The 71,846-nt window shown below is 41.3% G+C and overlaps 2 protein-coding genes across 7 annotated transcripts; both read right to left on the reverse strand.

Annotated features, from left to right (window-relative positions):
- Positions 1-4,788: 4,788 nt before the first annotated feature.
- Positions 4,789-19,093, reverse strand: PTGER2 (prostaglandin E receptor 2). 3 transcript variants are annotated; one of them, XR_002523363.2, is made up of 3 exons: positions 18,014-18,888; positions 7,967-8,083; positions 6,062-6,170 (listed from the first exon to the last, which is right to left on the reverse strand). XR_002523363.2 is itself a non-coding variant. In XM_003901796.4 (2 exons), exons 1-2 carry the CDS (start codon positions 18,854-18,856, stop codon positions 5,937-5,939), a joined length of 1,077 nt encoding a protein of 358 aa, XP_003901845.1. In that variant the 5' UTR covers positions 18,857-19,093; the 3' UTR covers positions 4,789-5,936. The 3 variants fall into 3 exon arrangements, 2 of the variants coding, with proteins under 2 accessions (XP_003901845.1, XP_031523964.1); XM_003901796.4 differs by lacking the exon at positions 7,967-8,083 and having other exon boundaries at positions 4,789-6,170; positions 18,014-19,093; XM_031668104.1 differs by lacking the exons at positions 6,062-6,170; positions 7,967-8,083 and adding an exon at positions 11,171-14,814.
- An 8,592-nt stretch (positions 19,094-27,685) lies between these two features.
- Positions 27,686-54,540, reverse strand: PTGDR (prostaglandin D2 receptor). Of its 4 annotated transcripts, XR_002523362.2 has the most exons (3): positions 53,498-54,532; positions 45,939-47,390; positions 38,208-44,475 (listed from the first exon to the last, which is right to left on the reverse strand). XR_002523362.2 is itself a non-coding variant. In XM_031668105.1 (2 exons), exons 1-2 carry the CDS (start codon positions 54,341-54,343, stop codon positions 29,341-29,343), a joined length of 1,173 nt encoding a protein of 390 aa, XP_031523965.1. In that variant the 5' UTR covers positions 54,344-54,540; the 3' UTR covers positions 27,686-29,340. The 4 variants fall into 4 exon arrangements, 3 of the variants coding, with proteins under 3 accessions (XP_031523965.1, XP_021796916.1, XP_003901844.1); XM_031668105.1 differs by lacking the exons at positions 38,208-44,475; positions 45,939-47,390 and adding an exon at positions 27,686-29,667 and having other exon boundaries at positions 53,498-54,540; XM_021941224.2 differs by lacking the exon at positions 45,939-47,390 and having other exon boundaries at positions 53,498-54,536.
- Positions 54,541-71,846: the final 17,306 nt, after the last annotated feature.

A 71,846-nucleotide genomic window follows, 5' to 3' on the forward strand; every position in this document is an offset into this window, starting at 1 on the left:
GACAGACCATGAGTATTATATAAAAAGTCAATCTTGAGGTATGTCTAAGGTCACTCATATGGGGAAATGATAGAGGAGGGCAAAGTGAATGGGTAGGGCAGGGGTGTGTAGTTTTAGGAAGAGGGTTCAGTAATGGCCTTACTGAGGAGGCATCTCTGGGGCAAAATGTTCAAGAAGGTGAGGAAAGTGAGCCAGGGCTGCCTGGAGGAAGAGCATTTGTTGCAGGCAGAGATAACAGCCAGGGCAGTGATCCTGAGATGGGAGCTTGCTGGGTGTGCTCCTGGCCCAGCATGGTGGCCCGGTGTGGTCGGAGTCAATGAGCAGGGGGAGAGAGCAGAGAGGGGTGGCCTGGGCAATGGAAAGTTCATCTGGATGGAAGATTCCCTGATTAGACGTCTGCATTCTAATCCCAGTGTCATGATTCTCACTTAACCTTTCAGTGTATTAGTTTAAAAATAAAGTTATCAGGCTTTTTCCCCCCATGTGATTTGTCTCTTAATCCAAAATTCCTGCTATGAAGGATTCCAGTTAGTAGCATTTTAATGTGCTCAAATAGAGAAACAAAAGAAAGTCCTTATTATTCAAAAAAGCCTTTAACACTGATAACAGGATAATTTTGTTTCCCCACTTAATATTTCTTTGCAGCCATTGTAGTTTACTATAACTTCATTGAAAACACAGAAGAAATTTGTAGAAGACAGGAATCTGACTCTTCACTCTCCTTAGTTTTCCAGACTGGCATGTCATGGAAAGATGTGAACATCTGAAAGTGTTTCCTCTCAGAGTGGGTGTCCAGCTCCCCCATCACCATAAAAGGTAGTCAAGAGAGTCAAGTCTCTAGTTTACAATTAGGCTTGCTCTTCTTTTATCGGAACGCCTACTCACACCAGAAAAAAATTATTTTTACAGGTCAGAGAGTAGTACACCACAACAAGCAGCCCACAGTGTTTTGGTTATCATACCTTTCATCCTATGGGGACATGAGGCCATTTATTTTTAAAAACATAAAAAGTTAACATTGGATTTTCAAAAGCCTAGGGCTTTTTGGCTTGTTCTCTGAACACTTCACAATGTGGCCGCACTGACGAGCTCTGTAAGAGCTATAAAAGGCTCCACTATGTCTTCAAAGGTTTGCTTGTGCCACTGTTGAATTGTTAAACATTTTATTTATCATGATCTGTCAGGCACACTGTTAGGACTGAGATGAGTATTGCCAATTAACTCTAGTAAAAATGTTTGGTAACTCAAAGCAGTGAGTTCCACTTCAAGAGAACTCCTGTTCTCTGGGGTAGGGCACTGGCATCTAGTTCCACATAATCTCAGGGGCAAAATTATTAACCCAAAAGACCAGGTTCAATGGACAAGCCCAAAGTTCCCCATCCCTAGTGTACACAGCCAATCCAAAAGCAAGAGATAAGAGACAAGAGAGAAACAAAATGGCTATGTGGTCTCAGGTTGGCAAGATCAGCACCATAATCATAAAGGTATCTTATGAGGATGTCTCTAGTGACCAACTCACTTGGCCCCTGCACACCCAGTTTTCCTCTATGTAAACTGGAATGCTGTTGCTTCTTCTATCTGTCGGAGGTTTCAAAGATATGACCTGGTTTCTAGATAGCTTTGTAATCCTAGGTTGCATTAATAGAAACATAAAATCCAGATTAAGCCAGGAACTGAAATATCAGCATTCAGTATTGGTAAGACTGGTTTAGAATTACTGGTGTTTGGTTCTGGCCCACTGTTTTTAGATGGGCATTGATAACTTGGATAAGATCTGGAGGAGGGCACCAAAATGGTGAGGTGTCATATGCCCTGTTGTCTTTCTGTCTGTCTTGTTCCTGTTGTTTTTTTTTTTTTTTTTTTTTTTTGAGATGGAGTCTCACTCTGTTGCCCAAGCTGGAGTGCAGTGGTGCGATCTTGGTTCACTGCAAGCTCCGCCTCCTGGGTTCATGCCATTCTCCCACCTCAGCCTCCTGAGTAACTGGGACTACAGGCATCCGCCACCACGCCTGACTAATTTTTTGTATTTTTAGTAGAGACGGGGTTTCACTGTGTTAGCCAGGATGGTCTTGATCTCCTGACCTTATGATCCATCCACCTCGGCCTCCCAAAGTGCTGGGATTACAGGCGTGAGCCACCACGCCTGGCCTCCTCTCTCTTTTATACTTACTCGGTCCTCTACATTCTCCCATGTGTACCAATCTTCACTGCATTCTATGAGATGCAAATTCATCCCATTTGTGTATTGTCATTTTTCTTGACAGTTACTCAGAGTTAATAAATATATAGCATCACCCCTAGCACCCACCACCACCACTGAGAATCAGAAATAAGAGCCAGGTGTGTGTAAAGAGGTCAGAGGGGCCACTGAATGGGCATCTAAGATGATACTAATACCTAACCTTATTAGGATTTATCATGTGCCATGAAATACATGGATCACAGAATTAAACCACTAAAATTGACCTTAAATAGTACATACATTTCATAAGAAATAAAAATATTCGAGAAAATGCACTTAATTTTTTTGTATAGTAACACAAAAGCTGCCAGGGGGGGAAAAAGTAATTTTCTGAAATAAGTAATGCCCAATACATGGCCTTGGCCCATGTATAAATGAAAATGTAGCTTTTGTGAATTGCTAAAATAATACTTCTTTCCATAGAATGTATTTTAGGTCATCAAAATGACTTGTAAATTTAAAAATCAATTATAGTGCTGTTAGGTGATTGAGAGGAAAGCCAATGGAGTGAGTGTTTGATGAAGGCAGAAGAGAGGCTTCAAATATTCAGGTTGTAACAGAGCAAGTAAGAGTAGGCCTTGCAAGTCAACATGAATGAAATAATCATTTATAGAGAGGAATGCATCTCTCTCTGTAAATGGCTCAAGTAGTGGCTCTTCCCAAGTTCCATGTAGTGGCTCTTCCCAAGTTCCAAAAACTATTAGATTTGGCTTAAGCTAAGTGAAATAAACAAAACTCTGCCTAAGTGAGAGCTAATTGTCTTCCCTTGCCTTTCAAAGTCACCAAATTCTAAACTAGAATATGTTGTTATTTCTTGGTTCAGATCAGAGCTGACCTGCCATTAGCATTAGGACAATCCCTCTCTCAAAGCGCACTGACGCTGAGGAGACAGAGATGCTGAAGTGTAACTGAATTACATGGGCGTGTAGTGATGTGAATCAGTTTTGCCTCCCTCCTCAGGGTTTGAGGCCTCTGCAAGCATCATGATTTGGAGTTGGAGTGGTTTCCAGAGTTTTGGTCTCGCTCTGGGTTGTCGCGGGTCCAACCCACTTTGTGATGCAGGTCTTCCAGAGTCATCTTATACCTTCTAAGAAAACTCAGATCCCAATCAGATTTTTGGAGATTCAAGGCCACAATTTAGCACCAGAATTTTTCAGTTCTTTCTTGGAAAAGATGACCAGGGCCACACTGAACCACTGAGGAACAACTCAGCTCAGAGCAGGCAGCTTGGTCCATGCCATATCCAAACACCTAAACTTAGGGCTGGCATGCTGCAGGGAATCCCAACTATAGTTTCTTTCTCCCTTTTCATTCTGACTACTGGGGGCAAAGAATAAAGTCTAGATCTTCTTTTATCACAGTTCAGTTCTTTAATATATCAGGCTAAGTAAATTCTATTGTTTTATTTAACTTGATAATGAATCAGTAACTTAAACAGGTATGTCTGATGTGGTAAGATTTTTAGAAAGGGAATATTTACATAGCTAATTTTAGTAATTTTTTTTCTAAGTTACCTTTAAATTGCCATTAATAGGAGGTAATGACTATTACAGAGGATTTTTACTTTCAACTCCTTCTACATATATTTTGGTGTAAATGAAATACCAGCACAGTGCATGGAACAGGAGTACATGAGGAAAACAAAGTTCTAGAAATATACCAGTGCTTAAATAAGTGGCTTAAATTCTTATACTTTGGCCTCCAGAGTGAATCATTTTGTTCCTGCTAGTGATATTATGTCCAATTTTGTGTTTTTATTTTCAGTTCTCAGGCATTATTCTGGGATTTTAGGGGGAGGGGTAAGGTGGGGTGAAAAATTGTAGTTGACATTTTCATCTGGAGAAAAGCAAGTCATCTGATAAAAGGAATCAATCTTCTAGATTCAAAGCAACTTCAGAATTTTATGTTTAGGAATTACCCATGGGCCTAATTAGTCCCATTTAGAATAATTTCTTAACTTTAGAATGCCTGGTGGACAGGGAAGATTTATTTATATGTCGAGATTTTAGTTAAATTTTGCCTGGCTTGTTTAAATTTGTAGAAAAGCAAACCACTTATTTATTCTTCTTAAGAGCTGATTTGACGTAGATTGTTTGTATCAAAATACACTGATGCCTAGATTGGTTTGAAATCATTCTAAGTGATCGTCTAGTTCTATAACTGCTTAAAGGAAATAGTTTTGGTAAACAACTCAATGAGACTTTGGAAAAAACAAGCATATCTCTCTTCTTCTTCTTCTTCTTCTTCTTCTTTTTTTTTTAGGAGTGGCTATCCAATAATAACACTGTAAAAAATAAGATGGTTCTACTAATTTAAGGATCATACTGGAAGGGTAAAAACTGGAGGAAAAAAATATCTTCTAATACCAAGTATTATAATGAATATTTTAAACTCTAATTTGCAACCACACTTTTAAAACCTGGCAACCACACTTTACGAATCTGCCAAATTAAATATAATTTTTCCACTTTGATCTCATTTAAACGGTACTATGTTTATATTAATTGCAAAATGTTATTTGAGGGACTTCATAAAATACTATTCCATTTTCAAATTTTTGTTTTATAGTTTATTTTTGTAACATTTCAGATGAGTTTACACAGTAACTATGATTAAACAGTGCAAATTCACTGAAATATTTTGATGCTGAGTTTACATTTACATGCCAAACATTTAGAAATATATTAAGATATGACTCACTGCTACATGGTTTCCCATATAAGATGAGTCAAACCATGTTCCCTAAATAAAATATAGACAGATGAATTTTGGTACAACACAGTCGTCTTATAAAGTCTATTTTACTCATGGCCCCAATATCAACATTAAAAGCGTTCCAGTATATCTGAAGAATGAACCAAAATTTTCAGTTTTTAATCCTAATATCTGGCTTCCTACATGGCCACATATATCCTCCCCCAGAAATAGGATAAATAAAGAGTATTAATGAGAATTAACTGTCTTGAGACATTTCTATTATTTCTTGTTGAGAGAACCATTCCTAAAGTCTTTTTGATCACTATTAGCATATGGACGTTATAAAATAAATAACCTGACAACTTGACCTGTAGTTCCAGGAGGATGAGTAAACAAAACTGATGTTAACCGACTGAGTCCACTCTTGTAAGAATAGTACTGTAGTGACTCCCACATACACAAACATCACTGTAAACGGTGCCTATGATTTTCAACTTCATTGTTCAAATAAAGTGTTCACTAAGTGATCACAAGAAAGCAGGCTTGGTTGCTTCCACATATCGACTTCCTAGAGACTACATACATATGAAGCTTAATCTGGTCTGGCTGTACACTATACGTTTATAACGGTAGTAGCAAGATTAAAATAGAAAATACAGTCACTATTTGGGGTTTCAAACAAATTACAAAACCACATGCTTTGTCATTCAACAGGAAAGCTTAAATCAAAAGGCAACTGGATCTTCAGTGCAGCCGATTGTTCCTCCAAAGGCCAAGTACCATGCTCATTGAGGGTAGGTTTTGTAGCTCCTTCTGACACTTTACATGAAGTGCCTTGTCAGCAGGTCTGTAGCCTTGACCACAGCTTAAATGTCTGTTTACTCCTTTTTATTAGGGCAGCTTCATTTTGTTTACACACAGTTTTCATTTCTCCAAGGAACAATTTCAAAATGATCTTCCAGATGCTATATAACTAAGAACTTTTAAACTACTGACCTCAAAGGTCAGCCTGTTTACTGGCATCTGACTGTGTAGAACAGGAAGTTTGTATCGTATCTTGTGTTCTTAATGAAATCCGACAACAGAGGACTGAACGCATTAGTCTCAGAACAGGAGGCCTAAGGATGGCAAAGACCCAAGGGTCAATTATTGAATTAATTGATAAAAACCTAAGAGCTTGGAGGTCCCACTTTTCCTTTCTGGAAGAGGTTTCATTCATATATGCAAAAATCTGTAAGAAGCAAAGAGGAAAAATGATGTTAGTTTTACATCGTAGCAGTAGACAGGCTTAGATCCTATGTTATGTCTTGAGATTTAAAAGCAAAACCATGTTTTGTCTGTGGTAGTGGGGGGGGAACGAAAGGTGGGTTGTGGGAATCTCACCTTTCTTCCTCATGTAAACTGTAACATAATGAATGTATTTTTTCCCTTTGAACTCAATGAAAGCATGTTTTCTGTGGAATGCAATTAACATTAACACTATGCACAATGTTCTGGTGTCATTGGGAATGGACAGAAATAAACTTTTCTTGTCATCTAGAATAGAATCTTTTAATAATATAAATAATAATGATAATATTAGTAGCTCCAATGTATCAATAACCTAATATATGTGTCATGAATTGTTCTGGGTACTAACCCTGCTTTATCTCTACTCCTTAGAGAAACTCTGAAACTTAGAGATTGTCTCTTTTTTACAGATAGGGAAGTGAATTTCAGGAAAATTAATAACATGTTACATTTACTTCCAAATACTAAATCGAATGATCGCAATTCAGTGAGACAGGGTCTGCAATGGAACACCCTCAGGGGGAGTATGAGTTCTGGCCATTGGACTGGGTTTGAATCCTAGCTCTGTATATAGTTTGGGACCAATGGCAAGATATTAATAATGCACCTTTCTTCCTCAGTTTTGACATCTTTAAAATGGGTGATAATAATAACACACCCACTTCACAGAGTTGCTGAAAGGATGATAGGAAGTGATGTGTGTAAGCTACTTACATCAGTGCTCACATCATAAGTGCTCCACAGTGTTCATTGTTATTATCTCCATTTTACAAATGCAGACACTGGGGTATAGAAAATTAGATAATTTACTTAAGTACCCAGAGCTGATTAGTGGCCAAATCAGGATGCAAATTCCAACTCTCCTGATGGCAGTGCAGTGCTCACTGTGTGCTACATGCAGGCCTGTATTAGCAAAGGCCCCAGAACAATGTCCTGAACACTGGAAAGCACACATCTTTACATGTGGACCAAACTGCTCTACCAGCTCTCAATCAATTTCTTAGATACTTAGGGAGCAACACAAATGTTTGGGCAGGTTGGAAGGAATGGAATAGTGCATCTTGATAAAGATTACACTTCCACAAAATTCACAGAAAAGAGGAAAACAAAGGTAGATCACACCTAGTCATTTAAAACCAGTGCTTTATAAGGCTCCAGGGTCTTTCTTACCAATGGCTTTAGAGACCTAGCCCCTCTTTTCTTCGCTCCTTTTCTGCAGAAGAAGGAGCAGTTTGTTTCCTTTCTCCTAGTACTTACTCTGCAGGCATCTGGCAACTGGATATACAAAGCAAATTGCAGAGAGGGCAAAGGGTAGTCATCTTGAGTTTGTTTACATTAGGACAAGGGCAGGAAGGTTTGGCAGCCATAGGTGTTTATGCTGGAGAATCTTGGCATAGGGAATGGAGAAAAGATGTGGCAGATGAGTGAGGAAAAAGAATTGATGGTAGGTTTCCCAGATTACAGAGAGAAGGGGAAAGCTAGGTGAGGAGATGCAATGGAGCAATAGTTTTCCTGTCAGTTAAACTATTTTGGATGAAAACTATACAGGCTGGTGTGTGAAAGGAGTGATTTGGAGGTAAGAAATTCAGGATAATGATGCACATAGGTCTATAGATTAAAACACATTCGTGATTACATATGCACACACACATGTGCACGTGATGCATAACTGAGCACTCCTGTAGAAAGGGCCTGCAGCTGAGTTGATGATCTAGTTTAGCCAGAGAACATACTCACACTGAATTGGCCAGTAGAGAAGTGCAGAAAAGGCATAGCCTCTGGTGTTGCAGCTTCACACATTAAGATGAGTCAGGTTTTCAGGGGAGAATAACCCACATCAGAGTTCCTGAATGTCTTTAGAGCGTGACAGAATAATGAGAAGTGAAAAACTGTTGTAGAGGATGAAGCAATTCTGTACTGTTTCCTTTCCTTTTCATCTACTATGCTGGGTAATTTTGAGAATTGCTTAAAATTTGCATTTTGGGAGGTGACCAATATTTTGTAGAAGACAGCTTTTTTTTTTTTTTTTTTTTGTGGTGAAGTCTCACTCTGTCACCCAGGCTGGAGTGCAGTGGTGTGATCTCAGCTCACTGCAACCTTTGCCTCCTGGATTCAAGTGATTCTCCTGCCTCAGCCTCCTGAGTAGCTGTGATTACAGGCACCCACCACCACGCCTGGCTAATTTTTGTATTTTCAGTAGAGACGGGGTTTCACCCTGTTGGACAGGCTGGTCTCGAACTCCTGACCTCAAGATCTGCCTGCCTTGGCCTCTGGAAGTGCTGGGATTACAGGCGTGAGTCACCGTGCCCAGCCAGTTCCTTCTTTATACTTGGAGAAGAGACATACTTCAGTGACCCTCAAAATTCTTGATGTAAGTTTTGTCTTCTACCTCCCCATTTTTTTCTTTTGGTTCTTGTCTTTTGCCTAAATTACTATATTTTTGATCTTACGGATACTGGGATTTTAAAAAGTTGTGGTAAAATAAATATAACATAAAATTTACCATTTTGCCATTTTCAGCTGTACATTAAATACATTTACATTGTGATGCAATCATATTTTTTATATTTTCACTTTTCTGCATATTATGTTTTGACATCTTAAATTCTTCTTGGCTGGGAGAGACTGCCCCTCTAGGGGCTAGCTAATTTGTAGAGACAGCAAAGAGTTAGGCTGGGACCATATCTGTGATACACAGACTAACCTATCCAGGGCCAGAACTCTTCTATCTAGCCCATACACCCAGAGGAAATATTTATTCTTCTGCTTTAATCATTCCAGTGCCAGGTATCAGGCAACTAGGGACCACCCCTATAGCTTAGAGCCTGCTGAAATTATTCCACCTAACCAACCCTAAACTGTTTACCCTGCTCTGCCTTTCTTGTGGAAACTCCAATAAAGTCTTGGCCCAGATCCTCCACACCCTCCTGCCCCTCTGCCTCCTGGCTGAAACCGATGCTTTTTCATGTGGCCCTGAGCGATCTGCCATGTCTGTGTTTTCCTGAACATCTCCTGTATCTCCTCTTGTGGATGCACTTGACTGCATCCACATAGAAGCACAAGGAACAGCAACCATCACTACGATCTCCAGAAGTATTTTAATCATCTCAAAATGAAACTCTGTACCCATTAAACAATAACTGCCCATTCTCCTCTCCCTCCAGCCAGTCCTGAGTTTTGAATTAAAGGATGTCACAAACGATATAAGATAATTAATAATATGTCAGTGATATTCAGCAATTCAGTTTCAGAGGTTGGTAGAAGTTATCCATCTTTTTGTGTGCACTACCAATATATAAGAAAAATACCAAGTGCTAATCCCAACGAATCAGTGAATTTTAATTCCTTAGGGCAGGCTCCCTCTACAGGGCTTTGTTAAGAAGGTAGAGCCTTGTTGTGACATTTACAAAGTGGCACAGATGAGAATTAGTGCTATTTTAGCATTGTCATGTATAGAAGCAGCTTCCCATAGAAAACTTCATTTTGGCACTGACCAGATACTATTCTTTTGAGCTACTTTTCTATCTTTAATGCAACTACAAAATGGGTTCAGAATTTTAGAGCAAATGAGGGCTTTTTATTTGGCTGATCATTTAAATCACCTGAGGAGCTTTAAAAATAGGTTGGGCACAGTGGCTCATACCTGTAATCCCAGCACTTTGAGAGGCTGAGGCAGGCAGGTCACCTGAGGTCAGAAGTTCAAGACCAGCCTGGCCAACATGGTGAAACTCCATCTCTACTAAAAAATACAAAAATTACCCAGGCGTGGTGGTGGGCACCTATAATCCCAGCTACTTGGGAGGCTGAGGGGAAGGATTGCTTGAACCTAGGAGGCGGAGGTTGCAGTGAGCCGAGATTGCACCACTGCACTTCAGCCTGGGTGACAGACTCTGTCTCAAAATAAATAAATACATACATACATACATAAAAATATTCTGAGGCATTTCTCCCTTCCCCAGATGTTGTGGGAAGTCAGGGACCCTGAACAGAGGGACTGGCTGGAGCCGCGGCAGAGGAACATAAATTGTGACTATTTCATGGACATTCATCAGTTCTTAAATAATACTCTTATAATTTCTTACACCTGTCTTACTTTAATTTCTTAATCCTGTTATCTTCATAAGTTGAGGATGTACATCACCTCAGGACCACTATGATATTTGTGTTAACTGTACAAATTGATTGTAAAACATGTGTGTTTGAACAATATGAAATCAGTGCATCCTGAAAAAGAATAGAATAACAGTGATTTTTCAGGGAACAAGGGAAGACAACCATAAGGTCTGACTGCCTGCAGGGTCAGGCAAAATAGAGCCATTTTTTTCTTCTTGCAGAGAGCCTATAAATGGACATGCAAGTAGGGAAGATATTACTAAATTCTTTTCCTAGCAAGGAATATTAATAATTAATACCCTGGGGAAGGAATGCATTCCAGGGGGGAGGTCTATAAATGGCTGTGCTGGGTGTGTCTGTTTTATGCAGTTGAGATAAGGACTGAAATACACTCTCATCTCCTGCAGTACCCTCAGGTTTATTAGGGTGGGGAAAAAAACCCACCCTGGTAAATTTGAGGTCAGACTGGTTCTTTGCTCTTGAACCCTGTTTTCTGTTGTTTACGATGTTTATCAAGACAATATGTGCACCACTGAACATAGACCCTTATCAGTAATTCTGCTTTTGCCCTTTGCTTTGTGATCTTTCTTGGACCCTTGTCAGGAGTTTTTTATTTTGCCCTTGTCCTGTTTCCTCAGAAGCATGTGATCTTTGTTCTCCTTTTTGCCCTTTGAAGCATGTGATCTTTGTGACCTACTCCCTGTTCTTGCACCCCCTCCCCTTTTGAAATCCTTAATAAAAACTTGCTGGTTTTGCAGCTCAGGTTGGCATCATGGTCCTATCAATATGTGATGTCACCCCCGGTGGCCCAGCTGTAAAATTCCTCTCTTCGTACTCTTTCTCTTTATTTCTCAGCCGGCCAACACTTAGGGAAAATAGAAAGACCCTATGCTGAAATATTGGGGGTGGGTTCCCCCAGAACCCAGAGACTCTGACTTAATTAGTCTAGGCTGAGCCATGGGTATCAAGGTTTGCAAACTCCTCCAGGTAATTTTAATGTGCAGCCAGGGTGTGAGACATCCCTTTAGAACCTTATCTAAAACCTGGAATAGTTTAAAATTATTCATTTATCACACTTAAAAACAAAAGGCCCACTTAGGCCTGGTCAATCAAACAAAAGACTTTGAGCTTTCAGAATTCATTTCCTGATCATTAATATACAATCTGATTTTCCCTTGGAAATGGAATCCCCTAGAGATAGCAGCTAACATTTATTAAACACCTACTGTGTGTTAGGCATAGTGCCAAGCAATTTATAAGGCATATTTTGTTTAATATTTACACAAACCTACAAAGTATTATTATTCCCATGTTAGAAGGAAATGAAGGTTTAGAAGATCAATTACTTTGCATAGAATTACAGTCTGGGTAAGCAGAGAAAATGTGGAGTCAAACTGAATCTATGGGACACCACACTTTGCTTTTAGCCGCTACACACTCTGCTGCCGTCTATATAAAAAAGCCTGTAATGTAAAGCTTCGCATGAAATTCACAAATGTCTGACCACATTATGGGTTTGGAGGAGATTTCTCTTCAAAGATGTCACAAAGGTTTATGGATATCATGGTTCCTGTTTATGGACTGAAAAGCCATGGCTATTGCTAAGTAGCTACTTAGCTTTCACTGGGACTTCTTTCTCCTCCACACTTTTCCACAGTTAAATTGCAAGCATAGATTGTTATATGGTTATCTGCCTTCTGAAAGACACTAAGATGTCCTGACTATAGACTTTGCCTAATTTATTCTTTAAAAAAAACATTTTGTGGGGAGATTATTTTTGAGGTATATGATGCTTTAATGAAATTCTTTTGCCCGAATCACAGGTGCTTTGTGGTAGAGGGAAACAGAAGCCTATTTTCTTTCAGTAGGAAAAACCAGATCCATGTGGCTGCAGGACTAGAGTGTCCTTTGCTCTGTGCTTCTCAGAACTGGAAACAAAAAAAGAGCAAATGCTAAGGTTTAGACCTCTGGGCCTATTTATTCCAAGATGGTGGCTCTTAACTCTTTGACAAACTGATGGACACTACGAACCATCTACCTACGACTCATACAAACATATAAACATAAACTCATATAAACATTTTTGCAAATGATTTCAGGCAGAAAATCCATGCACTTTCCATGCAGCACAGGTTATGGACCCTGCTCTAGAGGAACTTTCAGCCTTTTCTAAATGTACTTACCAGATCCCTGGCCCTTCCCATCACATATATGTCCCAGCTGCAAGGTTCTTAGGTTTAGTTTTCTGTTAGGGGCAGTTTTAGGTAGCAAAATATTCTCAGAAAAATGGAGCTTAGTATACCTTGATAATGTAAACTGAGGCACAATGGACTTGAGCTCAAGATAAGGACAGGGAGTAGAGGGTCAGAAACTTCAAAATAGGTCAGGAGAAGCCAACTGAGCAGACCAAGTTGCAGATTAACTGGGTCTTAAGCCTCTAGCTGGAAAGAGACCTGTTGATTGCCTTCCCGAAACACTGTCTCACCATTTCTATTCTTTTTTTAAACTTAATACTGTGATTGGTTTTTGATATGCCAAAGAAGAAATATACCATCTCCAGAAGCTGTTTCTCTTTAAGCTGAGAACCTGGCCTAAACCATCTGAGATAGCAGTGAGGACCCACTTGACCAAAGGTGTGGACATGATGCACAAATTCTCTTTTGGGGAAAGAAATAAGGTTCCTTCTGTTTACATTTTTAAAACCAGTGTAATTGTGTCTTTATTCAAATCAGTATTCATAATACCAAATGACAAAGGAGAAAAGACGTCAAGTGAAAACACTCATATAGAGGAACTTTCTCTTAAAAGATCATGTGTATTAAAACTGTCTCATCTTTCCCCAAACACATCATTAATGATGTTTAAATGATAAAGGGCCTTCCAGTTGTTTATGGACATTAACTTAAACTATCACCAGGCAAAGTTCATTGTGGTTATACTTAGAGATGTCTGTAGAGATGTCTGGAGTTCTTTTTCATTCCTACCAGAATTGTTATATTTTGCATGTATGTAATCTACCAATGTCATATCAGCTTTTCAACCCCCATTCACGTTATATTTTACATAATGAGTACCACAAATGAACAAGAAACTCTAGTACTGTTTACTGGAGTTTGTTTTGTATTGCCAAGATCAGATTTCCACTAATCAGATTTACCTAGAAGTTATAACCCTAAATAACTTCTAAAATTGGAGAACGTTTAGTATGAGTCAATGGTTTACTCTTGAAATTTTAGAACTGAATAAAAATGCCTAAGCACTTTATCCTCATGGCATGTGGAAAACAGTTTAAAATGGCCAGAAGCTATCCACAATTAGAAAAGTGGTGAGAAAGGGGCTTGATATGAGTTGGATATGAAGACACAACCAGTATCTGAGGCAAGAATAGAGATCTCATATATTTCCTGTGTTCTGTTCCATTTCAGGAAGAGAGTTTCTATTTATCTCTGTAAAATGATGGCAATAGCTGATTAACATAAGGAGGAATTTATTAATTTATACAATATCCCTTTAGTGAATAAACAGTTTGGAATATGTTGTTGGTTCCATGCAGAATTTCATATTGGGCAGCCAAAACAATGTCATTTCCCAAACACCACATGGTTTTTGATCACTTAAGAGAGGTTTTATTTGTTCTGATGAAAGATTTTATGTGAGGGATAATCTGATTATTTCTTAATTTAGACCAGCATTTACATTAGCCAATCTCCTAGAATCTGAGTCTCAGCTTTTTGTTTCATAGGTCTGTGGAGAAAAGAAAGGGAACCACATAGTTGGTCCCGGCTCAGCTCCCTTGAGCTGACATGAAGAAAAAGGTCCTTGCCATTTTATTTTTAAAGCTAACTAGTTGGAATTAAGAGGCAAAGTGTCCAGATATTTATAATAGTCTCACAGCTCTTTTATGAAATCTTAGTTAATCTCATCTGTTACCCCTGAAATGAGTACTTTCTCTTGGATAGTGTTGTGGTTAGGTTAATTGGCTCAGTGCTTAAACTGACTAGCTTTGAATCCCAATTCCACCACCCATTAGCTATGGGACACAGCGTGAGTCATTTGCCTCGTCTGTACAATAGAAATCATCATACTATTTCCTATGATGTTGTGAAGATAATGGGTTAATGCAAAAGTTAGCATTCAAAAGTCTTATTTTGTGGTTGATAATAATGAATATATGAGGTTGAATTGGACTTCACTTGAAGGGACTGGGCCTTTAAAAAAAATTTACAGTTTTACTTCCAAAATTTTGGAAGCCCTAGACTGGCATCTTCAGAGGAAGCAGTAATTCCAACCTGCCCAAACTTTGGGACAATGCTTGACATTAGTAGTTCCAGGTTTCTGAATTCCCCCATTCCCCTCCTCTGTCCACTACTGGAGTGCTGTGGAATAGACTGGTGTCCCACTGGGTACAGCTGTCCTCCTTGTTGCCAGTGGTTTGGTCCACTTTTGAGGGACATAGAAAGCAGCTTGTTATCCTGAGGAAGGAGTGGGAAGAGATAAAGTAGATTGCTACTATTTTCTGGGATACAAAGAAGAAACTTACTTGGAACAGCTTATTAATAATTATTTTACATAACTAATATTTTGAATTGATAATATTTTAGATATATTGGGTTAAATAAAGTATATAATTCAATTAATTTTCTCTGTTTCTTTTTACTTTTTGTTATATGACTACTAGAAAATTTAAAATTCCGTTCGTGGCTTGCATTTGTGGTTCACACTGTATTTCTATCAGATCACGTGCACTCCGTTAGAGAAGCAGAAACACTTCTGAAGGCAACCATAAACCTTTGCTTCTAGAGCCCCCTGTTAGGACATGTGGAAATAATTCCTGCTTCAGGTGTGAGATTGGTATAGGCCACTTCTGACCACAATTTTAGTGTAGGCCAAGTAGAAGAAAAGGACTTGGAGGAAAAAGCAACTTCCCCTGGAGGCACATGCCAAGGATTCTGAATAGCGGAATGTATGAACCAAACAGTAGCCATAAGCTTGAATTTTCAGATAAGCCCTTCAAGAAATAACTTAAAATCAAGATAGTACAGCATTTTGTAAAGCTTAAAGTGCTATGTAAGTGAAATATACTAGCAATTATTCCCAATAATCTATTGACAAAATAAAAGCCATCAGTGGTCAATATAAATTTTCTTATTAAGAGGTGACAATGCTTCACATTTCCATTTTGTGTCGAGTTCATCTGGATATGGTGTCATGGTAGTTCCAAGAACGGAAGTCAGAGAGGCTGGCTTTCTGATTACTTTCACACTAGGATTTTCTCCGGCTGTTTGGGAATCTTTGCCACGAATATATGCGGAAGCAAAAGGAATTTGCTGATAGCGTCAATGCTTAGGGGTGGCTTGGGGGAGCAAAAGCCCCTTCATAGTCTCCATCTGGCCCCCCTAAGCCATAAACAGGAAATAGAAATAAAAACACAGCTTCAAAGCAAAGCTCCTACTCCCTCAACACCTTTTAGCCAGACTTCTGTCGCAAAGCCCCTTCTATCTGGCAACTCTGGAGCAGCCCTTGGCCTAATATTAACTGAGGGAGGGAAAACAGTTTCTGTATCTATATCTATATCCACACACATGTATTTGAATTTACAGAAACATATGGCAGTGATGGAGTTCTCATGGTAAAAGGCCTATTAACATGAAAACAGGGCAACCTGTTGGAAACCACTGCCTTTATTTAAAAAAAATACAGTTTAGGCAATGGGTCAGTCATGGTCAAAGAGGAGACCTTTTTCCTCTTGCTCATGTAGGAAAGAGACTAAAAATCATCTTCACAAGTGTGTTATCACCCCAAACCCATTCCCAGGCTATTTAAGTAGCTGATGGTGGGGGATATTTTTATAAATATACTCACAAATGACAGATAAAACCCTAAGAACTGATATCTTAATTCCCACCACCCTAAGACAGTCTTTCAGGAATACTTTCTGATCTCCGAGCTGAATGCAAAGCTGTTTAGTGGAACTTGAAATGCTTCCTTTCATAGATACATGTTCTGCATCCTAGTCCTGACCTTCAAAAGCTGATTTAGCTCCTAACATCATCAAAAGCTCCTACTAGTAAAATAAATCAAAAGCATGTAAGCCATGTGGGTTTCTACATCACAGCGTTTCTGTTTCATAAACTCCCCTGCTCAGAGTGGTATGGGAGATGCAGCCTCCCACAGTCCGACTTCATTTTATAAGAGGGCGTCTTTGAATATTCCATCTCATTCCCTCAAAGCAACCAATTCAGAACAGTTTCTGCCCTGACAGAGGATGGGGTAGAAGGGTGAGGACAGTGGGGACCAGGGAGAAGAGAACGTAGCTAAGAAAGGGAGTTAACTAGGCTGGGGAGGAGAGAATCATATTCAGGCTTTTGGGACCCTGTGTCCCTTCCCATCCCTGAAGATGAGCACATGAAGATATAAGAAGCAGTAATGGAGGCAGGAGATAGGATAAAGTTACTTCTCCTCCAGCTTTTACAGGTCAGACCTGTTAATAGTAGGCCCTGCCCATCTCTTTTATTTTCTCCAAGATTGTGGCAGGTGGAAGTCACTATTAACTGCTTTGATGCTGCAGCAGCAGTCTAGCTCTTCTGAAGATTAGGAAGTGGAGTTGCCACAGCTCCCAATTCCTAGCCCCTGTAAGAGGCCAGCACATTCTCAGACATATTCCAGGCTCAGCTAAAAGGTTACACTTCAGGAGACTTGAACTCACAGCCTCATATCATTTAGCAGTTAGTTAGCATAAACTAACTGCTAAAGTTGCCCCAAATCAAGGCAGCATGATGCCAGGACTTGATCTCTTGTCCTTCAGTCCCCCAGGTAGCCCCACTCTTCCCTTCCTGAGATGGACCAGCCATTCCTGCATGTAGCTTTGTGCTCAAGTGCATGACTGTAAGCTGAAGGACACCTGTGTGTATTTCTGACAGTGACATTAAGAGGGTGTTTTGCAAGATATTACAAATGCTTAGCAAAGTGTTCCTCCAAGTATTTCCTCTAGTTATCATTATGGTTTTATAAACTTTCATGGCCACAAAGAGTTCCATTCAAATATATAAATTGGGAAACCTATAAACTGATGTTTGTTGGACTTTTAGGACAAATAACAAATGCTCTAAATTTCTGCATCAGGGACCTTTCTCATCTGGGACCATTTTCAATGGCAGCTGGAATGTTATGGGTTGGGTACTACATTTTGCCCTGGCAGGAGCAGAAGGCAAGCATGGAGAACTAGTGGAGAACAGTGGGTGAGAGGTACAGGGCAGCAAACTGCAGCTCCAGGTCATCAGGTTGGAACAGTGACAGCCATCCTAAGGTGGAAGGGGCTGCCTCTTTCTCAATTACTAAGCTAAGATAGGCAACGGCGAGAAAGGGACACCGCACAGGGCTAGGATGAGGAGATTGGCTGGCTTAGCTGAGGCCCAGGACTCCCTTTCGGACGGTCTGTATTACTGTATATGAAACTAGCCTAGCAATGCCCATAAGCCAGGATTGAGGGAGGAAGGAAGTGGGTTAAAGAGGAGGGGAAGCGAGTGGGGAAGGCTACAGATCTTTACAAATTAGGACATATTTTTACAAGTTGCAAAAAGTTTGTAGGGTGGTGGAAAGGGTGGAGGCGTCAGGGGAGAGCATGAGAAGGCTGAGCAGAGCTGGGCTGTGGAAACGTACGGAGTGACTTACCGTGAAAGGCAAGGAGCAGACGGCGAAGGTGATGGTCATAATAGCCAGGAGAATGAGGTGGTCCGTCTCCTCCGCCATGGACACCCTTTCCCCTCTCCTGCGGGCCCCGGGGCCGCCCCGGCCACTGCCCAAGGAAGGTCCGCAGCGGCTTCTCCGACTTCGGCGGTGCATGCGGATGAGGTTGAGAATGACACTGAAGTTGCAGGCGAGCACCGCGACGATGAGAAGCAGCAGCAAGGTGGCGTACAGCTGCAGGTAAGCGGTCCGCCCGTGCCGGATGAAGCACCAGGTCCCGGGGCAGTACTGGACGTACTGCCCGTAGTCCAGCAGCGGCAGCGAGCAGAAGAGCAGGGAGACGGCATAGATGGCGGGCAGCACCGCCAGGCCCCCGGAGCGCGAGACGCGGCGCTGGTAGAAGTAGGGGTGCCCGATCGAGAGGTAGCGCTCCAGGGCCATGGCGAAGAGCATGAGCATTGTGGCCAGGCTGAAGAAGGTCATGGCGAAAGCGAAGTAGGTGCACGCGCGGCTCTCGGGCGCCAGTGCCACCAGGGTCTGGTTCCGCGCGTACGAAGCTAGTACCACCGGGCTGATGAGGCAGGTCCCGAGCAGGTCGGTGAACACCAGCTCGGTCACCAGCACGTGGAACAAGGAGAGGGAGCTCCTGCGGCCGGCGCTGCACCCCGCGTCCCCCCGCCAGCGGCGCGCCAGCAGCGCCAGTGCTATGAGGTTCCCCAGCACCCCGGCCGAGAACATCACGGAGCTGATGGCTGGGCTTTCGCCCGGGGGAAGCCACTGTCGCGTCTCGCAGTCCTCAGGCCAGGAGTCATTGGAGGCATTGCCCATGGTGGGGTGCCTGGAAAAGAGATGTGTCCTCCTCTCCCAGTCTTTACCTGGGAGGAAGACAGTCTGAGAGCCGGAGCGTTCCGAGACTCAGAGGAAAAACGGGAGGGACGGAAATCCAGAGCCCCCTTCCCGCACCCAACGCGCCGACGGCGGCTTGCCCTGGGTCTCCAGCCGCGCGCCGAGTGGCGGCTCGGCTGCTGCATCCGAGCGGCGCTCGAGGCTCCCGCGCCTACCCGCGCAGGCCAAGGCCGGGAGCCAGAGCCTAGGGGAGCCGTCGTCTCCGCCCCCACACCGTCGGGGGGCGGGCCCAGGAGCGCTGGCCAGGCCTTGCAAGTGCGAGTGTCCGCGAGCTGCCGGGGAGGCAGGACGCGTCACACTGGCGGGGGCGTTCCGAGTCCCTGGGGCGCGCCGGCGGGGATGGAGAGAAGGCGTCTGAACACCCGCCGGGCGCGGCACTGGGCAGAAGCGCGCGTGTTGCCGTACTGGAACTGTCCTCAACCGGCCGGAGAGGCATTTCTCGCACGGCAGTCTGACCTCGGCTGGGAAGCGTTAAGCCCCAGCAGCGAGCTGGGAGGGAGTGCAGGAGCACTTGCGGGGTCGGCGCAGAATGCGCAGAAGATCGGGGCAAAGAGCAATGCAAAGAGACTCACCAAACAATGAAGTTAGGAGAATCCAATCCCATGAAAAGAGCGGAACAAGGGAATAACAGTCCAAAGGCAGCTTGAAGTAAGACCAAAATGTTTTGCTTTGTTTTTTACCATTCCCAGGAAGATACACTAAGAGGTTGGGACAAAAACTGGGAGGAAGTGTAAAGCAAGTGTGTCCATCCAAGGAACCAAACCACGCAATGAGCACCACCGAGCGGCCTGTTGCACTGCCCCTTTGATTCGGTTACTAGCATTTCACCTTTTCCTATGTCAACAGCATAACGAATAACCACTTGGTTAAGCAACCATCAAAGAAAAAAAAAAAAAAAGGAATGTTTCTTGTAATTGTACAGAATTGTGTTTGTGGATACATGAAAACCATTGCACATCACTGTTCTGTCCTTAAGCTCAGCTCTGTAAGAAAATGTTGATATTTTGTTTAGCCGTTTATCTTTACGTGTTCTGTTAACCACGTAGTATCCCTCCAGAAAGACTCGTTCCTGGCAAAGTGTATTGGTAAGTGGCCAGTTTCAGACTGGAGCTGACAGTAATGGTTTCCTACCACATATTGTCATAATTGCATAGTCGTGAAAATGAGCTGATACTTAAAACAAAACAAAATCCAGTTTGGCAGACAACATGGGTAATTGTGTTCTGTAAGAAATCACATTCACTTGGGGAAGGGAGGCCAACTGGGAAGTGAAGGGTCTGATCTGCCTAGGGAACTGGCAAGAAGACAGTCATCACGTGGGAGGAAGCAAATTGCCTGCTGAAGAACCTATCTTGCTATAGCCTGCTTACTCTCCATGAATATTTTTTGCCAACTTTGATGCTTCTGGCCTGGGGATTGAAATGTGGAGTGGGGGGTCCCACTAGGACAAGCATAATTTACTGGATCGCTTGCAAAGTTTACAGGCCTGTTTTCACATATCAGCAGCCACTGCCTCAATCCCTAAGCTTCTTATGGCATGGATTCCTAGGAAAGAGGATCTTAACTCCTACAGTTTTTCTTTCAAGCTGTAAACTCTGCAGGTCAGTAACAACTTACCACCAATCTTTGCCTCCATCTCTGACTATTCCCCTACTCCAACTTTCCCCCCATCTCACCCCAAGCAATGGGGAAACATCAAACTTAAATTACAAGTATTTCTTAATAGGAAAACACTATGAGTCTGGTTTATAGCATTCTGCACTGCAGTTTTACTATTAAATAAGGGATTTTTAGATTCACTAAATTTGCACAGTGCTTATTTCCAAATATTTTTATACCTTTTTAATTTTCATAAGGCCCCTCACAGCAAAAACCTACTATTGAACCTTTCCTATGTATTTGTCTCTAGCTTTTCTTTGGATGGGTACCTGGTGACAGGCCGGCCCCTGGTTTTTATGAATACCAGAGCAAGAGTGCAATTGAAGATCCTCCCTCAGGCCCCTGGCCCCTTGTCTTCCTAACCCCTGACTCAGTGTTGCACCACAAGGAGTCTTGCACAGAAATATGTGGCCAGTATACTTCTTGATAACCAAGCTCTCTCCCAAAAGCCACCTCGGTCTTGGGAATATGTACCTCAAACACGCAGTTGACCCTTGATTGGATGGACCTAGGGAAGATGCCTGATCAAGCCCTGGAAGCAAGTTATGGGACCAATATTTGAGCAGGAAATTTCATGATCTCAGGTACCTGGAAGGTGGTCTAGAATGGAGGGTGAATGGGGTCTGGGTGAGTAGTGCCGTGAGGGTGTCTCACCTGTGGTAAGGTATGTGACAAGAGGAAGACTAGAGTGGACCCTATAAATCTTGGGGGGCCGGTATCCTATTAATTGCTGTGCTGCTCAGCATTACTTGTTCAAATTACTCCTTTTAATTGCTTCCAGCGTTTGGACAGAATACATACGTGTGTGTGTGTGTGTGTGTGTGTTTGGTTTAGCAGTTCTGGTATGTTGCATGTTGCTAGATTGCTGAGTAGTGTTGAGTAGGAGGGTTGATAAGTTTGCTGTCGCTACATAGCAACTGGATCATCACATTTGTTCCTTTAAGTGCAAGTCTAATCTTGCTTGTCAGTTACCCTCAATTAATGTTGTGGTTTAAAAGCTGCTTCTTCCCATTTCTAATTTTAATGTCAACATCTTGATACAGTTTCAGTTTACATAGAGCCTAGAGTTTCTTAACAGAAAACAGATTAACACCCTCAGTTCTAGAATTGAGCCGTATAACTTTGCTAATTGTTTAGTTCATGTTTGTGGGGCCATTGTATATGGGGAACACTATGTGATGGTTAATTTTATGTGTGGACTTGACTAGGCCATGGGCTGCCCAGGTAGCTGGTTAAACTTGATGGCGGGGTATGTCTGTGAAAGTGTTTCTGGAGGAGATTAGTGTTTGAGTTGATGGGCTGAGTAAAGCACATGCCCTCCTCAGTGTTGGTGGGCTTCATCCAATCCATTAGGGCTTGAATAGAACTAAAAAGGTGGGGGAAGGTGGAATTCACTCTCTGCCTCACTGCATGAGTTGGGACATTGATCTTCTGCTGTTGGCACTCATAATTTTCAGGCCTTCAGACCAGGACTGGAATCTACACCATTGGCTCTTCAACTGTCAGACCTTCAAACTTTGTCGCCAGCTTTACTGGGTCTCCAACTTGTACATGACAGATTGTGGGACTTCTCAGCCTCCATAATTGCATGAGTCGATACTTTATAATAAATATCTCTCTATATATCCATCCCACTAGCTCTGTTTCTCTGGAAAACCCTGACTAATACACACTTCTTAAAGTCTAAAGTTCATAGTGTTCATTTGTGTATCCATGAACTCAAAGGACTGTGGAAGGTGAGTTACTTCCTCTAGGTCATTCTTCAAGAGAAAGCAAAGATAAACATGAAGGAAAGGAGAATTGCTTGGGCAGAAAGCTAACAATTCTTGTTCATAGTTCTATTGATGTTACTTTCCTCGTTCAAAAGATGAGTTTAAATTTATATTTTATGATTCCTATGCATGCATGAATACTTTTTTATTTTTTTCAAATTGAGTTCTAAGAACACCATCTGTGTCCTGTAGTATTCGAGACAAGGTCTACACCACTTCACGGCAGGAAGCAGAAGCCACCAAGAAAAGAGGCAGGATTTATTGGAAGCACACAGTTGTAGTTCACTGCCCACTGGGGGTCTATTTTTTTTCTCACTAAGAGGTTCAAAGGTTGTAAGCTGGTTGAACTTCCAGGAGCCAGGCTGCTTCTTCCTCTAGCCCTGTGATTCCTAGTAATGCTGGCTTTGTGTCTCCATGCTTTTCCCATGTAGCTAGCAGCTGCTGCCTGTATCAGTCAGGATTCAACCAGAGAAAGAGAGCCACTACGAGTGATTTAAAAAACATGGAATTTATTATTAGGCACTAGGCCTGCCTGGACCAATATTGTAGCTACTAGCCACATCTGGCTATTTAAATTTAAATTAATTAACATTAAATAAGTGTAACAACTTAGCTCCTCTGTGGCACTAGGTACATTTCAAATGCTCAATAGCCACATGTGACTTGTGGCTATCATACTGGGCAGCTCAGGTATAAAACACTTCCATCATCACAGAAAGTTCTACTGGACAGTGCTGCCCTAGACGTTGCAGGATGAGACCTGGTGGAGGAGTCCTGGCATGGCTGTTTGTTATCTTTGGTTCTAGTATTGAGTCTGAAGTCACTATAGGTCAGCCAGGATTGCAGTCAGAGTAGAAAGTTGGATGTGGATGATAGCAGGAACAGACTGGAATCTGTGAGAACAAACTGGAATTCATGAACGACTGAAGTCCTTTAGGACAGGCTGGATCTACAGGTGTCTCTCACTACCTCCAGCCTCAATAATACAGGTGTCCTGCAAAACATGCTAGCACCCTTTACTGAGCTACAGATGCACTTGGCTTAGGACTTTAAGAAGCCATAGGAGGTGATCTGGTGGGAGCAGGAGGAACTGTGAGGCTTGCTCCTGCTCATGCCAGCAAGGTGAGGCAGCAGGTCAGTGACAATGTGTGAGAACTGCCAATGTTCCTTACACCTTGTGTTGTCCTTTACAGCATAAAAACCATGGCTGCTGCTTGGCTGCTGCCTCTCAGATCTCATGCAATATTTCCCTTGTGGCCAATGCTGGAACTATGGGAGGATTCTGGATAACAGATGCTGCTTACACCAACACAATGCAAAGCCAACACACTGTCCTACAGGTCTAGACATCAAGTCTACCTGGAAGCCAGGGGCAAAGCAGAGACAGTGCCAGTGAGCTTGCTCTCTCGTGCCTGTTTCTTCCATCAGGAAAGCAAAAGGCTTTCTAGAAGCATCCAGATAGACTTCCCTCTGTCTTTTTAGCCAGAATTTGGTCACATTGTCATCCCTTAACTCCAAAAAAGGCCTACAGAAGGGCTGCTGAGTTTTTCCAGCCTCTTCTAGAGTAGAAGCAGGGAAGGGAGAGGAGCTGGGCATGGCTATCGAGTTAGTCATCCAAAGGGGCCTACTGCAGATCTGCGTGGTGCATTCGCCATCACTCCCCTACTGATAGCCAGAGAAGAAGCTCAAGAATGCCTATTCCAAATCCTTCATTTGCATGTGAAGAAATGGCGGCATTGAAAGATGAAGTGGCTTACTCAAGGACACACAGAGTTGGTGCAATATATCTGGGAGTATGGTAGCCAAACCATCTTATTTATGCTCCAGGCCACTATATATTGCACATACTGCCCATTAAAAGCCAGAAAGAAGTACATGGCAAGATCCTTATCCTCAGCACGAGAACCAAATCACTCAACAAAATTTAAGTCTTACTTTTTGTTTGATGGTAAAGTTTGGAAAGATTGCGCACATCCAGTATGATCAAAGACATAGAGAAATGGGTCCGTTGTTGGTGACAGTGTGAGTGCAATATTTATATGCATAAGGATTTGCATAGAACAGCATCTATAAGGATGTTCAACAAAATATTAATAGTAATTAAATGGTACTTTCTTCCTTATACCTGTCTGTTTTGGTTGATTTTTCTGTAAATATGTATTGCCTTTATATTAGAATGCAAGGAAGCTGATTTTTGTTTAGAAAAAAATTGTCATCATTGGAGGACATGGTCTTCATACTTGGTAGAAGGCGGGGACTTAGATGTTAATGATTTAAATTCTCTTCCAGTTCTACTCCTTAAAGAGTGGGCAGGTCATGTCAGTTGTTTGAAGCCAATCAAGAGGATTGGAGATGCTATCCTTATACTTTTTACAAGGGTTTTACAACTGTCATGTTTACTTGAAGATTGGAAATCATTACACATTATGCGTCGTTTCTATAAAAATAATACCTTCCTTCACCTCAAGCAACTACTTTGACATTAGATTATTGTCATCCCTGAATGTCATTGCTTAATCCAGTTCTGACACTAGCATTGCCAGGAAGTTCCTCTTTCCTAAAGGTGGCAACTAGTCCACCAAAATGTAAAAAAAAAAAAAAAAAAGTCAATAGAAACCGACTTCCAGATAACCTGGATTTTGAATTTAATAAATATGTTCAAAGAATTAGAGAAATTGTCAATGGACAAGTAGGGAATCTCAGTAGAGAAATGGAAACTCTAAAAAGAATGCAAAGGAAATCCCAGAATTAAAATTTACAGCAGGTTGGAGTTGGCAGAAGAGTGAACTTGACGACTAGTAATTTCTTTCCATGTCCTCATTACTTCTGCGCTCATGGGAAATATTCTCACTATTTCCATACCGTGTAAGGCTTAGAGAATTATTGTTTCCTCCTGCTCTCCCTGTTTATACCCAAGTGAGGCATAGGTTTTCTACGATGTCAGATCCCTGAAACTTCTCTGAGATTTGGGAGTACAGGACCACTTTTTCAAGAAATCTCTGTATTAATATCTAAGCTCTCCTTGTTCTCTTGAGCTTCACCCTCTCTCCTTCACTGGCTGAGGAATTAGATGGGGGGAGACGTGGTGAAACTTTGCTATTCTTCATTTTCTGTCATCTGGGCCTCCTCTAAGCCTAGGCTTTTGAAAGTCATAAGCCAAGAATTGATACCTGTGTTCTTCAAGGTCTGTTATATTGTTCTTTCTCCAAGGGAGTAAGCAGAGAACACTCTAGCTGCTGCTAAAACTGGGGAAAGCTCTGGAGTAGCAGCAAGTACTGGGCAAAAAGTACAGAGGTTAATATGTCAAATTATTATCTGGCTACATTTGCTTTCATGTAGGTGTGTATGTGTATGCAAGGTTCAGTGGAACACACTACAACCTCACAGGATTGTTTGAGAAAAAATTTGATAAAGTCTTTGCAAAACCCTGAGTCAATAAAAAGGGCTTTACAAATGGATGCAAGAGTACAACAGTTCTCTTGTCCTCAGTCAGGAAATATCAGACAGGTAAATCTACAACACTCCTTATTAGTGCCAGGAGTTAGATCAAACAAGTTACCATGCTCATGTTAGGAAGGCAGATTTCCTGTGACCCTAATTTCCTTTCCAAGATTGATAGAGGATACAGAATGCCTTTTAATCATGAAAATTCTTTTTCTTAGAGAGGTTTGCTTTCAAGAACAGAATGAACTGTGAGGTAGAACAACACATATAACACCAAAAGCAAGGCTATGGTTATTTAGTTTGTTCTTATAAAGTAACAACTCATTATAGAAAATTTTTAAAAAATAGAAGGAAAAATGTCACCCATGAATTGTCCTTCAGAAATGGTAACTCTTAACATTTTGATGGGTTTCCTTCCACTTTTCTTCTATGCATTGTTTTTCATAGTTATGATAACATTGCATATAAAATTTTATTTACTGCTTTTCAAAAACTTAACATTATAATAACTTACGTTACATATATGTTTGAAAAGTCTTAAAAATATGTATGTCCTGAGACCCAAAAGTTGCATTTCTAGAAATCTATCATATTGATTTCTATATTTACTGGGGATATATTTACTGAGGCAGCATGGTATAGTTTTAAGAGCATGGGCTTTGGAGTCAGATTGCTATGAAATCAAATTTTAGCTCTGTTCTTAAGCAAGTTACCTCACTTCTATGTGCCTCCATTTCCTTATCTGTAATATGGGGATAATAGCAGTACCTGTAATACTTCATAGGTTGCAGTTGAACCCAGGGCCTGGCCCATAGAAAGCATTTAGCAGGTGTTAGCTATTTTAATATTGAGCACTTATTATGTGCCAGGCCCTGAGGGACCATGCTGACATGGTCTGGGCCCTAAAGAAGCTTATAATAATAATGATGACAAAACCACAGTTTATTAAGGGCTCGTTACATTCCCCAAACTGCTAAGGGCTTCATATGCATTATTTCATTCATCTTATTTATTTCTTTTTTTAGAGATAGAGTCTCATTTTGTCACCCAGGCTGGAGTGAAGTAGCACAATCATAATTCATTGTAGCCTTGAACTTCTGGGCTCAAGCCATCCTCCCACCTCAACCACCTGAGTAGCTGGGACTACAGATGTGCACTATCATGCCTCGCTACTTTTTTAGTTTTGTATAGACGGGGTCTCACTGTGTTGCCTAGGCTAGTCTCAAACTCCTGGCCTCAAGCAGTCCTCCTGCTTCAGCGTCCTAAAGTGTCATTAATCTTTATAACAATTCTATTGGAGGGGTCAGATATATCTCCATTTTACAGATGAGAAAACCAAGGCTGAAAGAGTAAGTATTGAAAGTTGTAAGTATAAAGAAATTCCTTTCAGTATTATCTATAATACATTAACATTGGGAACTAGCCCAGCTGTCAGTCAAAAGGGAGTTATACAAATATATTATGTGTATCTGTTCAATGGAATATTATGCAACTTTTTAAAAATATAGCTCTGCATGTATTGACATGGGTAGATATCTACAATGTTGAGTGGATGAAGTGAGTCATGAAACACTATGGATAATGTGGTTAATTTTTATAAAAATAAACACTTATTTCAAGATATAGGGCTAGTGCACTTTTTTTTTTTTTTGAAACGGAGTCTTGCTCTGTTGCCCAGGCTAGAGTGTTGCGGGGCGATCTCGGCTCACTGCAAGTTCTGCCTCCCGGGTTCACGCCGTTCTCCTGCCTCAGCCTCCTAAGTAGCTGGGACTACAGGCGCCCGCCACCACGCCCAGCTAATTTTTTGTATTTTTTAGTAGAGACGGGGTTTCACTGTGTTAGCCAGGATGGTCTCGATCTCCTGACCTCGTGATCCACCCGCCTCGGCCTCCCAAAGTGCTGGGATTATAGGCATGAGCCACCACGCCCGGCCACTACTGGACTTTTTATTGAAAAAAAAGTTCCAGTATGTACTCTTCACTGTTACCTCTTTTCATAAACATTAAAATTACTTATTCAAATTCTACTTATTAAAAGATCAATGCTCAATGTTAAAACGATTATCATTTTAATAAATAATAAATATTTAATACCTAGTATATCAGTTACCCATTTCTGTATAACAAGCTCACTTCAAAATTGAGTGGTTTGAAACAGTCCATTTTATGGTTTTATGTTCAGTGGGTCAATTACGCTGGGCTGGACTCAGCTAGGAGGTTCTTGTGCTGGTCTTGTATGGACTTATTCTTGTGGCTGCAGTCTTCTGGTGGCTTGACTGCGGACTGGTTTGTCTGGGAGGCCTCAGTCGGCAGGGCTTGTCTCATTTCCCAGCATGTTAGCTTGGGCCGGCTCCTATGGTGGCACAGTGTTCCAAAAGGGCGAAAGTGAATGCTGTAAGGCCCAGATGCGGAAGTTTCACACCATCACTTCCACCACATTGTGCTAATCAACGTAAGTCCCAAGGCCTGATTGGATAAAAGGAGGGGGAAACAGACTACCTCTTGATGGGAGCAGTGTGCGTACAGCGACGAAGGAATGATTGCAGTCGTTTTTGTAAACAATCTGCCATTCCTCGTAGAAAATCAATACTTACCATAATTATGATATTTACACAATAGCTTTATTTTCTTTCACATGAAAACAAAAAGTATTAACCCACAGAGAATTTCCCTCCTGGACCATTTATCATACTTTGAGTTTCTGACTCACTCTCCACTGTGAGAAAACAGCTATCACTTGACATAATTGGAAAAAGGGCAAAAAAGGAGTCAGCTTATACCCTGGACGTTTGCCACTTCCATTTCTGTTGCCTGCCCCCAGGATCCAATACGTAGTATCACAATGGGAAATACTAAATCCCCACTCCCCCTTCTCGAGTTTCAACTGTTTCTTCTGTGTTTTCTCCAGCGTCCTCACATCAAATCCAGGAGAATTAGGGGAGAGGAGAGCACTTCAGAAAGATAGCAGATGAAAATCTGATTCCTTTTTATTATGTGAGGTTGTAGAGACATATTCTGTAATTTGGCTTGATATCAAATATTGTCACAGAGGGTGTGTTTCGTTATAGGGATAATTATGTGCTAAAAGGGAAACTCTTCCAGCCTATTGCTGAGTTCTGTGTTTTCTCCTTCCCATAGCCCTTACTGCCTTCTAACATACCATGTAATTTAGTTATTTACTGTTTTTTGCTTGTGAACTGTTTCTCCCTGCTGGGATATAAGTCTCCAGAGGGCAGGAATCTTTGTCTTTTTAATTGATTGTTGTATCCACAAGGTTTAAAACAGTGCCTGGCATAAAGTAAGTGCTCAATATAGATGTGTTGAATGAATGAAGGAGGGAATGGGAGACTTGGCCAGTGCTGCTGGAAGGTCTAATAAGACGAGTGCAGATATCCGGCCTTGACTTTTGTGGAATGTACCTACATTGGGGACCCTGCTGAGAGCTCTTTCTGTAGAATGGTGGGAATAAAAACCTGAATAGAGAGAAGCTAAGGAACAGAACGGGGGAGAAATAAAAGGTGAGAAAGTAAAGCTAGGAATGAAAACAACAATATGAATGAGTTTGAAGAGCTTTGAGAGTGTTGAAAAATTTAGTGGTAGCTGGAGGGGCCATGAGGTCAAGAGAAGTTTGCTTTTTAAAATGGATAATAGCATATAGATGGAAATCATCCTTAAGGGAGGGAGAAAAAGATGATACAGAAGAGAAAAAGTGTACTTGCCAGTGCAGACACCTTGAGAACATGAGAGGGCTGTAGGGCACAAGTGGAGGAGTGCCATGAAGAGCAGCAGGTGCCTTTCTTCCACTGAAGCAGGATGGAAGCCAGTGTATGTGGGCACAGGTGCAGGGAGTTTGCTGGAACTGGTAGCGCAGGATGAGGAGGTTGTGGAAGAAAAAAAGAGGGAATGTTGACGATTTCCAGTAGAAATGATGTGTATTACTTCCTGGAATAGAAAAGTGCATTCACTGGGAAAATGTGCTCATTAATATGTCAATGAGGATACAACGTAGTGGAACTTGGCATTTATAAAGGCAGCATGCTACACTTCCTTGTGAAGCTGGTTTCACATCCATTGTTCTAGATCTCAGTGGATGGCATCATTGCCCACGCAGTTGCCCAAGCTAGAAACCTGGAGTCATCCTTGACTCTTTCCTCTCCCTTGGCCTCTACATCTAAATAATCACCAAATCCTGTTGGTGATTATTTATTTGTTTGTTTATTTATTCAGGGCCTCTCTCTGTCACTCAGGCTGGAGTACAGTAGCACATTCACAGCTTACTGCAGCCTCAACCTCCTGGGCTTGAGCAGTCCTCCTGCCTTGGCCTCCAAAAGTGCTGGGATTATGGGCATGAGCCATGGCATCTGGCCCTTCTGACTACTTCTAAATACATTGAGAGCTGTTCACTTCTCTGTATACCCACTGCTACTTTCTTAGATCTAGTTACTTGAATCACTGCAGGTTAGGTCCCTCACTGGATTTCCAGCCTCTAGTCCTGTTCACATCTGTGAAATACTCCATATTATAGCCTGATCACCTGATCATTCCAAAAAGGAGATCTGATCATGATACTCCCCTTCAATGCCTGTTCATTGTCTCTTGATCGCCTTCAGGTGAAAGTCTGAATTCTCCAACTTGGCATACAAGACTCTTCATGCCCTGGCTCCTGCCTATCTCTCCACGAGGCCATATTGTTGTCAGAGAAGAGACAACAATAAAGTTTTGAAAACTGATAAGAAAATGGACAACAAATCACTGACTTGGCAAATAAGGATAATTTTATGCATGTGAATTATAAACCTGAAAATTAAAAAGTGGAACTTTTTTATAGTAGACAAAACATACACAGATATATAGTCTAAGAGTATTTCTAAATCAATGAGAGAAGAACATTAACAAAAAATATTAAGCATAAATTGGGGACTGAGATAATGGCCAGAGGAAGGAAAATTATCTGTAAAATCTAAGTTAAAAAGTATGTCCAATGCAAAGGCCTAAGAATGATACAATGGACTTTGGGGACTGGGGGAAAGGGTGGGAGTGGGGTGAGGGATAAAAGACTACACACTGGATACAGTGTACAATGCTTGGGTGATAGGTGCACCAAAATCTCAGAAATCACCACTAAAGAACTCATTCATGCACAAAAATAAATAAGTAGATAAATACAAAAGAAATGCTAAAAATATTTTTAATGGAAAATAAAAATAAAAAGTACGTCCAAATTGGAAGCCCATGCTTACCCAAATTTGCAACAATTTGAACATCAAAAAGAACAGTGATTTAATCAATTGAATCACACTAAATTTTAAAAATCCATGTTTCTATAGGGGTACTAAAAAAAGAGAAAGCCAAAGAGAGAACTCATAAGCCATCATTTGAGATGGCTTGATAATTGACTTCTTACTTTGACAACTGGTAACCAAAGAAAGAATTAAGCATTTATCTAACCTTTATGTAAGGAATGTATCTTAGAGTAACCAAATAGCTCCAAATGAAAGAGAAAGTTCTATTTTCAGAAGAATGCTTGCCAAGAATGTAGAAGGACAGAATTAAAAAATCAACATTCTGTCACTCAATAAAAGGCTTAGACTATTACCCTAACCCAGGGATGAATCTTAGCAAGCAATTAATATTTATCTTCTCTAATATGATGAAGATGCAGTGTGAAGTATACCACCATCTATGATAGATTTAAAAATTAACTTGAATTCATCGTATTTAGTTTTAACTTCAGATGTAAACTTCAGCAGTTGAGAAACAAGTTGAATGCCATAGTAAATGGCAAGCAGACAAAGTCAGGAATTAGGAAAACTGTCCTGGTTGGCTCTTCAACAAGTCAGAGTCATTAAAAAGAAGAAAGACAGGGCTGGGTGCAGTGGCTCATGCCTGTAAACCCAGTACTTTGGGAGACTCAGGTGGGTGGATTGCTTGAGCCCAGGAGTTTGAGACCAGCCTGGGCAACACGGCAAAAACCCTATCTCTATTTAAAAATACAAAAAAATAGTCAGGCATGGTGGTGCCCACCTATAGTCCCAGCTACTTGGGAAGCTGAAGCAGGAGGATTGATTGAGTCCAGGAGATCGAGGTTGCAGTGAGCTGTGATTGTACCACAACACTCGAGCCTGCGTGATAGAGCAAGACTCTGTCGCAAAACCAAAAAAGGAGGAAGAAGAAGAGAAACTGGGCTCGATTAAGAGACTCAAAGGACATTTCACCCAGAAGCAATGCATGCTCCTGGATTGGGCTGTGGGTTGAACAAATTAGCTATAAGGGACACTTTGGGAACAAATTGTGGAAATTTGAATATGGGCTAGATATTAGATAAGATGAAAATATATTGACATGGAAAGCTGGAGAACCTTAAGTTAAATTAGCAGGGGTTTTGGGTTTTTGGAGGGTAACTTTTTACAATGCTCACATCCTTTTAAATAATTAAAAATAATTACAATACTAAGTAGTAGTAGTAGTAGTTTGAAAGTGCAAAGAAGATGGATGAAGATGTCCCGACAGGCAGGGAGTGAAGCTCAGCACCTTCATTTTGGGCAAGGGCTCCACGGCGGGGATGGTCCTGCAGGATCCTGGCCTTTTATCTCATCTGTCAGACTACACCCAATAGAGGAAATGAGATTCCTGAGCAAGCCTTCCCTAAATAGAAAAGTTTTATGGGCATTTCTACCTCTAGCTTCCATGAGAAATAGTTCATCTGCTGTTCTCTTAGGACTTGTTATGTTATTTGAAAAGATGGTCATTGTTCAGGTCAGAAGAAAAAAGAGTTCTCAGGTTCCTATCATCCCCATCTTTTATTGCCTTTGTTGTTGTCTGAGTATATAAAGATGGAAGGAGGAATAAGTACTTGTGAAGAAGCTATGGTTGTTCATGTTGCTCTAGATTCCATGTAGCTTTGTGGCAAAACTGGGTTACGAGAAGGAAATTATGCACCTTAATTAGGGTTTTTGAAATTCAAATTGAACAAACTTGAGAACATTTAGAGTGGACTCAGAGCTAGAAAGTGGCTGACCCTGAGGACCGTCCAAAGCGAAACCCCATCTGCTTTTGCAATTGGCATAGCAAGAGACACATTGGATCCTTGATCAGAGTTGCCCTGCCTGGGTAGACACCTAGTCAAATTAACTAATGCATTAAAGATACAAATTCTTCCCTTTCCTTTTCTTGGTGCTCTGTAGAACTCAGCATTAATAGGATACCAACTACAAACAAACAACAAACAAGCAAAAAATTAAATGGGCTGATAGCACTTTTCTTTGGAAGTTCAAGGAAAAGTTATTAAACCATAATTCCATGTCAATAATATTAGGACTTTGAGAGTAGCTTGCATCCTTGATTTTCTTTTCCTTTTCACTATTTTCATCTCTACTGGGAACTTCAACTCAAAAAGATGATATACTCAATGCAAGAAAATTGATGTCACTTAAAAGCAGCGCTAATAACAGAAAATAAATTATTTATAGCTAGAGGTCGTCTTCTGTATCTAAGACTAGATTATCTACACCAGACTACACTACTGATAAACTGCAGTAGATTACTGTGTTTTCTTGCCCTTCTAAAATTCTTGACTATTGTGAAACAGATTGTTATGGTTGTGTAGTATTTCAAGCACTTGTGCTCCCTCTAGAGGAGCAATATAAAAAACCTCAGGGCTGTCAGTGCCAAGATTTTGAGGTTAAATTTTGGTGTCATTTAAAGAAGAAAGAGATCATGTGGAAATAATTATCAAAATCTAATTTTAATTAACTATAATTTATAAATTATAAAAGTAGTAATTCTCTATAAGCATACATTTTAATATTAGCTTCTACATTGAAATATGTCTTTCCACTTTTGTCTGCTACACAATACACATAAAATCCTGCTTCCTGTTTTATTTTCTCACATTGCATTTTCTTTTTAATTTTTTAACTGTTTTTCGAGACAGGGTCTCATTCTGTCACCCAGGCTGGAGTACAGTGGTTCAATCTTGGCTCACTGCAACCTTTGCCTCCTGGGCTCAACCGATCCTCCCACCTCAGCCTCCTGAGTAGCTGAGACCACAGGTGCTTGCCACCATGCCTGGTTAATTTTTTGTATTTTTGGTAGTGACGGGGTTTTGCTAATGTTACCCAGGCTGGTCTTGACTCCTGGCCTCAAACAATCTGCCCACCTCGGCCTCCCTAAGTGCTGAGATTATAGGCATAAGCCACTGCGCCTGGACGACTACTTGTTTGTTTGTTTTTGAGACAGAGTCTCACTCTGTCGCCCAGGCTGGAGTGCAGTGACACGATCTCGGCTCACTGCAACCTCTGCCTCCTGGGTTCAAGTGATTCTTCCACTTCAGCCTCCCAAGTAGCTGGGATTACAGGCACCCGGACATAAAAAATTAGCCATGCACTGCTAATTTTTTGTATTTTAGTAGAGATGGGGTCTCACCATTTTGCTCAGCCTGGTCTTGGACTCCTGAGCTCAAGCAATCTGCCCACCTCGGCCTTCCAAAGTGCTAGGATTACAGGTGTGAACCACCGCACCTGGCCTTACTTCTTGTATTTTCTGAGTAACATTCTATTTATCATATCTACTGAGTAATTTGTAGTAATTTCTCCTACTGCTGGACAGCTAGATTGTTTTTAATTATTCAGGAACAACTACACTTAACATTTGTATGCATGTAGCACTTTTATGTTTGGGGTCTGTTCCTAGGAGTAAATCTCAGCCTTGAAATTACTAAATCAGAGAATATGATCTTTTGGGGAAATGACAGCACATATTTCCACATTACTTCCTAACAGAGTTGTGCTAATTTATAAATCGCCAGAAATGTATGAAAATATCGATTTCAACACACCCTCCCAGCACTGGGTACTGCTTTTTAAAAAATGTTTTGATAATTTAGTGGGCCAAAAAATGCCATTTCATGGTTTTAATTTGAACTTTGTGGGTGAGGTCAAACATTTTTCCAAGTTTATGAGTTTTATTTCCTCCTTTGAGGATTCTCTGTTCATGTTTTTAATGCATTTATCTTTGGGGACAATGCTTTCTTAGTTATGTGAGCTCTTACTATCACTACAAGTATATTACCACTGCCACCACTACTAATTAGCTATCATTTGTCAGTCAACCATAATAAGTAGAATATATGCCAAGAGCTTTATGTATATTTATGCCTTGCCACAACCTGCAAGAAGGAAGGAAATTGAGGTTTAGAGAAGCTAAAGGACTTATCCAAGGCCACATGGCCTGGACAAAATACTTTCTACTATCACCTCTGCTCCATATAAAGATACAATACAGCCATGTCCTGCATAAAGCCATTTCTGTCAACAATGGACTGCATATATGGTGGTGGCCATACAGTAAGCCAAAGTTAATTTATTATCAAAGAAAAAAACCCTATTTTTAAATAAAAATAAATTTAATGTAAGTGTACAGTGTTTATAAAGTCTACAGTAGTGTATAGTAATGTCCTAGGCCTTCACCTTCACTCACCACCCACTCACTGTCTCATCCAGAGCAAATTCCAGTCCTACAAGGTCCATTCATGGTAAGTGTCGCACACAGGTACACCATTTTTTCCTTTAATACTATATTTTTACTGTACCTTTTCTATGTTTAGATATGTTAAATACACAAATGCTTACCACTGTGTTACAATTGCCTACAGTTTTCAATATAGTAACATGCTGTACTGGTTGGCAGTCTGGGAGCAATAAGCCATACCATATAGCCTAGGTGTGCAGTAGGCTGTACCATCTAGGTTTGTGTAAATACAGGGTATGATGTTCTCACGACAAACTGCTTAATTACACATTTCTCAGAATGTATATCATCATTAAGCAATATGTGAATGTATATTTTATTAATATAAAATACATTAACTCTTTGCAATATTTTTCCCAGGCCTGTCTGCCCTTTTATTTTACCTACTTTTTTTGACATATAGAAGTAGCAAATACTAATGTAACTATAACCTTTCCAAAGCCAGACACACTTGGTTTTAATTATATTTCATAATGGCTATTTGCAGTAATAAAAAGATCAGACATGATTGGCTTTCTTTAAAAAAAAATTAGGGTTTAGATGAATGTGCTCCAAATTGTCAAACAGTTATTCCTAAATCATACTGACTCACTTTTGTCTTCCTCATCGATTTGTGAGGCATTCTTTGTTATTCATATACTAAGACCATATTTGGACTTAACTTTTTCATTGATCTAGGCTATTCTTTGTACAATTACCACATTGTTTTAATTATATCATTGTAAGATGATTAAAACAGAATGAGACTCACCTTCTAACAACTATTTTTTTTCTGAATTTTCTTCCTTTTTTATTCTCTGAGTGAACTTTGAGATCATTTTGTCAAAGTAGGCAACCCCCCGCCAAAACCTCTGTTTTTCTTTTAAAGAAAGAACTCAAAAGCAGCAGAGATTTTCATTGTGGTTCCATTAGACCTATAAATTAATTTTGAACATCATTTTTATATCCAGTCTTCCTAATTAGGAATAATCATCTGGTTACTTTTTCAAGTTTTATTTTATATTTCTTCATATAATTGTGTTTTTACTTCATGTTGTCACTACATGTCTTGTTAAGATTATTTCCAGGCATTACATATGTTTTAGTTGCTATTGCATATAGGACCTTCTGTTTGTTGGTTTGTATATGTTACTGCTAGTATATAAACATATTATTGACTCTATATTGTCATATTTATAAGCTTTTATATATTTTAATAGTTTATCAGACAATTCCTTCATGTTTTACAGTTACACAAGATCAGTTTTAAATGATATATTTCTTCTTGTGTGTATAGTAAAGAGACACCACAGCAGACCTGAGACTGCTATTTTTAGGAAGGCCTGCTTGCAAGGTTGCCCATGGTTGGCATCTGGTAACCTGGATTTTGGGAGGGTTCCCACCATTTCTTACACGATAAGGGTGGTTTGCTGTGTTGGGATTGCTTTGTGCACATAACATAGTGTATGCTGAACAGCTGCTATTTGTCTAGGAATTTGAAATTGTGGTATGTGCCAGGCATAGGCTGCCTATACCACCAACTCCCCAAAAAACCTCGGGCACTGAGTCTCTAGTGAGCATCCCTGATAGGTAACACTTCACCCATATTGTCACCTTGTTGCTGAAGAAGGAAGCACATCCCTGTGCCTCTGATGGGAGAAGCCTCTAGGAAGTCTGCATCTGGCTTCCTCCTGACTTCATTCCATGTGATTCTTCCCTTTGGTTTTTTTGCTTTGTATCCTTTCCCTGTAATCAACCGTAGCCATGAGTGCAACTGTATGCTGAGTCCTGCAAGTCCGTCTAGAGAAGCCTTGAAACCAGGGGTGGTCTTGGGGACCCTTGACGCAATTTGTAATGCTTATCTGTTCTGTGTGGTATTTTTGGCCAAGTCTAGGTATCAGTATAGATGGAGCTGCTGTGGGTGACCAGATGGGGAAAGGTTGGACCCCTCCTGATGTGATGCCCTGCCATCCCATTTCATGTGCCCTACTCTTGCGAGGCTCTGGGAAGCTGACCTTGAAAATTGCTTGTCCCAGCCAGGCACAGTGGTTCGTGCCTGTAATCCCACAACTTTGGGAGCACTAGGCTGGTGAACTGCTTGAGCCCAGGAGTCTAAGACCAGCCTGGGCAACATGGTGAAACCCTGTCTTTATAAGAAATACAAAAACTTAGCTGGGCATGGTGGCATGTGCCTGTAGTCCCAGCTACTCAGGAGACTGAGGTAGGAGGATCATGAGAGGCCAGAAATTTGAGGCTGTAGTGAGCTATGATCGTGCCACTGCACTCCAGCCTGGGTGACAGAGAGAGACCCTGTTTCCAAAGAAGCAAACAAAAACAAGAACAAGAAAAGTACTTATTGCTATGATTTACCTCTAAATTATAGGATTGACTGTATCTTGTACAGTTTTATATGAACTGATCTTGCTTCAACTTTTTACTAAATACTTTTAGTCATTTCATTTAAGAGATTCCCTGCCCATTTCCATAATTATTTGACAGTCTGCAAACTTAAAGAAGTTATGTTTTGGGTAATGTAGTCCGTAAACTATTCCGACTAATCCACCAGTTGGAAAAATGCTGCAAAAATTTGAAAAGTCTGAAAAGCATGAGAAAGGTGATAAGATAGGATTTATCATGACAAAATCCAAATGGTAACGAGAATCTAGAGGGAAAAGCAGGATGCAGAAGTTGCAGCTGGGTGGTGGTTCATGCCTATAATCCCAGCACTTTGGGAGGCTGAGGCAGGCAGATCACTTGGGCTCAGGAGTTCGAGACCAGCCTGAGCAACTGGTGAAACCCCATATCTACAAAAAATTACCTGGGTGTGGTGGCACAGCCTGTGGTCCCAGCTACTCAGCAGGCTGATGGAGGAGGATAGCTTGAGCCCAGGAGGCGGAGGTCACAGTAGGCCAAGATCGTGCCACTGCATTCCAGTCTGGCAGACAGAGCCAGACCCTGTCTCAGAACACAGAAGTTGCTTTTGCCTCTGAGGACATATGTCAATGAAGGAAAGCTGGATTTTATTGTTTTTATTCTTTCAGGGTCCACAAGTTCAGAAATTAAAGTTTATGTTCCGGCAAAGGTGGGGAGTCTAATAGGAAACCTTCCTCCACCCTTCCTTAGGTCAGGAATGAACTAGAAGTAAACCTAAACCCACTTTTACCCTCTAACCCTCCAACACTCCCCCAGGAGATCTTAAGGGAAAAAAAAAATCTTTTGTGTTGAACAGTGCAGAGGAGGGAAAGTAAAGAAAAACCCGATCTCTGTGAAGTGACAAGCACGTGCTGGAAGTCTGTGTGAGTTTGTAACTCCAATTCACCTCAACTGGATGGTCCAAAAAACCCTATGCCCCGAACTGGGTTAAAGAAATCCTGGACCGACCCTAGGTGCCTGGAGAGTGCAAATCCCCTCTGGAGGAAGGCACCATCATTTTAGGCATCAGAGAATCTCCAGAATATGTGTTCTCATAATACCCAAGCTCACCAGAAAATAAGGTAACATCAGTCAGAATCAGCAGGAATAGACCTACAGTGACTTCAGGTATCCTTCATTATCTACATTTTCATTTTGAACATGCAGACCATTCTAAGACATGTAACCTTGAGAGGATGGCAGCTGGATAAAATCAAGCTACTATATCTCAAAAGGTCCAGCTGGAAGGGGAAAATGACCTTGGGCCTCATGGAAGAGCTTCCCTGGATTATACTTAGGACAAATAACACACTGGGAATAAATCTTTTTGTGCCACTGTGGAGGATGGTTTCCAGTAACAATGTTTACACTAGGATATACTTTTATCTGGATTCCAATGTGTCAAGTTATTAACACATTCCTTAAGGGGTACCTGACATCCCATTGGAATAATGGTTTATTATTAAGTCCATACAATATTTTAGTTTCAGGAGACAGGTGTCTCCCTGTCTGTTTCCAAGTGGATTTCTCTTTTGTTGGGGCTACACTCTAGGTTTCCTTCAATATGTTTTTAAGTGTTTCAGGCTTTATGATCATTTTTTGGATTGGGGCTGGTGGCTTCAATGCTGCTTTTTTAGCTGTAGCAATAGCAAATTAATTAACTTCACTTTTAGTGGTGTCCAATGTAGAGTGACCTGGGATTTTCACAATTGTCAAAAGTTTTGGTTGAGAATAGTTTCTAACAGCTCTGATATTTGGTTGTCCATTTTTTATGTGTTGTTGCCCTGAGGAGCTTAAATATCCTCTCTCCTTTCACATTCCAAAGTCATGAGCAACTCCAACTGCTTAGCAGCTGTCAGCGTATGTTCACAGTCTTGTCTTTTGCTAATTGACAAGCTTGAGTCAGGGCAATCAATTTGGCCCCTTAAGCTGATTTGGCTTGAGGAAGAGGACCACTTCAATTACCTCTAGTAAAGAAACCACAGCATATCCTGCTCTAAAATTTCCATCCTCCCCTCTTAAATAAGACCCATCTGTATACCATTCTATCTCAGCATTATCCAGTGGCATCTCTTGTAGGGCTGTCCTGGGAGCGAGAAGTTGGTCAGTCATCAGAACATAGTCATGAGGGTTTTCATCAGAAGAACCAGGCAAGAGAGTGTAAGTTAATTATTTGGAGCATATTATCTCAGTCAAAATGTATAAAATAATCTAAAATTGATTCATTTGGGTTCTGGTGGCATTGCTGGATTTTATTCCAATCCACAACCCTTTGGAATATTGAAGAAATGATATTTAACAGAGCAGTTGCTCATTCCCACGCATCTTTGTGCCTGTGCTCTCGATTTCTGGGGGCTGGTTATTGTAGCTCTATTGGGCCTTCAGGGGTTAAGTCTGCTACAGGGTCTGACCACTGTACTTTCTCCAGTCATTCCTTAGCTTTAGCTTCCGAGACCAACATGTGTACCAGCTGTTAGAGGTCTGAATGGCCTGGGTCATAGGTTCTGATAATGAATTCAAATTCTTGGGCAAACCCAATTGGATCTTATGCAGACCCAGAAATTCTTTATGCCCTGCAACTCAGCCTTTGACCAGGGTTGGTAGACAATCACTGGGGTTCCCCTACGTGTTGCCGGTTGTTCCCAAAACAGGGTGATCATGAGAGATGGCCTTGTGGGGTCCCCCTTTTCCACATCTTCCAAATGAGAGGCTGCTGCTGGCACTGTCAGGGAATTGTCAGGAGGTAGGGTCTTGGAAGTTAGACTCCCTACTGCCTTCTGTTGAGTGAGTGGCATATAAGGAGGGGAAGATGTTAGATTGAAACATGCAGGAGAAGGAGGGAACAGATCTGGTCCAGGAAGTTCAGAGAGGTCAGGGGTAAAGTGGGGGTGTAATTAGAGATGGGGAGGTGCCACGGGGAAGTAAGGGATTCTGAGGATTTCTTTAAGAGAGACAGAACTTTTGGGAGTCCTTGGTTAGGACTCTAAGTTGTTTGTTGGCTTCTTGTAAGGACATGAGGCAATCTTCCCCCTATTTGCTCCTCTCTAGGTACCACTGAAAGTAGCTCTCCCATTCTGGTTGTTTAGTTTTTGTGCCTGCGTTTTGCATCCTAGTTCACAGGTACACTAAGTTGGGCATCTCAGAAGATCCTCATCAAGGCCACTGTAAGTTAGAATCTGCCTTGGTTATAGTGGTCCACTTGATTAAATATTTGCATGACAATTCACTCTAAGTGTTTTTGCATATACCTGGCTGGAGTTTCTAAGGGTGGAACTTTGTGTTCCACAGCTGTGGGGCTTTTAGCCAACTTAAAGGGCTCCTTCCACATAATTTAGAGTTTTCTTTCAGATTTGACCAAGTCAGAGGGTTTGTTGGATCCAAAGTGTGCTGCTTGGGGACCTAGCTTTTCAGGGCCGTTACTCCCTGAACTGGTATGGTGGCTACCTGGCACTGTGTGTCAGGGGCTCAAGGTGTGGGAGATGAGCTCCTTGTTTGCACCTGCTAGCTGAGATTAGACCCTAAGTATGTTCTTCTGATGGGAAATCCTACTCAGAGCCATTGCACATCTGAGAGTGGCGTGCTCTTATTTCTTTGGGGAGGAAAATTCCATACTCATAAGCTAGAGGGTTTAGAGTTGGCCAAATCCAATAAGAGAAGGACTGAAACATACAAAAATACCTAACAAGACAGAAACAAATAAACAAGACATCTAAGCAAAACGAACAGCAATCACACAAATTATACAATTTCTGAGTGCTCTAAATGTAAGGAGAAATCAAGACCAGCTGGTTGTTAACAGTAACTTTAGTTATTAACGAGAATTTGCAAGACAGAATCCCAACTCAGCTCCTTACCTAGTGATGAGGCTCAAGCTGAAGACTGTTCTCCACTGATAAGAAGCAGACAAGCTTGCCTTCCTTGACGGAAGCAAGTAAAAACTCCCACAAAAAAAAAAAAAGTTTTTTTTTTTAAACATCAAATTAAACCTCAGAGCCCCAACTTCCTGCAGGGAGGAGGTCCCAGACCTCGACAAATTGTCCTATTGGTTTGGGCTATAAAGAGCCCAAACTGGTACCAATAGGAGAGCTGCTGCAGGCTGGGGCCACCTTCACTCAGGATCCCTCCGTGGTCAATTAAGGAAAATGACCCAGGCAAATCTCAATCATTTTTTGAGGTTTATTTGCCAAAGTTAAGGATACACACCTGGGAGATAGGTCTATTCCTTTCCCCAAAGATGATTTTGAGGGTTTCAATATCTAAAGGGGAAAGGGAAGGATATTGAGAAATACATAATTTTCATGTGAGAAGAGGGTAGGGGAAAACAGCCATTCATGCCTTTGTCTGGCTCAGTGAATCTGCATTTTTACATAATGTAGATAATGTAGATGATAGAGCAGAGGAAACAATCAGATATGCATTTGTCTCAGGTGGGCAGAGGGATGACTTTGAGTTCACGCCTATGTCCCCACACCTGTGGAGAAAAGCTATCAATTCACATTGCCATGATGCATCTTAACAGAAACACTTTAGGGTAAAAGTCGTGGGGCCTCCAAGGAATTTCCTTGTGGGCGAAATGTGATGGAGGTATGTAGCTTTTTGTATTTTAGCCATCTTATTTAGGAACCAAAATGAGATGCAGGTTGGCATGACCCAGTTCCTAACTTGACGTTTCCATTTGGCTTTGTGAGTTTGGGGTCCCAAGGTTTTTTTTACTTTCACACAATCATAATCAGTAAATCACTGTACTTTATCTTTTTCATCTAATTGGGAACTCTGGGTGTTTTTTAATTTGGGGGGAATGAACAGTATTTTCTAAATTCATTATGAATTGTGTGTCATGACAGTTATTGTTTCCATATTCTATTTTGTAGTGATAAGAAACTGATGTTGGCAAGCTACCAACTTTGTTTGCCCAGGTGTTTATACAGTGCATTGCTAGACTAATCTTAAACATCAATTATCGCCAATTTGGGGCTTTATCGTTTTGAAATCTATAACTCATACTTTAGTACTTTGTAACATTCGCACTACATTGCATGATTTTTAACTTCTAGTTTGTCTTGTGTTTCCAATTAGACTCCAAGTGCTTACTGGGTTTAAGATCATCATAGGACCCTATACTTCACCTAAAATGTACTTTCATTTGAGCTTTGACTTGACTGTATTTTTATTGTTTTCTCTGGTTGAGGCATTTTAGTTGGGGGAAAGAAAAGCTTGTATCTTCTCCCTGTATTTGTAACCAGAGCATGATAGGTTCTAAACACCTTCATTGCAAATATTTTTAAATTGAACTTACTCCTGAGTTCGTGCAGTTTGTATAAAAATATCTGGAAGACTAGAATGTTCATCTCACTGATATCAGGTGAGATCTGCTAATTCATTCCACTGAATTTGGCTATTGTGAAACGGTAGGGAGAGGAAGCCTAATTATAGTACCACCCATCCTACGCGCTCAGCTTTCCTCCACCTAGAGTCTGGGAACACCCAGACCAGCAATCCTAGCCTCACTGAAGAAAATAATTAAAGAGTAGGCCACTCAACACTGTTCTAATAAGACAAAGTTGTTTTTACAATGTTAAGATTGCCTAATTAACAAACTTTTTATGTTGTTAATTTCATCATGTATGAGTTGCTATTTCCTGGATAAAAATTGAAACATACATGTTAACTTACATAATGTCTATAACAGTGGGAAATAATATAGAGCAAAAATATTTTCTCCTACGTGTACTATTTTCACCTTTGGTTGGCCTAAGAGAAAAATCCTTACATGGTGATATGAGAACATTCTTCATCAGATACAGAGGAATCTTTAACCAAGCCGTACAGCAGCCTCTTATTGAATAGACGTACATTTTAGGACTATCATGAGAGAGAACACCTTTTATTCAATATATTTATAGTATATTTATAGCTCTTCTACAGTATATATGTGAATTACGAGGAGAAATGAGAAAAAAATAGGTGACTGTCTAGTCCTCAAGGATTTTAATGCCTGGAAAGAAAGATTAAATGTATAATATTTTCCTGAAAATATACAAGAAAGTCAAATTATGAAAGTTTAAAAATAGCTTTACGTATTTCAATGGAAATTTTTATCCTATAGAGAGCTAGAAAATACTCAATCCCTAATGAAAGCTCACTTTAGATATAATCTTTGACAATATTTTCGTAAACGAAGGCTCTTTAGTTTATCTTCTTTCACAAGGGAACAGCATCAGACTTAGTGCCCAATTACGTGTCTGCAGGAGGCCAAAGAAATATCATTGCCGAAGGTAGCATCTTTACCTCCAAGTGAGCAAGACAGGTCCCATCACTGCTATAAGAACTTTGAACTTGGGAAATAATCAGTAATGGCTTCCAATATTGAAAGATATTTAAAAGCTGTAACTTTGCTGAGAACATTATAGATAAAAACACTGTAGAAGTTCAGGTGTTGAGAGATTATCTGCAACTGAAAGGATCTGAGAATCAGAGGTCAGAGAAACATACAGTCTATCACATACTTTCTTGTCTTTTTTTGGTATTTTTCTTTTTTTTTGTTTTGTTTTGTTTTGTGTAGAGTAGTAGTTCTCAAATATTAGCATGCATGAGAATCACCTGGAGGGCACGTTAAAGCCGATTGCTGGCCCCACCCAAGAGATTCTGATTCAACAGGTCTGACGTGGAGCTGGAGAATTTGCATTTGTAGTAAGTTTCAGGTGTTGCTACTGCTGCTTGTCCAGGACAATTTTGAGGATTTCAGTATCTAAAGGGGAAAGGGAAGGATATTGAGAAATACATAATTTTCATGTGTATTTTTTCTGCAAGAGAATGCTACAGTGGAATGACTGGAACAACAGCAAAGAACACTTTAGGTTCTTGATACACTGTCGGGTTGCTATCAAGAAAGGGTATACACATTTACGAACTCGCCAGGGAAACATGAATGTTCTTCTCTGAATAACCTCTGTTATTGAGAGTCATAGGTTTTTTTTTTGTTGTTGTTATACAATTTGATTTGATTTTTGCATTTCTTTGATTAGGCTGAACATTTGTCTACATTTATTAACTATATGTATTTTCTCTTATGTAAACTTTCTCTTTGTGTTCTTTTCAGTTTTCAATCAGTGTCAAAATTCCTACTCGTTTTCAATACTTGACTTTCAATGCATCTCCTTCCTGTGAAGTTCTCCTGACAACTCTACACTTGGGCCCTAGTTTGGGCCTCCTCTTCTGATAGTAAATGTGTACTCGCAATACTTGGAGAATTTCTATGCTGTATCCTAACTGTTTACACTCCTCTCTCCTGCAGTGGACAATGAGCAACTCAAGAACCATGACTAAGTCTTATTTTTATTCTTTTCTTCAGCACCTAACCAGCTGCTTGGCACAAGGTCTCTGTCAATTATTTAATGAATTAATGAATAAATCTACAAAGATTACTGAAGAGTTGGTTTTATCTCAACATGGACTTTATCCAGATGGTATATCTACATTTTGTATAAAACAAAAAGGAGTACTAAGTCCTTAGGTAAGTCTATGAAAGCTTGTTTAAAGTAATGTAAGTGTTAATTGGACAGTATATAAAAATTCACACTATGAAACTGCTAGACAATGAAATATTGCTGGCAACAGTTTGCTCAAAAGAAAACCAAGCTTTTTTCTTTCATTTAAAGAAAAGTAATTTCCTCTGCAAAATATTATAAAATTATATTTATTGATTCATCTGGGGCCTTTTCAAGTTAACTGGACAATTATCATGACACACCTCTCCAAAAAAGAATACAAGAAACATTCTTCCTCTGACAATAAAACACACATGTACTTACACATTGAAGATACAAACAGAAGTTAAATTTCAAAAACAACTGCATTTTTTTCATCATGTTATACTGTCAAATCATAATTCTTGTATTCCTAATTTGGCTTTTTCACAGTTTTGCTATACTAAAAAATTACATAAAAAATTACCCAGCTTTATATTATCTCTGAGATACGGGAAAAAACATAAGTGAAACAAATGAGGTTGCTGCTAAGTTGGAAATAAGTAAACATGAGTACTCTTGTCTTTGGAAGGGACTTCTGGCTGGAGGTCTTGAGTCTACGCAAATGTAGCAGCAGGCTTTGCATCTCGGAGTCCTGAGAGTGTCCGATCCAAAGGAACTCCAGAGATGCTGAAACCCCTCTAACCTCCCGATCTGTTCTTTTACCAAAGGTGAAAGCTCTAACCTGCAAGTTGGGTTTAGAGTCTCCGCTTCAGTTGCAGCTGCGTTTCCTCCACTTTTCCCTTTCGGTCATTATGTTGCTGACCCTTGTAAACGTTTAAATGACTGTTAAAGTGCTCAGTTGTGCTCCTTTTCAGCTATATTCTGCTCCAGTTTTGAAGGTGTAATTTGAAGTAAAATCTTGGAACCTAAGATCTTACTGTCTCCACAGACAGCAGAAAACGGCTGTAATAGGTAGCGTTAAGGTAGATGTTAAGGCCATTGTTAGTATCGTCAACTGAGGCTAAGTCCTGGGTGGGCTTTTTGCTGTGCCAGATGCCCCACTGTGCCACACAGTCAAACAGTAAACATGGCTCTACAGTAAGTCACACACTGGTTTTCAAAGAAGCATAAATCCTTCCACCAAAGAATCCACTGACAGGATAAATCTTTTATAAAACGGAGGTTTTAAAAACTGAAAGAACATTTTGCAACCCACCCCCAAATTTTGATTCCTACTGACACCCTTGACTCAATACAAAAGAAACTGGACTTCAAAAGATAAAAATGAATTTTTGCTTCTTTGGGTTGTGGGCTATAGTCATATCTTGCTCTGTGTCTAGTTATTGCTTCAGGTCTCCACATGAGGCAGCAAGTACTCCCCGATGGTGGCTGGGGAAGCCCCTCCAACCGCCTGACCTGGTCATATTTCCCACCTCACTTCTTTATGAATATCATAATTCAGGCTATGCTTAGATCAATTGGCAAAGAAATGAACTAAACAGGGGCAATGATGATATAAAATCAATGAATCAGGTTTCACCAAAAAATGAATAGGGTAAGAAATTATGCTTTTTAAGAATGCCCATCACATAATCATAAATGGTGGTGTTTCCACTATATTTTATAAGACCCATATGTCTCAAGGCCTCTCTAAACAGAACAGGGCCACCAAGTACAAATGTAGGGACAATACCATTGCTTTTTAAGAATTTTAACATTGGTGACAATATATGAAATTTTAGTTGCTGTAACAACGAAGTGAAAATGCACTGAAGGGGTTCGTGACTATAGAATGGTAACACATTGTTAAGATATCAGATACTTTTGAAAATACATATACATGCTTTTGTTATGGAAGATAACTTCTAAGGATTTAAATTGTAAGTTTTTTTTTAAAATCATGGTTCTTTGACTGAACATGTGACATATTCCTCAGCGCACCACAGAGTGAAAAACACTGTCACAGACTGGATTCCACGTGAGTGGAACTGCTGCACCAGTTCCTGTACGTAAGAGGTCTTATGAAAATCTTGTGAAAAAATATCCGAAATACCGGAGTTCTGAAAATGATAAAAATCCAAGGGTCCACAATTGAAATCACAGATAGAAATCTCAAGGCTCGGAGGTCTTCTGCTTCTTCAGAGGTCCTGATCTTCTCCTTGATATCCTTAAATGCTCCATAGTAAGCGCGATACTGTTTTGAAGAAAAACATTCCATTATGATGTGGAAAGGTTAATGGCAGCAATCGATTCACTTACTTCACCTAAGTTTCTGTAAGAACATGGCAGCGTAGCTTGGAACACTCGTTTTTGGTACATTTACAAGTAGCTAAGGCCACTGCAGCTGATGGGTGCAAGCGGGGAGCTGGGAAGGTGGGGTGTGGCCAGACCTGGGAGGTGGGGCAGAAGCTGAGAACTTGTCAGAGACCCAGTCTGATTAAGTTCCTGAAGGCTATTCTACCTGCTGGGCTCAAGTTTCTAGGTCCCTGCCAGGCCAAGAAGATTTGCTGAATCTTTTACAAACAGGGTCACCATGCTTTCATACAGAGTCTCCTTCTAGCTAGCGTCCTTGCACGTACTTTCTTCAATTCTCGTTTCTTCTCCCTGCTTCCTGTCGTCTCCTATTAGTTCTCTCAGAAATAAGTCACACCTGTGAAATGTCACATGTACGCAGACACCAATAGAATGGAAGCTTTTAATCAAAGTGAAGAAACAGGAAATATGACAATGTAAAGACCTGAGATGACTTGGAAAAAAATACTGTTCAACTCATGTAAATTCCTCTACCTTTTCTTAGCACAGATTGTTAACCTTTTCATGGGCGACATACTTTTTTTTTTTTCCAATCTAGAAGGCAAAAACATGCACAAAAATCTAAGACTGCCTTACCTAGGTCCAACCAACTCCTATTGTCTGATCTTCCCTGGGGTCTCTGTAGCCTCCTTGGAGCCTTGCAAAATGCCTCAAACAACAGCTTTTCCTCCTATTCAGTCAACACTGATCTCTAGACCTAGCACAACCGTTGCTTTCCACTCTGCCTAAGGCTGGCCACTTCTTTTTGTTTTTTGTTTTTTTCCATTGCATTATCTATGCCTACGATTCTAAATACATATTAGGATAAATGGACTCTAATGGAACAGGAAGCATGCAAACTCAACATTAGTAAGAAGGGATATGGATAAGAGACTGGACCTATTCAAGGCAATCAGAGAGCATCTCCTGGAGAAGATGCATTTTTCCCATAATCATTTCCTTACTGTTCTACTTTCTTCTCTATAGAGCATTTCAGTGGGCTCAGCCACTCCAATCTATTGCACTTAGGAAGACACCCTACATTGGACTCAGCTGTTTAATCTGGATGCCCTCGCCCATCTGAAGTCGGGCGGTGGCAGAGGGAATCTTAACAACTTCTCCATAACATAAATATTGTATTTCATTAAGCTTGATGCAAAGTTTGTTGGCGTATGATTTTTAAAATTCACTTTAATGCTGAACACTTAACTCGATTGAATTTTCAAATTTCCAGTTTGATACAATAGGAAGAAAGTGTAAGTGTAGAGAATATGGCATGAGCTTCAAAGGCAGCTTGCAGTGCATTCTCTAAGGCATGTAACATATTTTCAGGCCAGGCACGGTGGCTGATGCCTGTAATCCCAGCACTCTGGGATGCTGAGGCGGGTGGATCATTTGAAGTCAGGAGTTTGAGACCAGCCTGGCCAACATGGTGAAACACCTACTAAAAATACAAAAATCAGCCAGGCGTGGTGGTGGGCGCCTGTAATCCCAGCTACTCGGGAGGCTGAGGCAGGAGAATTGCTTGAACCCGGGAGGCCAAGGTTGCAGTGAGCCGAGATTGTGCCATTGCACTCCAGCCTGGGCGACAAGAGCAAAACACTCTCTCAAAAAACAAAAAAACATGTTTTCGCCCAAATTATTTTTACCTTAGAAAACCACAATGTTCTGGAGGTTGGTGGGGGAGCAGGGATGGATGAGAGAGGATGTCCATGTATATATTAGGTGTTACAAGAGAGAGGTCTATAAACCAGGTAAAGATAAGTACAAGCTATTTAATCACTTGTCAGAATCCATGAAGTCAGAGAAGAGATAGAGGACACCCTGAGTGCTTGAGACAGCTCTTAGGTGTATGCTATTTTAGGGAGCAGAAAGAATGGGTGCGATGCTAGTTTCAAAGGAGGCTGTTGGAGGCCTGTAAGGGATAACAGGCAAGGGATGGGCCCAGGGAAAGGGTCTGAGGTAGATTTAAAGAGCAAAGGGCAAGGTCTGTTGTGTTACAGTACGTGGACTGGATAGAAGAGGGCATCAGAAGCCAGAGAGGGCTGCTGGGCAGGGATGTCCAGGAGCGGGCAGCAACATTATTTCAATGCCTCCCATGTCCATCAGAGGGCGTTCTTCTCACACCAATTCTTTCTGGATGTTGAGCACTTTAAAAAAATGCCTGTGTATTATTATTATTATTTTTTTAGACAGAGTCTCACTTTGTCACCCAGGCTGGAGTGCAGTGGCACGATCAAGGCTCAATGCAGCCTTGACCTTCTGGGCCCAAGCAATCATCCCACCTCAGCCAAGTAGCTGGGACTACAGACACGTGTCACCACACCTGGCTAACTATTTTTATTTTTATTTTTTTGAGGCAGGGTCTCACTGTGTTGCCCAGGCTGGGCTCAAACAATCCTCCTGATTTGGCCTCCCAAAGTGCTGGGATTACAAGTGTGAGCCACCACGCCCCAGTGAACAATACATTTTGAATACAAATCCAGTGACTTGAAAGTCAAAATAACCTAATGGATTTGATGTGGATAAATGCTGGCTAGAAAATAAAATAATTCGTTTTAATTTTGCTAGTATCATTTAGTTGTCTAGATCCCAACTAATCAAGCATTCTCAAATAGGTGGAATTATATTTTGCCACATTCCACTTTGAGGAGAAAGGGGCAAATGGAAAACAAACTCATGTAAAGTGTTTTCTTTTTAAGTCAACCATATAGCTTATTGTCACCCATGTCTCCCCCTTCAGATAAAGATACAATTGCTAGGTCCATTACTTAGAAGAGTGTAAAATCTCCAATACCTATTCAATGTGTCCAGTAGGTCAAAGCTACTGTCATTAAAAACATGATTTGCCTTTTTCCCCTTCATTCTCTCACAGGTGTACAGTGAATTTTATGGAGGCTAGATAACAAATGATGACGTCACTTTCACAAATAATAGAATATGTGGTTGTGTCTCGTTGTGTTTTCTAGACTTTTTAAGGTAGTAGGTTGAAGGTACACGTGAGTTTTCAGAGATGTTTTCAGTACTTTTGTGCTCTTAACAGGATTTTTCCACTTTATTTGCTATAATCTCTGTAACTTTACTATCATTCAATCATTTTGAAATCCCCACATTTTCCTTGTACGTATGGAAAACACAAGAGGTACATTTTATCTTGTTTTGCAACCATATTTTTAGAATTTCTTAGTTTTATCTTCTATTATGAGAAACACTGATGATTTAATCCACATAAGCAAAAGCTGTCTGGGTCACTAATAATTTTAAGAGTATAAAGGGGCCCTTAGACCAAAAAAAGTTTCAGAGCCACTGCCTTAGCATATAGCACTATCTCTTGAGAAGATAGTAGTTCTTAATTTTTTTTTCTGTCCAGCAGGCAACAGTAATACATGGAAGTTATAAATAGTAATAATAATGATGCTAATTATTGAGGCAAGGCACTGGGCTAGGTGATGAATGTATATATTGTGTATATAATTTCAAATCTTATAGATTTGAACAAGTTACAGAACTATCTTACAGAACAAGTATGGTTATAATCATTTTACAGATGAGGAAACTGAGGTCAGAAAGGGTAAATTAGCTGCTACCATAGCTAGTAAGTGATGAAGCCTGATTCAAACCCATGTCTGATGCTAAAGCCCTTATCCTTTCTAGAAAATGGTGGTTCTTGTGAAGAATGCTGTCAACATTAAATATATTTGGAACTTTGCAAGTTTTTTAGAAAATCTTTTTCAACTCCATTATTTCCTTCAATTCTCACATTACCCTATGAGTGATCCAAGTCCCCTTAGAGACATGTCCAAATGCAGTGTTCTTTCCACTGTATGGTGCTGCTTTCTGCATTGGTCTGACTAAAACATTCAAACTAAGGTCAAAATTTCCATGCATTTGGCTACTGTCTGCTTTATCACAGCATAGATAAGTGAGGCCCCAACTTTATAATAGGAGCTCCTAAAAGATTTTATAAAGGGCCAGAGAGTAACTATTTTAGGTTTTATGGGCCAAGAGACAAAATCATAAATATTTGATAGGTACTAATATAACATGGGAGAAAACACATTTCCACATTTTTTTGATGGAAATCAAAATGTATTAATAATTGAGTACAATTTCTTTTTTTTTTTTAGACAGAGTCTTGCTCTGTCACCCAGGCTGCAGTGCAGTGGTGCAATCTCAGCTCACTGCAACCTCTGCCTCCCAGGTTCAAGCAATTCTCCTGCCTCAGCCTCCCGAGTAGCTGGGATTACAGGCGCCTGCCACCACGCCCAGCAAATTTTTGTATTTTTAGAGAGAGGGTTTCACCATGTTGGCCAGGATGGTCTCAATCTCTTGATCTCATGATCTGCCTGCTTTGGCCTCCCAAAGTGCTGGGATTACAGGCGTGAGCCACCATGTCTGGCTGAATACAATTTTTTTGTAATATGTATCTACTAAGGAGAAGAATAAAATGTTTTCTTGGAACAGTATTTTTCTTGAAATAGTACTTGGCTCAATTGAAGCTCAAAGCTCTTGGGCCTTATCAAATTGATTGCAGAGATTCATTTGTAAGAATTATTCTTAACTCCAGGGAGATATAGAACAGTGGCCAGGATAGATTTGGCCTGTGAGCTGTGGTTTGCCAACTCCTGTTTTAGAGTGTGATTCTACAAATGTGAACCCTGAATCTGAGCTTGCATATCGCCTGGGAACTTGTTAAGAATGAAAGTTCTTTAAAAATGTCTGAATTAGAAACTCCGGGGAATGGGGTCCAGCCATCTTTTTTCTAGAAGCCCTGCTGGTGATTTTGAGCACGTTAAAGTTTGAAAACCACTGCTATATATCATCTGTGCCTATGTCTATATTTAGACGGATATAGATTCATGTGTTTATTTATTCTGGAGGCATACTGTTCCCATCCCTGCATGCTCATGCCCCAGACTTCTTTTCCCGCACACAGTAAGGCCTTCAGTTAAAGGAAAATCGCTTTGTATTTCCCTTTCATTCACCATTGAAAGTAATATCCAAAATTGCTACACTCTGAGAAGAAATTTAACAACTTTCCTATTCACAGAAGTCTCAGGATTTCGAGAACATGGGATTGGCAATGGAATTTCTTTTAGTGTTGTTTTTGTTGAACAAGTACCTTGGGGGTAGGAGAAAGGAGAGAAGCAACACTGAAAAAGTTTCCTCAAGTCTCACCTACTCCCAGGTGTCTTGGCGGGGACTCCAGGAACAAATGCCTTCAGAACGAGGAGGTAATTTCATCTCCATCGCTATCCTCATTACTAAATTGAAACCAGAGATAATGGCTTTCGTGTCACCTCACTTGCCAAGCTACACTCAAAACCCGTCAAGCCGGGTTATGAAAACGACACCAGCAGCTAAAACATACAAAGAGCCTCGGCCTCCATCGCCACAATCCCTGGTGGATGCAGCACCAGGAACAGCAGCCGTGGCGCCTCAAAGTTTACGCACGCGTTTTTCAAAATTGAAACTATGCATCTGCAAATCACTCTGGCTGGATTAAACTTCTTTTTCCCTATCTGTGCCAACACCGGGGAGAAGATCCTCCCAGATGCCGTTCGCCCGTTTCTGATACCACTGAAGTCATGAGCAGGTCTAACAAAATAAAACATTACCCAGGCGTCGGGAAGTAGAGGACTCCTATTGCCAAGGAGGAACTAAGTTCTGCTCCTCGTAAGGCGCAAAAATTACCCCGAAATCTCCCCAGAAGGAAGCAGAGAGGAGGGAGTTCTGCCACATGGAGAAGGTTTTGCTGGGCTAAGGAGACACAGCCAGGCTCAGTCTTTCCCTTCCTCTCTCTAACTTTCCCTCATTTCGCTCCGCAAACTGAGTTATATCTCGGGGCTGTGGAGGGAATCCAATTTTGGGAACTCAGCAACAAACCTTCCTTGCCCAGGGCGCAGCTCGCCTGACGCCGCGCCCATCCCACTCCGCTCCACCCTTCCCGCCCCGCATCCGCGGCCGGACAGTCCCAGTGCCCTGCTGCCTCGGGGCCCGGGGACTCACAATTACGGGCAGAGAACACATAGTGAAGAGCACGGTCATCAGTGCCAGCAGCAGAAGGTGATCCAGCTCCTCCAGGGGCTGCGGGGACGCTTCCCTCCCGTCCGCACGCGGCTCGGCACGGTCCCTGGTGCAGGAGCGCCGCTGCTGCTGCAGCCGCCGGTGCATCGCGTAGAGGTTGCGCATGGCGCCGAGGTTGCACAGCACGGTGGCGAAGACCAGCAGCGCCATGAGGCTGGAGTAGAGCACAGAGTACCCCAGCACCGACAGCGAGCCCTCCTCGTGGACCATCTGGATAAAGCACCAGGTGCCGGGGCAGTACTGCACTAACTTCCCGAAGCCCATGAAAGGTAGCGCACAGAAAGCCAGGCAGAAGGCGCTCACCACCGGGGCCACCAGTGCGCCCCGGCGCAGGGTGATGTGCCGTCGGTAGAAGAAGGGGTGCCCTAGGGAGAGCCAGCACTCCAGTGCCATGGCCAGGAGTTGCAGTGTCGAGGAGAGCCCAAAGAAGGACATGAAGAAGGCGAATGCTTGGCACAGCGAGTTGTCCAATGCGGGCGCAAGCACCCGTAGACTCCGGTTCTGAGCGTAGGCAGCCAGCACCACGGGGCTTAGGAGGCACTTGCCCAGCAAGTCGGTGACCGTCAGGCCACACACCAGCACGTAGAAGACCGAGGGCGGCGGGCGCAGTGAACGCGGGGAGCACCACCCCAGCCCCGAGCGCGCCAGCAGCCCCAGGGCCAGCAGGTTGCCCAAGAGGCCGGTGCTGAAGAGCACCGCGCCCATCATCGCCGAGTTGCCCTTTTCCACCGAGGTGGTGTTCTGGCAGCGGTAGAAGGGCGACCTCATGGCGTGCGGGAGCAGAGGGCTGGAGTGAAGGCTGCGGAAGGGCGAGGGTCCCGGCGCCCAGGTGCTAAGGAGCCCCCGGCAGCTCCGCGCGTGGGTCGGACAGAGAGGCTGCGCCACAGATAAAGCTCTGAGGGCGGCGGGGTGTTCCCCACAGCAGGAACCTCCTATCTAAACTCGCGGGTCACACCCCTCTTTGAGAGGCGGGACGCTCTGCAGGGTGAGCGCCTGGCGCTGGCATTGAGGAGCGCGGAGCAGGCTAGTGAAGAGCTCAGCCCGGATGCGCTGCGTTCTCAGTAGAGACAGACTGGTGCCGAGTCGGAAGGGCAGGAGGAAAATAGCCAGAATTCCAAGCACCCAACACCAGCCCTTCTAGCGAGGCAAGAGAAGAACTACTGAAATGGAGGGGAAATTAAGCAGCAGCCACCTGGGAGGAGGGCAGTGCGAAGGATGCTGGTGGTGGAAATGGGGTGGCCAAGAACTCTGAAGATGAGCGAAGAGGGGAGGCTGAGAAAGGGCTTCCACCTAGTTGTCTTGAATTAGCGAGTTAAGGAAGGGTAAAGATAACTCGTGTCTGGAAAGCCCCTAAGCCTTAGCTCCTCCTCTCTTCTAAATCAGTGCAATGTGGGGCATTCACGCTCATCTCCATTGCGTAGGCGAGGAAACTGAGGCCTTGGAAAGTTAAGTGATCTGCCCGTGGTGACAGAGCTAGAGAAGCAGCAGAGCTGGACCTCTCACCAGGTCTTCTATTTTGGAGTTCATCTGTCCTGTTCCCATGGCTCCTCCTCCCAAGAAGTTGTCCAGATTTCAGGGAAGTGGTTTGTGGGAAAGCCAAGAGCCAGTGTTGGTCCTGGGTACCATGAATCACAGTGACTGTAGAGAGTTGATGGGAAGGGCATGGTTAGCAGCACTGTTACTGTCATCAGATAGGCCTGGATTCGAGTTCAGGTTCTGCTCCTCACTGTATGTGTGACCCTATGGGACTTGCTTATCCTCTCAATCAGTAGCATCTATCTGACCTGCCTGACTCTTTTGAGGCATAGAAATAACACGTAAAGAGCAAGCACATAGAAAGTGCTCAATACATGCAATCACCATGATTCTCATTTGATAGAAGGGTGTTTTGGTAGCTAATGTTTAACTGCAGTTTTTAGCATGGATTTTGAAATCAGAAAATGGTGGATTTGGCATAGAGCTTTCTCACGCCTCTGATTTGTGACTACTAGAAAAAATTTATTCCTGTTTGGGCTTTGACTTGGCTGCATCATAAAGGCAAGGGAGTTAATTGTGATAAGCGTGATTTTATATCTGTAACTAGCACTCAATGACCTGTGAGAGAAATTGGCTTTGAGTGTGGAATCTCAATGGGATGACTAAGGTTTTGTTATGTAAGCAAGTAGATTATGCCTTGGCTTGAAGGGGCTCAGTTTTAGGCCTCATGCCTGTTCTGATGGACAGACTCAGGGAAAGAGCAAGACCCTTGGGCTTTAGATGTGAAACCCTGAAGGGTAGAAAGAGAGGCTGCCTCTAGACTGAAAGTCTGGCCAGTAATTCAGGCCACAGGGTGGAGAAGAAGAATCTAAGCTTTGAAATTAGATAGTTCTGAACTCCACCACTCGCTATGTGACCCTGGGTTAGTTGTTCTACCTAATGGAATATGGGACTTATGCTGAACTTGTGGGGTTGTTGTGAGGTTGAGAAAACATGAAGTGCTTTGGCAAGGTGTAATAATAATAATAAGAGCTAATTTTTTTGGTCCTGATGCAGGTTGGACACTCTCTAAGCCTTTCACTTATACTGACTCAATAGAAGGTCTTCTATAGAGTTACTTCCCCTGTCTTCTACCTGCTGTCTCTCATTCTCATCTCTAGCCCCTAGCACTTAAGAATAGGTTTAGAAGAGCCCCACTTGACTTAATGAAGTGAAAGGAAGAGCAGGCCCTATAACCACAAGACATGAGAATTTGATGAAAGCTGTGGTCTCCTCCATAGGCAGACACACACACATGCACACACACACAGGCACACACACACAGACACACACATACACTTTACATCAATCTGAGGCTGTTCACCATTTCCTGAAGTCCCTCTATGGTACCCAGAGGAGACCCAATGGACACTAGCGTAAGAATCCTTCCTCTAGGAATATTGCATGGGTTGTTCTTCTGAAGCGTACCTACTTCAATTCTTTGCAGCTTTATTTTCATGTTGCAGTGGCTTACAACTCTGTATTTATCCTAGGAGCCCTAAGATTATAAATAACTTTTAAAGAAAACAACCCCAAAGTATGACTGTTGGGCCAGCTGTGGGTCCTTGACAAGGTTTACATATGTCATGCTTTAAGGTTGAAGGTTTTGAACAAGTGCAATTCAGGAAACCACACATTTCCTCTCAGGCACTGTAGCTGGCCTTTATGATGGGGTTTCCGGTTGCCTTTCCTGCCTGCTTTGCTGTTGTCCATCCTACCCTGTTCTCAAGCCTAACTTTGGAGTCTTCTGCCCCAGTTCCTGAGAAATCCTATTTTGTAATTTCACTGTACAACCAAGAAAAGTATCATTTGTTCATGCGTCAAATATTTTTTGAACTCCTGCTCTGTGCCAAGCATGGGGGTGAGGGGGATGAAGCATGTGGGCACTGAGGGACATACAGCAGATAAGGAAAGACAAACATCATGTTGTGTGACCTCTACAGGCTTATACATTTTTATATTAGCTTTCAGAGTAACCAGGTTAAGTACATTTTTTCCTTAAAAGGGAAACCTTTAATGAGAATATCTTAGGTTAAGTTAATGGTAAAATTACCTCCATTATCTACAGAGCTGTACCAGGCTGCTTAATTGGGTTATAGGACAAATCTTCTGAAAATATATGACATCATGTGGATGACTATTTTAAATATATAATTATATTATGGCAATGTAAACATAAAAATCATAGATGCTCATGGACAAGGCTCAGAAGCTGACATAGGCAAATGAAAGCATTTACTTACACTTGAGAAGGGATGGTAGAAAAATGTCTCCTTAGATTCTGATATTTTCAATATTGTATTTGTAATAATTATTTTAAAAGACTTTAAATGTAAAACAAGTGATATGATTTGGTTCTGTCCCCACCCAAATCTCATCTTGAATTGTAGCTCCTATAATTCCCACGTGGTCATGGGAGGGAACTGGTGAAATGTTATTGAATCATTGGGGCAGGTCTTTCCTCTGCTGTTCTGTGATAGTGAATAAGTCTCACAACAACTGATAGTTTTATAAAGGGTTTTTAATAAAGTTCCCCTACACAAGTTCTCTCTTGCCTGCCGCCATGTAAGATGTGACTGCTCCTCATCCACCTTCTGCCATTATTGTGAGGCCTCCCCAGTCATGTGGAACTGTGAGTCAATTAGACCTCTTTCCTTTATAAGTTACCCAGTCTCAGGTATGTCTTTATTAGCAGCATGAGAACAAACTGATACAACAAGTGTGTGCTTACGGTGGGGATTTAGGAAGGTGAAAAAAGGAAAAAAGAACCTTTTTTTTTTTCTAGATCCATTCTAACTATGCTTCTAAATCTTATCCATTGCTCACTTCTACTGAACTCCAAGTGATATTTTGGGCTGGGGATTGTGAAGAGCAAGAAATGGAGAGGAGGGATGCTAAAAAACAACAAACAAACTTAGCCCTCAAATTTGGAGCATGTTCTGCATGCTAGAGACCATGCTAGACATTTCTTCACATTCAGGACATGGAGTGGTAGTGTAGCAGTGTGGCCATAATGTGTTAGGTCCTGGGAGTCATGCTGTGTGAATTTAAATCTCAGCTTTGCCCCTTGCTAGCTCTGTACCCTTGCATAATCTTCTAACCTTTCTAAACCTCAATCCCCTTGTCTGTAGAAATGAGGGAAGGAGGGTGAAGGGGGATAATTGGACTGAACTCTTAGAGTAGTATCTGGTTTAAATAAAATAATCCGCATAGAACAACAGTTATCAATCTTGGCTGCACTTTGGAATCCCCTGGAGAGCTTTAAACCTTTCTGATGCTTCAGCACCCCAAAATGATGATATCAGACTCTTTGTGGGTGCCCTCCAGGCTTCAGTATTTTTTTTGAAGTTCCCCAGTGTGCAGCTAAGGTGAGAATGTTAAGCACTGTGCTGTGGCCTGCTCTGCCACACTCTGCGTGGCTCTGTAAGTGATGTTCATTAATGTTTTTATTCCTGCCGACTGCACTGCAGAAGTTTCCTTGCATAAGGAAAGTGAGACTCAGAGAGGTTAATAACTTGTTTAAGTTCACATAACTAGTATGTGATGAGTCTCAAATGGCATCCAGGTCTTTTGGATTCCCCAAGCCTCTCCCTTGGAGAAAGAGAATTGCAGAGAAGACCAGAGAGTCAGAAAGAAAGGAGGGACCCTGCAACTTCCTCTATCTGCTCAGAAGTCAAGAGGTAGAACTACCACCAGGGACAGACCACATGTCAGTGCCCTGTGTTTCTGTGGTCATACAATGTCTTGTAGTGGTCTGCCCAAATATTTTGACATCTGTTTGCTATTTGCAGGTAGTTTAATAAAATCTTCGTTTTTGTTTGATTCTTATTCCTGCTTTTCAGGCTTCCCCAACCTTTTGTCTAGCAAGAATTTCCATTTTGATCTTTGGCTGCTAAATTGAGATTTACACATGGACTTCTGTCCATGACGTGGAGTGGTAGTGTAGCAATGTGGACTTCTGTCCATGTGTAAATCAGGATCAGGATCTCTGTACGTGTAGGAATTTGAGAAAATATACTTTCAAAAGATCAACATGAATTTTTTAAAAACGTCTTTGGGTGATGACCTGAGAGTAAAGAAGTGGTGGAATAATCCATTTGTAACCTGATTATAAGTTGTGAGGGTTCATTCATTGCTGAGCTTTTCTAGCAGCTTGCATAAGCTTCCAAGAGAAGGTGTTGGCAGGTGTGTCTGGTTTGGTTGCCTGAGAAAACCAGACTCTGAGATGGAGATGAGGATAGGATATGTAGCATACCTATTAGGAAGTGCTTTTGAGATTAACACCTGTGAAAAAGAAGGAACAGAAACAGGATTGAGTTGAGAAATTGGGTTGTGATAGTTCCAGTGAAAGACCTTAACCAACCTGACTAGAAACTCAGAAGCTGACAAGGCCCCTCAAAGTTGTGCTGAGTTGAAGGTAAGGGTACTAGGCTTTTGTATCCCTGAATGGGCCAGAGACTGGGGACATGTTACCCTGGGGAAGGGCATAGAGCCTTGGGTGCTGCAGCTCTCTCAGCCAAGGCAATACATGGAGGGGGCTGATGGCTGAGGTCTGTGCCACAGCGTGGGGAATAAGCCTTTTAGTCCTGAATGGGATCTGAGTGGCACATTACAGTGTCCAGTACTGATGGCAGTGCTGGTGAGCATCTCAGCTGAGACTCAGAGGCTGTGGGCCCTTAAGGCCCACTATACCTACCTCAGGTTTAAAGGACCCTCCCTGAACACCTTTTTGGTGAGCCAGGGAAGTGAAGCCACTGCCTAGGCCACAGCATTCCAATACTAATTTGTGTTTTACTCATACTGTTTGTGTTAGATTGTTCTTATGTTGCTATAAAGAAATAACTTTCACAGTGACAGACAACATTAAACAATTTTAAAAAAAGAAAAAAAATGCCTGAGTCTGAGTAATTTATAAATAACAGAGGTTTAATTGGCTCATAGTTCTGCAGGCTATACAGGAAGTATGGTGCCGACATCTGCTTGGCTTCTGGGGAGGCCTCAAGGAGCTTTTACTCATGGAGGAAGGTGAAGGGGGAGCAGGTACGTCACATGGTAAGAGTGGGAGCAAGAGAGGTGGGGAGGGTGTCACACATGTTTAAACAACCAGACTTCATGAGAAATTATTCACTATCTTGGGTACAACACCAAGCAGATGGTGCTAAACCATTCATGAGGGATCCGCCCCCATGATCCATTCACCTCCCACCAGGCCCCACCTCCAACATCGGGGATTACATTCCAACATGAGGTTTGGTGCACACAGATATCCAAACAGTATCACTGTTTTTGATTTACCTTTTCTCAGCAGAGTCTTGAATTTTTATTTCATCTCTCTGATCACTCAGCAATCTTCTTCAGATTCTTCCCAGAAATTCCTCACCCTCATTCCAAACCTACATTACCCAGTCCCTTGGATTCCTTCAAATGCCCCAGACATTTGCTGTATAATGTTGTGTGTTTGTTCGCATGTTGGGTGTGAGTCTCTCAAGGGCAGGGGTGATTCCTTATTCAACTTTGTGCCCCTCTGTCCCAGCACACACCGCTAGACACACAATAGATTCTCAATAAATGTTTACTGAATGAATGAACAACAATAATACCTTCTACTGTTTGTCCATGTCCTGAAAGACTATTTTTGAGTCTTAAACAATTTGGTATCTTATCTAAGAAGCAAAAGTATTCTTCTGTTCAACCACCAAGCAGAGAGCCCAGGTTAAATAAACACAAATTGTATGCAAATACAAGTCTGGGACTCAAAATTATTTTATATACCTGGATGTGGCTCTGGAGGAAGACATAGAGTAAACAATTGAAATTGACTTTTGAAATTGATTGTTTTTCTCTATGACATCAGCTGGTGCAAATTTTTATGAAAGATAAATTATTTTAAAAACACACTTTTTTAAAACAGCAAAAAAGCTTTGAGACTAAACAATTGGAAGAGTTGGACATGTCCAACTTTAAGAATGATTATCATTACTGTTAATAAAACTGGAGAGAGAGGAGGAGAAAATTACCTGGTCCAAATGTTTCTATGATAAGCTTGAATTTAAATACAGATTAAATTGTCTTCATACTAGACAGAAATCTGAGCTGGATGAAGGATAATTTATAGGTGTGACACTTTTAACGAATGGATCAAGAATAGACAGCAAACTTCATCTAAGGCTGTAAACATGGTAAGCAAATGCTGGGGAGGACTTTGATTTAGATTCTACAGAGTGATTTAAACTAACAAGAGAGTTGTTGATCTGGGCAGTGAGACAGATCTGTGATCTCTGCATGTTTATCAACTTCATCTGTACTTTTTTTGTACTTGGTAAAAAACATTATTGTGGACAATAACCAACATCAGTCCAATTTTGTAATTTTGCTTATCTTTGGGAATTTTAAATTACAAATTTATGGACAACTTATTAATTCCTTTATCTCAGTATTTACTTCTCAAACTTCACTTTTCATAGCTGTAAAAGCTCATGAGTCTGATTGTGATTGGGAAGAGTTCTTGTTAGGGAAAAGTGAAAATTAACTTGTGGGTTAACACAGCAATAAGAAGAAGAGAAGATGTTAAGAATAATACACTTGTTATGGTGGAGAGTGAAGAGGAAACACTGATCTTTGGCTTTAGGGACTGATCAAGTGAGGTTTTCTGCCCTAGGATACACCCAGTCAGGAAGCAGTGACTGTGGTCTGTTCCAATCATGCCTGCAGATCTGGCCGGGTTAGAATCCGTTAGTTGAACGACCTTAGCCATCTGGCAGAGACCAGCTGGTTTCTCACAAAATCCATTTCCTGCTCTTGAGCAGTCCCGTAAGCTACATTTTTCAGCCTCCCTTGCAGTAATGTATCACCATATAGCTGAGTTCTTTTCTCCCGCATGCTGCTGTTCATCCTCTTTCCCCATCTGCCAGCTGGATGTAGAGGACTCTGAGGTCTTAGAAAATGATGGAGAAATATATTAAAGGATCCTGGACCCCAGAGTGACCATGTGGAATGTTTACTGGTGACCAGGCATATGCATTTTGAACATAGGCGAGCAAAAATATCCTATTGTGTTATACTGATGAGAATTTAGAATTCATTATAGCAATGGGCATTAACCTAATGAATATAAGCATGTCACCTTACATTTCGTAAGACCATCTCTACTGCAAGAGAGACTGGGGAATGTTGTCCTTCAGTTGGACAGATTACCATCTTGAATAAAATTGGAATTGTGTTGTTAAGGAAGAAAGGGAGAATGGGATATTTGGTGGTCAACCTGCAGTCTCTGCTACAGCATGCAATAGTTCAGATTTTGCAGAGTGATCAAGGAAAATGAGAACTGAGAAAAGATCATTGAATTTGGCAACAAGGAGTCACTGATGACCTTTACGAGTGCAGAGTAGGGTAATTATCAGATCACAGAAGATGGAGTGCATGGGTTATGTGTCACTGGAGGCAGCAATGTAACTTTAGTGTAAAAGAAATTAAAAGCTTGAGAAGCAGAGGGATAAAATGAATGTTTTAAAAATAGGTCAAAAACTTCATATTTTGAGGGCTGACAAGGAAAAAATAGTATCGCTCCCATGGGACATCCAACATTGGAGCTCTTGGTTCTTGGACCTCTGAATTCCAGACCTTTCTCCAATTCCCCCCCACCCCCGCCCACCCATTATCCCTGGTTCTCAGGCCTTGGAACTTGGATTGAAGTACAACAGTGGCTTTCCTTGTCCTCCAGTGTGTCCGCATATTGGACTTCTCAGACTCCATGATCACCAAGGCGGAGACTCTTCAGATGTCTCCCAGTCATGCCGAAGTTTTTATCAGAATGTTGGGAGGAAACACCAATGGGCCACCCAGGATGACCTTCAATGACCTAAAGACATTTACTGAAGGAGATGTGTTAAGTTTTTATAACATCTTCTACTGAGTAAAAGTGAAGAGCTTTTTACTTGATTGAATCCAGTTGAGAAAGAAATTCTATCAAATATCAAGTATGTGCACAAACTTTTAAAAAGACAACTTTATTGAACTATATTGAACTTCATAAGTTTTGGCTGTTAACAAGAAAGCTACTGTGAGCATTTTTGTACAAGTCTTTACAGAAATATACAGACATGTGCTTTCATTTCTTTTGGCTAAGCTAGGAGTGAAATGGTTGGATCGCATGTTAGGTGTATGTTTAACTCTCAAAAGAACTGCCACACTGTTTTTAAAAGAAGTGGCTGTACCATGTGCATCAACTTTTGTTTGAGAAACTAAACAATGAATGTGTCATTTAGTTTTTCTTGGGCGAGTCTTGTGATTTGGTAGAGAGACTTGGCTATATATAATTTACTGCTTTTTGATTATGGGGATATAGTTGTAATCTCTGAGCTTCAGTTTTCTGATCTGTGAAATGAAAGACCTACTGATGTGCTTTCTGAGCCAGACACTTTTTTTGATACTTGTGCACTTTATGTCCTTCGTGTTCTAGAAGCAAAAATGCTGAAATGACAGTATATTGTGAAAGTACTTTGCTTTTCAAATAGACTTGTTTTAGATGAGAAAAAAAAAAAAAAGAAAAACCAGTGGAAAAGGAGAGCATAAAGAGAAAGAGGAAATGATTGAGGGAGGAAGGCTCAAAGATATTAGGATGGGACATGATGTTAAAGAGATAAGGCCAGGCACAGTGGCTCATGCCTGTAATGCCAGCACTTTGGGAGGCTGAGGCAGGCAGGTCACCCGAGGTCAGAAGTTCGAGACCAGCCTGGCCAACATGCTGAAACCCCATCTCTACTAAAAATACCAAAAACTAGCTGGGCATAGTGGCGGGTGCCTGTAATCCCAGCTACTCAGGAGGCTGAGACAGAAGAATTGGTTGAATCTGGGAGGTGGAGGTTACAGTGAGCCGAGATTATACCATTGCACTCCAGCCTGGGCGACAAGAGCGAAACTCCATCTCAAAAAGAAAAAAAAAAAGAAAAAGAAAGGAAAAAAAAAAAGATAAGCCATAGAAAGATCATCTCCATATCTCCATGACAGGAGTTATGAATGTGAAAATGCTGTAATATATAGAGACAGATGTTTTGAGGTGAAAAGTGAGATACAAAAGTGAAGTACATGATGTACCTATTTGGCTGATCCCAAATAGCCTCATTTGTTAATCTACCAGATATCACTGGAGATAGAGCTGTGAACATGGAAAATGTGGTCCCTACCTTCGTGAAAAGAGGAGAGATGGTCATCGAACAGAAATGGCAAATAGGAAGAGATGAGTTTGTCTTAAAAATAAGGAATCTCAGGGGTATGAAGAATTAGGAGAAGAATGGAGCAGCCAATGTGGGGAAGGCCCTTAGGCATTGTTAGGAGGTGACAGAGTGGTGGTGATGGTTGTGATGGTGGCAGTTGGCCAAGAACAGCTGACAGCACAACTGCAGTGAGTATGAGGGTCCCTTAGCACAGTTCCTTTAATTTCTCGTGACCTCAGGGCAGGAATGGAAAAATAAAACTTGGGACAGACCAGGGGTTATGCTGCTCCTAATGCTATATGTAGTGGATTTTGGAATAATGATCCACAGTAGTGAAAATTCTAGTCTATGGTGGACTATTTAAAAGCCATTAGTTTTATTATTTTTATGAATGTTAAGGAGAAAAAAAACCCACTAACAGGAATAAATAACACTTTAGTATTTAGTTTATGTTAATTTTTATTATATCTGAGTTAATTTGAAGACAAATTAAGTGTACATTAAATAATTCTTCTTGAGCTGGGTTTGGAAAAAGTCAATTATTTTCAACTGAATTCTTATTAATTACTATGGTAGAGACTAACTCCTTGCCAGACCAGTTTCTTCCTTTTCCTGGGCACATAGCTTGATGACATTTCCTGGCCTCTCTTAAAGTTGGGTGTGGCCATGGACTGAGTCCTGGCCCATGCAGGTGGGTGAAACTGATGTGCACTGCGTTTAGATACTCAGCCTATGAAAAGCAGCCTTGCATAAGCCTCCAGTTACTCTCTTCTTTCTCCTGCTGGCTGAATGCAGAGGAGGCCTCAGAGTTACAGAGATTAAAGAAGGCAGCATCCCTGATTTCCACATGGAGCCCACTGGAAACACATGAACTCTGTGAGTACAAAGTAAAATTCTACTGCGCTAGGCTTCTGAGATAAATGGTTTGTTTGTTTTAGCAGCTAGCTAGCATTTCTTCCCCTGACTAATCAAGTTAGTAATCAGACGGAAAGTCAGATTACTTAATACTCATGCAGTTATCTAGTGTGAAATATAGCAAGCCCTTCTCAACCTTGAATTTCTTTTCACAAAAATTAAGTACATACCCATTTACTTCTCAATACCTTTCCAACAATTAGAAACTGTTGAATAATGTATATGTGGGTTGCAAGTCACCAATACTGAAGATTAATGGGAAAGTAGTGAAGAGAAAAGGGAGGTGAAGTATATGAGAGCCTGGGAAGAGCCTTTGGGATGCAGCCAGGGGAAAGTAAGAGAACCTGAAGCAAAGTCTTCCTGGGTCTTGCACCTGTATTTCTGACACCATAGCGGGGAAATAGCAGAGCTGCCTGAGCAGCAGTGTACTGATGTCTGCTGGAAAGAAATTTGCCAGTGAATGCAAGTTTTTTAAATCCTAGGAGTGAGGACAGGGGTTTGAGAAATACCCCAGGGTGCCAACCTGGAGTTCTTCTTCTTCTTCTTTTTTTTTTGAGGCAGAGTTTTGCTCTTGCTGCCCAGGTTGGAGTGCAATGGCACAATCTTGGCTCACGGCAACCTCCGCCTCCCGGGTTCAAGCAATTCTGCCTCAGCCTCCCGAGCAGCTGGGATTATAAGCATGTGTCACCATGCCAGGCTAATTTTTGTATTTTTAGTAGAGATGGGGTTTCACCATGTTGGCTGGGCTGGCCTCGAGCTCCTGACCTCATGTGATCTGCCTGCCTCGGCCTCCCAAAGTGGTGGTATTACAGGCATGAGCCACCGCGCCCAGCCTGGAATTCTATACCTAGTGAAAATATTCTTCCAGTAAGAGAAAACACAAGGACATTTTCCAGCAAATAAAAGCTAAAATAATTCTTTACCGGAAGATTCACACTGAAAGGAATACTAACAGGAATTCCTCAGGCATAATGAAAATAATCCCAGACAGAAAAACAGAGATGCAGGAAAGAAAGAGTAAACATGTGGATAAATCCAAATGAATGTACACTCTACACAATGATAGTAATCATGTCTTGTGTAGCCTAAAAATATGTTAAACTAAAATGTATAACAACAGTAACACAAAAGGCACTTGGTGGGGATAGGTAGCGAATGGAGTTAAGATGTTTTGAGGTTTTAGCATTGTCTAGGAGGTGATTAAAATATTAATATACACCATGTAGTAATAAAGAATGCGTGTCATCATCTGTAGAGTAACTGCTAAGTAAGAGTAAAAGAATACATAATAATAAAGTAGAAAATGCAATAACATATGTGCAAATTCAAAAGAAGGAAAAAAGGAAAAACACAAAACAAGTGGGATCAATAAAAATAGGAAGATGGTAGATATGTATACAAACATATCATGAATACCATTAAATGTAAATGAACTAAAGTTATTACAGATTTTTGATCTGAAAAAAAATTAAGCTGCTTCTCACTGGATAGAAGCACATACCAACCACGTAGTAGGTACAGTGAAACTAAGAACATTAGGAATCTATTTATGTTCATTTACAATGAGATTAAAAGCAAAGTATTCTTTGCAAACCACAAGTAAGTCAAGCTCACTCCTGCTCTTTTGTCTTTCCAAATGAGGTTTCCCAAGGTTTGAAACATCAATCAGCAGTGAGGAGATGGGGGAATGGGAGGAAACAAAACCAAAGAAAAGGAAAAGAATTACAACTCTTTAAAAAATTGAAGTCTAGAGCCTTTGGGGAAGGCTTGTACTTAAACATTTGCATAGGAGATAGGTAATTAATATTTCAAGATACTGAGAAAAGAAAGTTATAAGTTAGCATATCAATTCAATTTTTTTCTCCGGAAAAATGCTGATGAAAAAAATCCCGTAAAGTGAACTGCAAACATCTAAAAACAGAACTGGAGCTGGTAGCATGTCACAAGGGTATATGAAAAAATATTTTTTTTGGTCTGGCGCGGTGGCTCAAGCCTGTAATCCCAGCACTTTGGGAGGTGGAAGTGGGCAGATCACGAGGTCAGGAGATCGAGACCATCCTGGCTAACACAGTGAAACCCTGTCTCTACTAAAAATACAAAAAATTAGCTGGGCATGCTGGCGGGCTCCTGCAGTCCCAGCTACTGGGGAGGCTAAGATGGGAGAATGGCGTGAACCCAGGAGGTGGAGCTTGCAGTGAGCTGAGATTGTGCCACTGCACTCCAGCCTAGGTGACAGAGCGAGACTCTGTCTCAAAAAAAAAAAAAAAAAAGTGTAATACATATATATTTCTTCTAAAGAATGCAAACTACTCTAAAACTAGGAAGGCTTTTGAGTGTAGGCTCTGAGACTCACGGCTAGAGACCATTTAGGGGCAATCTTCACTGCAATTTTCTCAAACTTGAACCCCCATATCCCCAAAGATGAACAAATTCCATAAGAAGTTTTAATGTTATTCATTTAAATAATTTTAAACATGCATATAAATCTCTTCTGGCTCATGTAATCAGTGTGACCTATTACTGTTCCCATGGGCTTCTCTTTACAATCACATTGGTGCCGAGGTCTTATGTCATGGCACAGTGTAAGAAGAAATGTTTCACCCTTGTTCCAACAAAGAAAAGCTGTAGGAGAATTGTTTTACCGCATGGCATATTGTAGTGATGTAGGCCCACAGAATCCAATAAAACCATCAAGGCAATAGTTAACTCCATACTCATATTCTGAGTAGATGTATTTTTCAGATCTTATGCTTGTGTGTACCAACTTTTCCACGTCTATCAGTGGTAAATGTAATAATGAAAGGTCAGTGAAGACTTCTTTGTTAAATGTGTACTTTGGGGTCCACAGTGAAAAAGATGGAGCCATTGAAATAATGGATCTGTGGCTTAAAATGAGTTCATTATAAAATGGAAACAACAAAAGCAATAATGACAATGATAGTTCATCATTTTCAAAACTAAGTTGTAGCTGGGCTCCCTTCTCTATGGTCCAAACGAGAGCTTGAAGACCACAGTAGGAGAGCCTTGAGTAAGGAACCATGAGTGTTTATGTCTGGGATTGCTTGGCTTAAGGAATCCTTGACCCTTGAGGGATGAGTAATGTCAGCTCTGAGAAACATCACCAGGCTCTTTGGGTTCTTAGGAAATGAAGATGCATGAGACCTTGCTAACATGGGAGAGCAAGAGAAAACCGGGGAACAGAGAATGAGTTCCTCCTGGAAGCTGCCTGCTATAAAACAGCACAGATTGCTAGGGAATATATATAAACTGAGTCTCTATGAGCAGCACCAAGAGAAATAACAAACCCAAAGAGCCAAGCATCAGTGGAGAGGAGGAACAACTAAAACAGGCTCTAACACACCAGAGCCACAGAATGGGACTGGTTGTAATTTGAACTAACAAAAGTCAATAATAAAAGCACTTAAGGCAATTCAAGTGTAACCCAAAAAGATTTTCTGAAATTAAAAACATGAGTTTCAAACACAACTTAGTAAATGAATTGAAGGAGAAGCTGATTGCTTTGAGACTGACATGCTTTCTTTGCCTGTGTCTGGTTGTTTTTTCAAAGGATGAGTTCCCTTTGGGTGTTATGGTTGGACTTGTTCATAGTTTCTTTCTGAACCCCATTATAACCTGAGGAATTTTGTTTTGGACCCTTTATTTAACAGTTATCTGTGTTAATCCATTCAGACTCTGAGCTGACTAGAGGCTGGCTTGTAATCTCTACGAAGCTATCATGGTCTGAGGGAGTTAGTGGGGGCTCAAATCACACCAATAACTCTGCTCCCTAAGCCATGATCCCCACGGTGAGCTGCATCTTCCCATAGAAAAGGGTGTGCTTTCACCTCACATAAAGTTGTATATATGGACTAGCAGATGCCTGTTTTTCACACCTTCCCCTTACTGTTGTTTTCAGGGAAAATGGAAATGGAAATGGGTAGACATCTTATGGTAATCTCAAGCATTGCTTATGGCTTCCCAAAACTTATAGTTTTGAAACTCTGAGAAACTTACAAGGCAAAGTAATTGAAAAGAGCAGCATTAGTCCATCAAAAAGACATGGGAGTGGCATCATGATGAATGAAGTCTAGTTTAATAATTTTGTAAAAAAAAAATCACTGTCCCAAGATGTTTAGATATCTAAATAATTCGGAACAGGACTGAATGGCAAAGAGTGATTCAGGCAAATTTTCTCCAGAGTTCCACATATATGTTCAGTAAGGTTCTTGGTGTCAAGATGATGAAAACAAAGAGAGTAGAAGATTTAGCAAATCATTAGAACCCCTGCTAAAACTAAAAATAAGACTAAGACTAAGTCATCTAATGTGGTCCTTTAAGCTGGACCCACAATAGACATAAACCTGTTTAAAATACTTTTTAAATTATTTAAATCGCGTTTTTAAATAGGTACTTAGGCCCCAAATAACAGCAAAAAAATTAAAAATAAATCCTGCAGTAGGTTTTGGCTAAAAGGGGCACAACTTGATTTAACCCCAAACAACTTTGCAATTACATAATATTTACCATGAATTAGTACATTAGGTTAAATGATATGAAAGAAAAAGAGAAAAGTGCTGATGCCTACATTGCATTTTTCAACTGTTTATTTTCAGGAGACATTTGTAGGTAGCTTACAGCACATGTACTTGCACATTTGTTAAAGTTCATATCCTTTTAGAGTAATTAGGAATTTTCAATTAGATATACTTAAATATCACATATACTTTAAATATTCAATATGAACACTTAATTATGCTGTTTTTTTTGACAGAGTCTCACTCTTACTCAGGCTGGAGTGCAGTGGCGAGATCTCAGCTCTCTGCAACCTCCACTTCCCAGGTTCAAGCAATTCTTGTGCCTCAGCCTCCTGAGTAGGTGGGACTACAGGTGTGCAGCACCATGCCCTGCTAATTTTTTTGTATTTTTAGTGGAGACAGGGTTTCACCATATTGTCTGGGCTGGGTCTCAAACTCCTGATCTCAAGTGATCTACCTGCCTTGGCCTCCCAAAGTGCTGGGATTACAGGCATGAGCCACCATGCCTGGGTCTTAATTATGCATTTTTAATTAGATATACTGAAATATGAAATATAGATTTTCATATAAATGAGAAAGGGCATCTAACTGTGAAAACTGTCTCTCTCATAATGTTTTGTTCTTCCTTAATGGATGTGCTATATCTTGTTGAGATTTCTTGTTCTCTGCCCTGCTCCATCTCACCTGGATGTTCATTCCCCTTGTCTGTGGTGCAAGTGGCTGGTTCTGGAAAGCAGCACACGCAAGGTGAGTGTGTTGCTTGGTGTGCTCTCCAGGGACTGGCATCACAGCTAGATAAAGAGAGGTGTGAGCCTGCTCCATTGGTTATACCAGGCCAGACCCAACACAACTTTTGTTGACTTTCCACAGGTTGTTGTGAATGAGTGTTACAATCCTTAAATCTCCACCTCCAGCTGAACCTGCTACTTTTAGCACTGGCAATGGCTTCCTTCTTCTTTTTTTTTTTTTTTTTTTTGAGACAGAGTGTCGCTCTGTCGCCCAGACTGGAGTGCAGTGGCGGGATCTCAGCTCACTGCAAGCTCCGCCTCCCGGGTTCACACCATTCTCCTGCCTCAGCCTCCCGAGTAGCTGGGACTACAGGCGCCTGCCACTTCACCCGGCTAGTTTTTTGTATTTCTTTTAGTACAGACGGGGTTTCACCATGTTAGCCAGGATGGTCTCAATCTCCTGACCTCGTGATCCGCCCATCTCGGCCTCCCAAAGTGCTGGGATTACAGGCTTGAGCCACCGCGTTTGGTCATCCAAAGTAGACTTCTTCAGCCTGTGCCTCGTGACCTCACAATACATCTTCACTGGCCCTCTCTTCCCTTCCCCTTGTTTTCCTTCTTCTCTGTGGTGCTCTGAGCCTTTCTCACATCTTTGATAACTTTACCTCCCACCTCAAAAAGTACTTTGTCACTTCAGCTATCTTTCTTCTCTAACAATTTCCATTAACTTATCCTCTACATATAAATGAGCCCAAGTATCATTAACCTGAAAAAGAATCATAAGTTTATCCCTCTTTTCTCACTACTGTCCTCTCTCTTTTTGATAAGGTGGTTTTCTGGTCACCACACCCCATTCTCCCACCCTCTCCCTGTTTAATCCTCTGGAGTTGGGCTTCTTCACCACTGCTTTGCTGAAAGTGCTCTCCAGAAGGTCTCCAGTAGCCAACTACTCATCCCTCAAAGGTTTTTCTATGTCCTGGGCCATGGATTCTTGGAGAGATTTATGAATAAAAACAACCTCTGCCTTCTTGAAACTCTTTCCTCTCTTCATATCCGTGACGACTCAGTGCTTCCCTGGATCTGGGCCCCATGTTCATTCAGTCCCTCTGCCTTCTCTGGCCACACAGCACAGTGTACAGCTCTAAAATCACTTACTGTGTCCAAATCCTGGTTCAGCCCCTTCCTATCTGGGCCATGTTAGACAAGTCACTTTATCCTGCTGTACCTTGGTTTCCTCACCTGTTAAATGGAAATGAAATGGTATCTGCCCTTTGGGTTTTGTGACGATTCAATGGCATGATGAATGAATACAAAGCACTTTGTAGGCTGCCAGGCTTGTAATAAGAGCTCAGAGTTAGCTACTAGT

The sequence above is a fragment of the Papio anubis genome, chromosome 7 (genome assembly GCF_008728515.1).
Source record: "Papio anubis isolate 15944 chromosome 7, Panubis1.0, whole genome shotgun sequence".
NCBI lineage: Eukaryota > Metazoa > Chordata > Mammalia > Primates > Cercopithecidae > Papio > Papio anubis.

Bases quoted from the DNA above. Each gene is read 5' to 3' on its own strand.
- PTGDR (XM_031668105.1), bottom strand. From the start codon at position 54,343: ATGAGGTCGCCCTTCTACCGCTGCCAGAACACCACCTCGGTGGAAAAG. The intron at 29,668-53,497 runs GTGAGTCCCCGG...CTGCGCTACCAG, and splicing joins TGTGTTCTCTGCCCGTAATT to TTCCAGCAAACTCCCTGCAC.
- PTGER2 (XM_031668104.1), bottom strand. From the start codon at position 18,856: ATGGGCAATGCCTCCAATGACTCCTGGCCTGAGGACTGCGAGACGCGA. The intron at 14,815-18,013 runs GTAAGTCACTCC...CTCCTTCCTCAG, and splicing joins TCTGCTCCTTGCCTTTCACG to GATAACAAGCTGCTTTCTAT.